The 72,089-nt window shown below is 45.8% G+C and overlaps 1 protein-coding gene across 1 annotated transcript; it reads left to right on the forward strand.

Annotated features, from left to right (window-relative positions):
* The first annotated feature begins 21,008 nt into the window (after nucleotides 1-21,008).
* LOC144680333 (4-galactosyl-N-acetylglucosaminide 3-alpha-L-fucosyltransferase 9-like) lies at nucleotides 21,009-22,088 on the forward strand. Its single transcript, XM_078541312.1, has one exon. The coding sequence runs from the start codon at nucleotides 21,009-21,011 to the stop codon at nucleotides 22,086-22,088; it is 1,080 nt and encodes a 359-aa protein (XP_078397438.1).
* Nucleotides 22,089-72,089: the final 50,001 nt, after the last annotated feature.

Genomic DNA, 72,089 nt, shown 5'->3' on the forward strand with positions numbered 1-72,089 from the left:
CTCTCTCTCTTGCTTACTGTTCATGAAGCTGCTGTCCCCAATGTCTCTCGCTCTCACTGTTTATGAACTTATGAGCTGTCCCTGCTCTCTTTCTCATTCACTCTCTCTCACACTCTCTCACATTTATGAAGCTCCTCTTCCAACCCTCACTCTCGTTCTTCCTTAATGAAGCTGCTGTCCCCGCTCTCTCTCTCTCTCACACTGTTTATGAAGCTGCTGACCCTGCTCTCTCTCTCTCTCTCTCTCACTGTTTATGAAGCTGCTGACCCTGCTCTCTCTCGCTCTCTCTCTTCATGAAGCTGCTTTCCCCTGTCTCTCTCTGTCTCTCTCTCTCTATTCAGCTGCTGTCCCTGCACTCTCTCTCTCTCTCTCTCTTCATGAAGCTGCTTTCCCCTGTCTCTCTCTCTCTTCATGAAGCTGCTTTCCCCTGTCTCTCTCTCTCTCTCTTTTTATGAAGCTGCTGTCCCCGCTCCCTCTCTCTCCCTGTTTATGAAACTGCTGCCCAAGCCCTCTCTCTCTCTCTTTCTCTCACTGGTTCTGAAGCACCTGTTCCCATCCTCACTCTCACTTCCTCTTAATGAAGCTACTGTCCCCGCACTCTCTCTCTCTCTCACTGTTCATGAAGCTACTGTCCTTGGTCTCTCTCTCTCCCTCTCTCTCTCCCTCTCTCTGTTTATGAAGCTGCTGCCCCTGCTTTTTCTCCCTCTCTCTCTGTCTCTCTCCCCCTCTCACTGTTTATGAAGCTGCTGTCCCCTCTCTTTTTATCTCTCTCTCTCTCTCTCACTGTTTATTAAGCTGCTGTCCCTGCTCTCTCTTCCACTCAATGTTGATGATGCTCCTGTCACCGTTCTCTCTCTCTCACTGTTTATGAAGCTATTATCCTCAGTTTCTCTCTCTCTCTTGCTGTTTATGAAGCTGTTGTCTCCGCTCTATCTCTCACTGTGTTATAAACTTGGTGCACTTTATTTACAGAGCTTTAGATGAAACTACATACTTGAACCAGGTCCACGACTAGACAGTTCTCCCCTAAGATTACCCCCGATTAGGGCAGATTCGGCAGTTCAATCACATGATCCCTAAAACCGTATGAAAGGTTTTACTTACAATCACTACACTCCTCCCCCTTTATTTTTTTTTACCTCTCTTACTTACAAGAATACCTTATCCTTAACATATACCAATATACACATTTCATTTGGTTATCGATTAAGGCCGGGATTTTCCGGCCCCATCGTAAGCGGGACCCAACGCGGGCACCCAAGCCAGAAGTCCATTGACTTGCGGCGGGACCGGACGATCCCGGTCATGGGTGGGTGCGGAAAATCCTGCCCTAATTCTCTGAGGTGGTTTTCCAATTCGGTTAGAGCGACGTTGCTCTACAATTTGAGATTCTTCCACTGGATCGACTTGATCAGGAACTGCAGCATCAGGGACATCCTTAGAGAATGACAGTTCACAATTGTTTACTTCAACAGAGTCATCAGGTATGTCTTTTCTATGTCAATCTGGCACCTCAAAGATTAAAAGTTTCAACCTCAATTTCAGGTGGAACAACTGGTTGTTGGAGTGTCTCTCTACTTCTTAGATGATCCACATGTTTTTGAACAATCTGGTTTCCCACTTCCACTTGGTATGACAAAGGGCCTGTTTCAGAGACAATTATAGCAGGAACCAAACCATTTCCGGAATTTTATATGAAAACTGTCTCTCCCACAGTAAATTTTCGAGCTTTGCTGTGAAAATCATGATTCATTTTCCGACTACACTGTTCTTCTCTACCTTCCCCTCTACGTTAGGGAACACCAGACTCAACCTTGTATGAAGGCAGTGTTACATAAGTAATTCAGATGGTGTTGAACCCATAGTTACATGAGGAGTCATCCAATAGTTGAGAAGAAATCGTGAAATTTGTGTTTCTAACATTCCATTTAACTCATTAATTTCTGGAATTCCGTACTAGTGAAAGAGGTACAGTTATCCAAAACAATGACTTCTGGTAGACCATGTGTGCTAGAACATTGCCGCAGCTTTTCAATAGTTGCACACGATGTAAGTGATCTAACTTCATGCACACCCATCCACTTAGAATGTGAATCGATGATCAATAAAAACATGTGGACTACATAGTCTATATGTAGTCTAAACCAGGGTCGGCCAGGCCACTCCCACAATTGCAGTGGATGGGTGGGCTCTCATTCGTCCACCTGCTATCACCCCACCGCTGCATCACGCTGGGCACCATGTTTAAAGTCCAGCTGCAAGCACACATCTCAGTGCTTCCAGCTCATCACTGCTGCGTGGAAGACATTGCCCTGAAACTAAACAAGACTGCAGCCCCCAAGTTCAGTGACACGTCTCTCAAGCGACTTTTGGATGCTGTGGAGGCCCACCTGGATGTCGTCTACCCATGCTCTGGGCGCAGGGCGGACTGCAAAAACACTAACCCAGCTTGGGCGGTGATGGCAGCGGTGGTCAGTGCCAACGCCCTGCAAAAGAAGACAGTGACCCAGAGCCACAAGAGGATGAATGGTCTCCTCCGTTCTGCCAGGGTAAGTCACTCATCTCATCAACCAACTCACACACTCACAAACCCATAACATCAACACAGGGCCCGCACTCACTGCCGGTTCAAGGGACATTACCATTCACTCTCTCACACTCACCATCATTGTCCTCTCCCATCCATGGGACCACTCAACACCCATACAGGCCAGGCAAACTTGTCACTGGCCAGTTCCCTAGGCATGCACAGTCTTCAGCAACACTTAGTTCTCGGTCATCTGCAGGAATGAAAGGAGGCATCTATAGACCCTGGGTGTCACTAGGCGCCAACCAGCGACGGCTGGCTCTGGCTCTTGGGTGGCATGTGCGGGAGCCCCAGCCGCCCCTTCTTCCTGAGGTTGCTGCTCCTGCCTCTGCACAGCCAGGAGCCTCAGTCAATCTCCCCTCCGTCTTCTTCATGCTCTCTATGCCATGAGGCATACAGCTAGTTTACCAGGCTCCTTGATCCTGATGTACTCCTCCTGCAGGATCAAAGACAGAGACACGCGGTTAGCATGGCTGTACTAAGAACCTGTCCTGGTTAAGTGTGAAAGCCCCTTAACACTTCCTGGTGAGTGCTGGCCTTCACTTAGATGGCCAGAGGTTAGTGCGCTGCATGACTGCCCTGTTTGCTTGAACCATGGGGGAGATTGGTTCAAACCGGGATGTTATCATTGCAAGGGGCTGTGAGCACCTCCAGCAGTGACTGCTACATGGCCAGCTTTAGCAAGGAGATTGTACAATGCGTGCAGTCCAACTGCTCTGCAGTCCACCAAAGTGCTCATGAATGTGCAACATGTGCCTGGGACGGGGTGGAGGTGGTGGTTGGAGGGGCAGAGGGAGTGGGTGTGGTGGGGGAGCTCTGCAGAACTTGGTGGTTTGATGCCTCTGCATTGCTTGTGTGGGCAGCTAAGCTAGGAGCCCAACCCCAATCATATCAATGTGGCTGCACCTGAACTGTCTCAGTTGCAGAGGAATGGTCACTTTATACAGGTTTCCCTAATGCACGGCCATTTCTCCCGCCCACCCTAAACCACCCCCCACCCAAAATGCTTGTGCGCTATATTCAATGGCAGGGCTGCCCTTGCACCCCCACATCCCCCTCGCCCCCACCGCCATCAGTCACCTCAGGCTGCACTTGAGCCCCCCCCCCACACCTTCACAAGCTGCCTCAATAGCAAGGCTGCATTGCCCCCTGCTCCCCCTCACCCTCTAAAGTCTTCTCTGAGGCAGGGTGGCACTTAACCCCGCCCCCCGGCGCGGCTGAAGCCTGCAAAGCAACCCTAGCAGGTTCTGCAGAACCTTGCTGTGCACCCACCTCCAGTTCACCCAAAGTGCTGGCCGCCAAGTGCACGTCACTTAAATGCTGTTGTGAAACACGTCAGCGTGCTTTCCCGCTGACATGGACGGATGATCCAGCGGGGGTTTAAGAACCTGGTGGGATGGCCTGATAATGATACGCTGATGTATTATAATGAGGTTCCTGATGACTGATGGCAGGAAATGTGGCCCGCCATCGGCTGTCTGAGCAGACAATTGCGACCTGCCTTCCCACCGCCATGAAACCGATCATGCCATATTGTCCACTTATGCCATCTATCAGGTCCGCTACCAGCGGGCACGGAAAATTCTGCCCCAAGTCTCTGAGGTGCTCTCTTGTATGGCTAGAGCGGTGTAGCTCTACCACATGGGTTCCTCAACAGGATTGACTGGATCTGGACTTGCAGTACGAGATGCATCATTAGAAAGTGGCAGTCCTGGGTTTGACAGCTCTACAGAGATATCGGACATGTCTATTCTAGGTCAACCTGTCACCGCAGGAATTGACGGTTCAACGTTAATCACAAGCGGAATAGCCAGTTGTTGGAATGTCCCTCTAACACAAATATGATCTATATGCTTACGAATGATTCTATCTTCCACTTGTACTTGGAAAAATAATAGACCAGTCTCTGAGATAATGGTTCCAGGAACCCAACAAGATCCATTTCTGAAATTTTGCATGAATACTGTGTCACCTACACTGAATGTGCAAGCTTTGCTGTGTATATCATGGTTCAATTTTTGATTACTCTAATTCTGCTCTACATTCCCCTCTAAATTTGGAAACACCATGCTTAACCGTGTACATAGGCAGCATTTCATCAATAATTTAGACAGTGTTGAACCCGTAGTCGAATGAGACATTGTACGATAACTGAGAACAAAGTGGGAAAATTGAGATTCTAGAGTAGCTTCTGATAACCTTTCATACCAGACTTGAAAGTTTCTACAGCTCTCATCTAAACCATTTGATGAGGGGTGGTAAGGGGCTGTTTAATATGCCTGATTCTATTCAGATTTATGAATTTCTGAAACTCTGCGCTGGTAAAGGCTATACCGTTATCATAAATGACGATTTCAGGTAGGCCACATATGCAAAAATAGGGATGCAGCTTCTTGATAGTTGCACTCGATGATGGCAATTTGACTTTGTATGCATCCATCCATTTAAAATGTGCATCTACAATCAACAAAAACATGGTACCTAAGAATGGTCCTACAAAATCGATTTGTGGACTAGCCCAGGGTCAACCAGGCCACTCCCACAGATGTGGGGGAATTAAACAGGCAACTTCTGTTGCTTCTGGCAATGGAGATAACACTTGACCATGCTTTCAATGTCATTGTCAATGCCTGGCCACCAGACATAGCTTCGCACAAGCATTTTCATCTTTGACATGCCTGGATGCACATTGTGAAGCTCTGTGAAGAGTGGTTCTCTACCTTGTGATGGGATAACAACTCTTGATCACCACAACAAAATTCCATCAACAGCTTAATTCTGTGTTTCTGGCATGGAATGGTCTCAAATCTTCAGCTACAGGCAAATTTAACCAGCCTTACAAAACAAAGTCTCTGACTTTCGAGAATCTCTGTTTGTCCAATTTCTAACTTTCTTCATACACACAGGCAAAGAATCCAAGACATTCAGTAATAGCGCAACCTTTTGTGGAACAGGAGCATGTATGATACCATTTGGTGTCCACATTTGCAATGCGTAAGACAGTACATAAAAGTATACTCATGTGCAGATAATCTCAGAGCCCAACACTGTATTCTTGCTGATGCTATTAGCGGAATGGCCTTATCCTCACTGAATAAACCCACTAATGGTTTATGGTTCGATACAATGGTGAAATGTCGTCCATGTAGGTACTGGTGAAATTACTTCACTCCGACTATCACTGATAAACCTTCCATTTCTAGCTGGGAATAGCCCTTCTCGGCTGCAGAGAGGACTCTTGAGACATAGCCAATGGGCCTTTCTGATCCATCTTCCATTCTATGTGGTAACACTTCTCCTACACCATAAGGAGAGGCATCACATGTTAATGCCAAATTTTTGAATGGGTCGTAGTGTATGAGTTTCTTTACTTTCACAAAGGCTTCTTCTTTGAATTGCAACGGTGATTCTTTTTTAACAACAAGTGTAATGGCAACAGCACAGTTGATAAGTGAGGCAGGAAGCAGCTATAATAGTTGATGATACCCAGGAAGGACTTGAGTTTTGTTACATTGGATGGTGAGGGTGCATCTTTTATTGCCCGAACTTCCTCTTCTACCGGGTGCAAACCCATGGAATCCACCCTGTGGCCCAGGTAAGTAGCTTCTGGCACTTGAAATGTGCATTTTTCCCTCCTTAACCATACGCTAGTGTTATGATGTGGTAGATGATGTGTGCCAGGCAAATAAAATTCACAAGGAAAACTTGGCCATGCTATCACAACAGTTTTGCAACTTGCATTTATTACGAGATGTGTGCACTGAATTCAGATGTAATGAGTCCACTAAGACCTTTATATATTTTGAAAATTAAATTAAAATATTTATTAACAAAATAAAAGGTTTCAAGCACATACATAAGACGACAATTACTTAATACTATAATAACTCCTAATTAACCTGACTCCCAGTTACACACCCCTTTTAAGGCAACAGGCCAAAATAGATTTTAGATTTAGAAAAACAGCAAGTTAACACTGTACTCGCTTGACAGTGGAATTCCAAATGGCTTTCTCCAACTTCAGTTACTGGATACAACAGATTTATGCACAAATGGCTGGAGGCTTCTTCAAGGCTGTTTCACACACTCCTGTTAGATCTTACATGACCCCCAGCATAGCCTTTCATTCTCCTTTATATATGTTTCTCTCTCTTTAATATGGAAATTCTATTGTTCCATATTTCTTTGGAACTGTACCTTTCCCATAATGTAAAAACGTTCATGTTTCCAATATCGTCAGTAACCTTTGGGAAAAATAAGCATACTCCTTAGCCTTGCTTATCTGGCTAGTTGTAAGCAGACTAACATCCCTATGAAATCCAAATAATCTCTTCACTATCTAAAATGCAAATTCCCTTCACACCTTAAATGCTAAGAAAGCATCCATGTTTATTCATTAGCAGTTCAAGTACATTTCTACACTTAGCTTCATTTGATAATTTCAAGCTTGCAGTCTACCTGACTCTAAGTGTAATTAAATCAACAGACATAACCATCTACACTCACACCCATAAACCTACTTCACAACAAACCAGAAAAGTATTATGAAAATGATTATACTTTCGTAACAGCCAGCTTCCATGAACTTTCTTAGCACTCCCTCCAGATTGACCAAGTGTTCGTTGCTGGTTGACCCTGTGATCAGAACTTCATCTAGGTATAGTGCTACTCGGGGAAGTCTTTGCAAAAAACTCTCCATTGTTCTCTGGAAGATTGCAAATGCAGACGCTACTTCAAAGATTGGGTGAGAGTACTGATAAAGACTCTTGTGTGTGTTAATAGTCACATATTCCCACGATCCAGTTTTAATTGTTGGTAGGCATGGCTCATATCCAATTTTGTATAAGACTTACCTCCAGCCAGCTTTGCATATAAATTACCTATCCTTGGAATGGGGTACTTGCCTAGCTGTTCTGCCTTATTTGCAGTCAATTTATAATACCCACAAATACATATGGTTTGGTCAGGCTTAACCGCTGGAACAATGGGTGCTGCCCATTCTGAGAATTGGACAGTTTTGATGATGCCCAGCTTTTCTAACCGACAGAGTTCTGCATCCACCTTCTCCTTCAACGCATAAGGCACAGGTCTGGCCTTCAAGAAACGTGGTGTCACCTGAGGATCCACATACATCTTGGCCTGCACGCTTTTTAACTTCCCTAATTCATCCTGAAATACCGTGTCGTATTTCATTAGCAGTTCAGGAACTCCTCCTGTTTCAGGTGAAATATCTCAGACCAGTCAAGCTTGATCTTCTGTAAACAGTCTTGGCCTAAAAGACTGGGTCCTTCTCCTTTCACTATGATCATAGGCACTGGGCTGTCTGTTGCCTGTAAGACACTGGTAATGTGGTGATGCCCTTTACCTGATTAGATTCTTGAGTGTATGTCTTTACTTTAGCAGTTATCCGCTCCAGGTTTATTGGCTGTCTACCTTCATTAAGGTAGTTGCAGGTGTGCTCCCCCAGCTCTGTAGTTGAGGCACCCGTATCCACCTCTATTATTAGTGGCTTCTCATTAACTTGGATCGTGTTGGTGATAAGTTTGGTTTTACAGCTGTTATGTTACACAGGGAATAAATGTCAATGTCGGCAGCTTCAGGTTCTGTTGTGTTCTTTAATTCTATCATGTTGGTTTGCTGCTTTACGGGCTGTTTTGACTTTGAACTGCATTGCCTTACTAAGTGACCTTTCTAATGGCAGTAATGGCATTCTGCCTCCTTGAATTTACAGGTGACCGGTCCTTGGTTACCTCCACATCTATAACAGCTTAATCTTGCAGTCGCTGCTGAAGTGTTTCTACTCGGCCTTTTCATATTTCTAACAGCAGACATTGCCTCTCACTTCGATGCTGTGGGTCTGGTTTTCGCACCACGCTCGGTGGTAGGTTCCCACTCCGCATGCAGTACGGTGCCATGTTGTATGTGTTACAAAGCCTGCGAGTCTCTCAAGCACATTCCATGATGAGGGAGATTTCTAGGGCACGCTTAAAGTCGATGTTGACCTCAACAAGTAAATGGCGCTGTATGTCATCATCTTGAACTCTACAAACTAATCGGTCCTGCAGCGGGTCATTTAATGTGTCCCCTAGTCGCAGTGTCCTGTTAACTGCTTGAGGTACGCTACATAGGTTGTGATGGACTTTCCTGGGGCCCTAACCCTGTTATTAAATTTAAAACGCTGCATTATTACGGGTGGCTTCGGCTAGAAGTGCATTTTCACAAGGTCCACCAATTCATAATAAGACTGACAATTGGGCACGCTCGGGGCTGTCGGGTTGCAAATGAGATTTCATGTCTTACTGCCACAGACACAACAGGATAGCTTTCTGCTTTTCCTCCGTAGAAATTTCATTTGCTACAAAGTAAAATCTGAGGCGCTCTACATACTGGCTCGAGTCTTCTACAGTCACGCCATAAGGATCGATTCTGTCAAAGAGTTGCAATGACTGTTGAGTAATCTTTTCTTTTTCTTAAGAGTCAATGTAGTCACGTTAACAAGGAGAGGGTGCAGCATCAGAGCTATTGTACCCCTATCACCACATGTAAATGACTCAACAGATTGGACAGGCTTCAACAAGAAACAGATGAACTCTATTACAGAGAGCTTTTCAGGTGCTACATGCTTGATCAGAACTCTTGTCAGGAAGCCCCACCTCCTAGATTTCCCTTAGGGCTCATTGCTTAGATCCTCACAGAACATCACATGATCCCAGATAGCTAGCAAGAGAGGCTATAACTAAGTTACTACACTCACTGTTCATGAAGCTGTTCTCTCCACTCTCTCGCTCTCTTAGTGTTTATGAAGCTGCTGTCCTTGCTCCCTCTCTCTCTCTCACTGTTTATGAAGCTGCTGTCCCAGCTCCCTCTCTCTCTCACTGTTTATGAAGCTGCTGTCCCAGCTCCCTCTCTCTCTCACTGTTTATGAAGCTGCTGTCCCCGCTCCCTCTCTGTCTCACTGTTTATGAAGCTGCTGTCCTTGCTCCCTCTCTCTCTCACTGTTTATGAAGCTGCTGTCCCCGCTCCCTCTCTCTCTCACAGTTTATGAAGCTGCTGTCCTTGCTCCCTCTCTCTCTCTCTGTTTATGAAGCTGCTGTCCCCGCTCCCTCTCTCTCTCTCTCTCACTGTTTATGAAGCTGCTGTCCCCGCTCTCTCTCTCTCACTATTTATGAAGCTGCTGTCCCTGCTCTCTCTCTCACTGTTTATGAAGCTGCTGTCCCCCTTCCCTCTCTCTCTCACTGTTTATGAAGCTGCTGTCACTGCTCTCTCTCTCACTGTTTATGAAGCTGCTGTCCCCGCTCTCTCTCTCTCTCTCTCTCTCACTGTTTATGAAGCTCCTCTCCCCATTCTCTTTCTATCTCACTGTTTATGAAGCTCCTCTCACCATTCTCTCTTGCTCACTGTTTATGAAGCTGCTCTCTGTTTTATGTCTTGGATAAATGAGTTGGTGGGCCAGCTGAACTCTAACTGCATGCTTTTCTATGTTCACATCAATTTCTGCTTGCAATCAATAACAGGGAGAGACTAATGTAGGAATAAACAATGATGGTTTATTGAGACATAGGGCAGAGCACCAGATCATTCATGCCCACTCAGAAACCTCCAGAACTAGACTTACAGACTGTCAATAATAGTTTCCCACACTGTACAGTGATTTGTCAGTGCTGTCACATGATCAGTACACTCACAATCACTTAAAGGGATAGGGTACCTCACTTTAACACATCCCTTGCCCTTTACTTAAAAGTACAGCTAACAAGCTTAAAACACAATAACTATTTACACAATAATATTTACAGGCTAAGTCGCTCAGGGGGCCTGCTTTGACAGGTTGAGCGTCGTAGCCCAGCAAACTTGACTGATGTTTTCGAGACTACTTTTTCGGGGGCAGTTGTCCACTGTGTTCCTCAGTGGATGACTTCACCATCTTCCGGGTGCCAACACATTCACTCCTGCTGTCCCTCCCCTCCAAGATGAAACAGATAAAGGGCAACAAGGACAAACTAATACAGTGATGAGCTACATGTGAGGAGGAAGAGGAAAAGGAAGAAAAAATCTTTTTGTTTTTCTTTCCAAGGACTGTCAATAATTTTTCTTTTTCTTCCTGCGTGTCCTTTTCTTGGTAGCAATGGCCCATCTTCTCTTTATTCTGTCTTTTTAATTTCGCTGTTGGCTGGACTAGACTCAGGCGCAAGCTGAACGTGAATGAGCTCAATAGTTGGGTTTTCCAACAGCTCTTCTGAGCCTTTTAGCTTTAAAGCTTCAGGGCTTTTATGCAGCTGCTGCTTCAGCTCTTCCAATTCTTTCCTATTCTCATTACTAATCTCCTGGAGATTTGCATGCCATTGCCCCTTCTCAGCTAATTTGTTCCTTAACTCAGCCAGAGACAGGTTTAACTCTTCCTTTTCTTCTTTATATCTTTTCAGGGGCACAAATTGGGAGCTGATTGAATTTTGTAGCATGAAAGTCCTTTAATAGGTTTTCCATTTCCTTTTGAAGGATGCTGACTTCAGCTTGAACTCTGTCCTAGTATGACACTTCTACGGGCTTCTTCCGTTGGATCTTTGCCTACTCATTTTTTCTTGCAGCAACACTTCTGGTTTCAAATTGGGAACTTGGCAGGCACTCAAGGTTTATCTCTCCCAGCCAGTTCCTTCCGAGGAGACTGGGTCCCCTGCCTGACATTACAAATAGGAATAATTTTGCAGATTGTTCCCCATACTGCAGCTTGACTTGACATGCCCTTTTGACATTTACTTCTTCACCCGTGTATGTCCTCAGCTTTGTGTTCAAAACTTCTAACTTCAAAGGGTGGGTTCCTTTACTCAGATATCTAAATGCATGCTCTCCAATGACGGACAACAGTGCTCCTGTGTCAAGTTCCACCTTAATGGGTTGCCCATTAACTGTAATGACTACTTGGATTGGCTCAGTTCTACCCACTTTGAGTTTATATAATGAATGGATGTCTAATTCTATTTGTTCTGACTCTTCCATGAGGCATATTTCATAATTTTTCCTTCTGCCTTTATCGTGTTGCTTAAGCCTTTCTCTGCAGTGCTGCCTTATGTGGCCATAGCAGTGGCAGAAAAAGCACTCGACTTGTTTAAGTTGTCGTTCGCTCACTGGAAGCCTGAATATATTTCTCCTATTCATTTTGTGGGTTTTCACTGCAGTACCGTTGTTTTTCAATGGTCTGGAGCTCGAGACCATTTCCCGCCTTTCCATGGAGACTTTTGCGCTTTTTCTTGCCGGATTGTCCCGCTTGACCTAATGGATGGTGCCATTTTGTGTATCTTTTATAACTTCGGAATTTCTAACAGGATTCTTCATTGCAGTAGCTAATTCTAATGCCGTATTGAAGTCTAGACTACATTCAATATACTGAGACCAGTCATCTGCAATAGGGTTGAATGGGCCGACATGCCCAAACTGCGGCATTGTGAACGACTGCATGGGGACAACACTTTCAATAGGCTTTCCAAGTAATGACAAATTTAGGTGTTTGGCTTACCATGGAGTCGCTCTGTCTCTTGGGCCTCTTATAATTTTCTGTCCTTAGCGATTTTTCATGTATTTTCCAGTTTAAACATATTGCCGCTTCAAAAGCAGTCATCTTTTAACTCTGTCTCTGCAGCTGTCAGCTTTGGTCTACTGGGTTTTGTGCTCTTTTTGAGTTTTGGCATGATCCCCGTGATTGTGATTCTGCAGGGTTTTTTTTAATTTTAAACTACAGAACTGCTTTCTGCTCCAATTGCAGTTTGTCGCCTATTTTAAAAGGTAAATACAGTTGCTCTTTCCAATGCTTTGCCACCCGTCTTGAAATTTATTTTCTTTTGTTCTATATCTTCATCCCCACTTTTATGCCTTGCGTAAATGAGTGCGTGGTCCAACCAAACTCGAACTGCATGCCTTCCTATGTTCTCATGAATTACTAGTTGCAATCAATAACAGGGAGAGACTGATGTAAGAATAAACAGTGATGGTTTATTGAGACATAGGGCAGAGCACCAGATCATACGTGGTCATTCAGAAACCTCCAGAACTAGACTTACAATCTAGTTGCCCATGGTATACAGTGCTTCGCCAGTGCTGTCATATGATCAGTACGCTCGCATTCTCTTAAAGGGACAGGGTACCTCAGTTTACCACACTCTCGCTGTTTATGAAGCTGCTGTCCCTACTTTCTCTCTCTCGCTCTCTCTCTCTCATTGCTTATGAAGCTGCTGTCCAGGCTCTATCTCTCTCTTTCCCTCTCACATACACACTGTTTATGAATCTACTGTCCCGGCTCTCTCTCCCTTTCACTGCTTATGAAGCGGCTGTCCCCACTCTCTCTCTCTCACTCACTGTTTATGAAGCTTCTGTCCCTGCTTCCTCTCTCGCCCACTGTTTATCTTTCTCACTCTTTCAGAAGCTGTTGTCCCCACTCTGTCTCTCTCTCTCTCTCACTGTTTCAGAAGCTGTTGTCTCTGCTCTCTCTCTCTCTCTCTCTCGCTGCTTATGAAGCTGCTGTCCTCACTCTCTGTCATGCTATTTATCAACCCGCTGACCCGCGCTCTCTCACGATGTTTATGAAGCCACCCTAGGTGCTATAAGGGTCATACCAAACAAATTAGATACTTTAGCTTTTTTTTTGTAGATATTCACTAACCAATTCGTGAAAGATAAGGATCTTCAGATTAGTAATTAATTTGTGAACACTTTCCACTGTAACCTTTGTACTCATATCTGTGCTGTCCATCTCCTGGCACCTGTATCTTCTCCCCTCTTACCTCCCGACCACTCAGCTAACCTTCCTAGCCCCCGTGCTTGACAGTGTTGCAAAGGTTCTCCTTGCTCAGTCGCAGTCCCATTCTCTTTCAAAATCAACATATCACCTCTCTTCATAAAGCTAATCCTTGATCCATCCATTCTCCCCTACTATTATCCCATCTACATCTTATCCAAAGTTCTCAAATTTGTCATCCTCTCTCAGCTATGTGCCTTTCATTCCTAAGCGCTATTTCAAGTCTTTCACTCTGATTTCTACTCCTGGTCATTTTAGAGCAAAAAGCAAACTTTTGCTCCTGAGTCGGGTACGCTGAATTGGTAAATTACTTGACTCCACAAACCCGACTCGGGAGAAAGTGCCCCGAATGGTCGGTATTTGTTCCAGGGGCCTGTGCTATCTGGAGTTGGGCCCGCTGCCCCGGGAAACAGTGCAGAGCCAGGCACAGGGGCTGCTGGATGCGAGATGGGCTGTTTAAAAGCCCCGCTTTGATGTTCTGGAACTTCATCAAGTTGTAATAAAAACAGCGCTCTAGCTCTCACCCTCACGGCCACAACACACTCGCCATGCCCCATCGATGCCAACTCATGCCACCTTATGGCCCCATCCACCCCCATGGATCCTCATATCCTCACTGCCAATCACTGCCCATGGCCCCTCATGCCTTCCATGCCAACTTAGTGCCAATTCATGCCAACTCATGACCCCGCACTCTTTCTCCTAGCCCTTTATAGCCCCTATGCCAACTTAGAGCCAACTCATGCCCACCCATGAACCCACACCCACCACCTTTTTCCCTTGCCCCCTCAATGTCCACTCAACCAGTATCTAACATGGGCAGTCCTCAGGAGCCGTATTAAGAGGAAATTAAATAAAGTGCAAAGTATTTATTACAAAATTCTCTATTTTCTAAAAAAACTCATTGATAAAAATGCATACAATATATCTAAACCCTTTCAAGTACTTAATCACTTATAAAAACAAGTATATCCTTCAAGTAGTTACTCTATTACAAAAACAAACAAACAATATTCATAGCCCCATGTCAAAGACAGTTATTCACCTTTATAACCACTTGGAGCTGTCAATCAAACTGTGACCTTACTGGCCCCCCCACTGTGATAATGGTAGGTTGCAGAAGCAGTCAAGCAGCAGTAATTCTATCATAATAACCCTAAGGTTTATGTCAATAAACAGCTAGTGGAATTGCAAGCACCTTTTATTTTCAAATGCAGGCTTTTTTTTTCAAAAATTTAAAGGGCAGGGAATTTAAATGACTTGACAGCTTGACCATTCCACAGATTTTATCTACTTTTTAAGCATATCCATAGGCTGGATTTAAAATCTCCCACCTGGAGCATTTTCAGTGGGGCAGCACGTAAAATATAATGGGTTGTCAGCCCACGACCTTCCCACTCCCCTCCAAGCTGCCCCATAATATGTTGTGTTGTCAGGCAATAAAATTTGCAGTCTGTCCACTATATTTAAATAAATAATTAAAGGTCAATTGAGCTCATTGCTAAGCCAATTGACTAGCATATTATGCAGTCCATGGCATAATATGGTTGGTGTGGGCAGACTGACAGGAATGGACAGTATGTTTTTTGAGGTCAGTTTGAAAAAGGGCAAGAAGGAAGGGTAGCATGTCATTCGAGGTGGGGTGTCCTGTGCCCATCAGGGGCACTCTTCCAAGATGTCACCAATCCCTTTGTTCTTCACTGCCTGCCCTACATAACCCCATCCCCCACACCCCTGCCCCCTTCCCTGGGCTCTTGGAACTCTCCCCACCCTAATATGGCATAACTTACCTGTCTCTGGCAGCCATCACTCTTCTTTTTGCTCCTCCTTGCAGTCCTAGTAGCACCCACTACTGAGCTCTGGCACTGACAGGACTGCTAGAGCTGTCAGCCAATCAGATTGGCCAGCAAAAATTGAGGGAAGGACTTCCTCCACTGAGGCATGGAAATACCACTTTCCCCTAGCTTAACCAGCAGCAGCATGTTATGGCTGCAGGGTAGGTTTCTTTCCAGTGCATTCACTCTCGGCCGTCTTTCCTTCTGGGGGTCGATGAATCTGCCTCCCTCCCGCTCTCCCAAGGTGTTACCTGACTTCTTCAAAGGTGTGCCTGATCTCTCCAAAGGACTCCAGCAAGTTTAGGCCTTTTCCTCAGATGTCTAAAGCCTGCGAGTTGTGCTTCAGAAACCTGGGTGACCAAAACTGCTTCTGAGTGAAAGCAGCCACACATTTGAATGTGTAGCTGCTTCCATAAACCGTGGAAGGTAAAAAATGTCCCACCGCCCCAGACCACAGTGAAAATGTCGGGTACTGTGTTTGCAGGCAGAATTGAGGCTCGGGCACTATTTTGGCTAAGACATGGAGCCCTTCCAACTCAGCAAAAATTCAGGCCTAAGTTTCGACTAAAAAAAGGGGAGAGTCTCAGTTTGGGGATAAAAGGCACATAATACCAGTGATGTGCCTGCCCAAGGTCAGAGCAGGATATGAACATCATGTAAATTACATTTCTGACCTATGGGTATCAAACAGGCGTTTGATTCAGTCCACAGGAAATTGGACTGTTCTTGCATAGGGCTGGTCAAAAGACATATCAAGTATTGCACTAAGTCCTGTTTGCCCATCATTCCTGTCTTTGCTGACCTTTAGTAGCTCCTTATTACCCATAGCATTGAATTTAAAATCCTCATCCACATTTTCGAATCCTGCATGGTATGGACTCACCCTGTCTCTACCACTTTCTCCACCTTCCATCCCCTTCCATATTCTTCAGATTCTGACTCTGCCCTTTTGTGCATCCCTATTTTCGCCTCAACCAAGAAAAGACCTTGCTGGTTTGCTACATAACAGGTGCCAAATAAATATAAATCTTTCCTGTCTACTTACATTCTTGAAGGTAAGAAAAGCATAAACTTTACAGAGGAGTCTTCAAATCACAGACTATATTAACTTGCTCTGTTGGCACAGAGATTTTATACTAGGGGCACAGATTCACATGTGGAAAGAGAGAACAATGTGGAGATCAGAATAACCTCGGGAGTGTTGGGTAAATTTACTCCACTGTGGCACCTTGAACTTGGAAGTATCACTTCTTCCCCTCTACTCATCTCTAAACAGATAACTGTTATTTGTCAAACTTCAAAGACTGCAACACAATAAAACAACATGCTCCTGTCAATGTACAAAATAAAATCAGCCAACCAGAAATCACCATTGGCTGGTGAGTGTGCTCTGTAAGGGATCCTTTGCCTGACATCAGTAGGGGATACAGCCAGTTGCTATCTGAAACATTGTTCCTCTGGCCTATGTACATAAAGCAATTTTTACAGTCAAAACTTTATCTGGAGGAAACATCTGATCTTGAATAATTTGGAACACATAAAGGACTAAAAGATGTTCATGTAGAAGGAAGATCCTACAGAGTCACTGATCTCCACAATCAAATTCTTTCATCTGCCTCTTAGACAAAGCTCCACCTTGGGAGCACAAATTTATTTTTAAAAATCTATTGCATTATATTAATGTACAAATCACAATAGAGTGAAGTATTTCAAACAATTTCCACTGAAAACTATGAAATTATTATAGAGATACTGTACTGCACTAAACTCAGGATAGCCAAGAAAAGATTCTAAAAACCAATTCTAAAGAGCAAAGGTTTCCAACCACATTGCATGGGAATGGAATCATACGTTGAAAATTGAGACACGGGGTGGGATTTTCCGGCCCCGCCCACTACCAGGATTGTCCAGCCCCATTGAAAGTTAATGGACTTTTGGGTGACCCTCCGAATCTCCCGCAGAGGGTTCCACCACGGCAGGGCTGAAAAATCCCAGCCATGGATAAGTTCTTTTATGTATGAAATGTTGTATGAAACAACCTGTACACAGTAGAAAATTGATAGAAGCGCTGGCTAGGTGACAAACAAACTTGGAACTTGATCATTTGCTCATTTAAGACATCTGAATATATCAGAATTTCACATCTATACTTTTGATGATACATCTATTAGTTATGTGCCAAATGTTAAACACCACTTCATAGCTCCTGATCCTAGTGCCATAGTGAAGGATTGAGCTTTTTTGGTGTATATGAAAATGTACTCAATATATCAGGTATAATACATCAGTACAAACTGTTTTGTAATATCCAACTTTGCTCTTGTGTAAAGAGCCATGTAAGCATTCAACTCCTGACATTTTTATATGAAAAGAAGGATTGTAATAAACAATTTTGCCTTCATACTAAAGTTTGTGCAATTCAGATTTAAAGTTGAGATGCATTCACCTGCTCTTACCAAATTAAACTAAACTATTTAATCCAGATATATATTCACTCATGTTATGACCAGGTAAGAAGGGTTGAACTGGCTACCCTCTATTCAACCTCCTCAGCTGGTCACAACAAAGGTGTAAGTTTCTTTTTCACAAGGATATTCCTTTCCCAAATCAGAATGTAGTTAACTATTTAAGCAGTGAGCAATAAGGAGCCAATAAAACAAGGTTTTCTTGAGTCAAAGGAAGAGCAAATTATTAACCATGAAACCCGAGAGAAAATATAACGCCAAGCGTTAGCCCTTATGCAGTCATTTGGGCCCAGACACACGGTTTTCAGAAATAGTACATTAGATAATAATTGAATTATAAATAATACTTCCTTAATAATAATTAAATTATAAATAATACGTTAGAACCCAATAAAAACATTTTTAAAAATTTGCGGTTAATCCTTTGCATATCATTTTGCTGTTCATGGAACTTTACTCTCCACAATGGTTGCATTTCTTCAAAAGTATTTAGTTGACTGTAAAACATTTTGAAACATCCTAAAGTCATGAACGATTAGAGTATTGCATCCAGTTCTGGTAACCACACTTTAGGATGGGTGTGAGGACCCTTGAGAGATAGATGGGATTTACCAGAATGGTTCCAGGGATGAAGGATTTTAGCTGCAAGATTATATCAAAGAAGTTGGGGTTGTTGTTGTCGGAGCAACTTAAATTAGAGGGAGATTTTATAGAAGATTATGACTGGTTTGGAAAAGGTAAATAAAGAAAAACCATTAGCTGATGGTACAAGGACTATGGGACACAGTTTTAAGGCTTTGAGCAAGAGATGCAGGGGGGGACGTGAGGAAGAATCTTTTACACAGCGAATGTTAATGACTTGGAAATTACTGCCTGCGAGGGTGGTGAAAGCAGAGACAATTAATGAATTCCGAAGGAACTTGGATAGACACTTGAAGGAAATAAACTTAAGAGGGCTGGGGGGATTGAGTTGGGAAATGGGACCAACTCAATTGCACTACAGAGAGTCAACACGGACTTGAAGGGCTGAATGCTGAACATCTCCTACTTAGTGGCAATGTCACCATAGATGGAATTGAATGCCGCCCCCCCACCCGATTAGTGACAGGGGGGTACCCTGCCACCTTCCTGCCTCTACCCCGATTAAGTCTAGGGAGGGCAGGTCCATGGACACCTCCCTCCCTACCACTAATTGAGTAATTGAGGCCCATAAGTGGGAAATTGATGCCTCATTGGCTGCCATGGGTATTCACCCAATGGCAGGGGTGGGGGTTTACTCTCCATGTGGACAGCCAGTAAAGCAAACCCCTTTGCATTTTCTCACAGGCTTCTGGGATGGGGATTGGGGGGGCGGCCTTTGGGGGCTTTTCACGTTGTCAGGCACTCAACGTCTGACCAAGGGACCCAGCATTGGGAAGTGGGGGAGGCCTGCTGACAGCCACCTTCCTGCCCTTTTTGCCAACCTCAGTCCCTCATGATTTCCTCCCAGCAACAATCCCCTCCCGCATCACCCACCTGGGGCCTGGATCCCTCGGCGATACTAGGCCTCGCGAGGGTGCATTACCAGCAGCAGCGACCACCTCCCCAACAGTGCTATCAAGCACCACTTGCTTAACAATAACCTGCTCACTGACGCTCAGTTTGGGTTCTGCCAGAGTCACTCAGCTTCTGACCTCATTACAGTCTTGGTTCAAACATGAACAAAAGAGCTGAACTCCTGAGGTGAGGTGAGAGTGACTGCCCTTGACATCAAGGCCTCATTTGACCAAGTGTGGCAAAAAGGAGTCCTAGCAAAACTAGAGTAAATGGGAATTAAGGATAAAACTCTCCGTTGGTTGCAGTCATACCTAGCACAAAGGAAAATGGTTGTGGTTTTTGGAGGCCAATCATTTCAGTTCCAAGACATCGCTGCAGGAGTTCCACAGCGTAGTGTCCTCAGCTCAACCATCTTCAGCTACTTCATCAATGACCTACCTTCCATCACAAGGTCAGAAGTGGGGTGTTCGCTGATGATTGAACAATGTCCAGCACCATTCGCGACTCCTCAGACACTGAAGCAGTCCATGCTCAAATGCAGCAAGACTTGGACAATATCCAGGCTTGGACTAACAAGTGGCAAGTAGCACTCGCACCACACAAGTGCCAGACAATGACCATCCCCAACGAGAGAGAATCCAACTATCGCCCCTTGACATTCAATGGCATTACATCACTGAATCCCCCACTATCAACATCCTGGGGGTTATCATTGACCAGAAGCTTAACTGGACTAGCCATATAAATACTGTGGCTACAAAAGCAGGTCTGAGCTTGGAATCCTGCAGCAATAAACTCACTTCCTGACTCCCCAAAGCCTGCCCACCATGTACAAGGCACAGGTCAGAAGTATAATCCACTTGCTTGGATGAGTGCAGATCCAACAACACTCAAGAAGCTTGACACCATCCAGGACAAAGCAGCCCGCTTGATTGGCTCCTCTTCCACAAACATTCACTCTCTCCTCCACCACCAACCAACAGTAGCAGCAGTGTGTACCATCTACAAGATGCACTGCAGAAACTACCCAAGGTTTCTTAGGCAGTACCTTCCAAACCCACAACCACTACCATCTAGAAGGACAAGGGCAGCAGATAGATGGGAACACCACCACCTCCAAGCCTCTCACCATCCTGACTTGGAACTATATCGCTATTCCTTCACTATCACTGGGTCAAAATCCTAGAACTCCGCCGCCGCCCCCCCCCCCCAACCCCCTAACAGCACTTTGGGTGCACCTACGCCACAGGAACTGCAGCAGTTCAAGAAGGAAGCTCACCACCACCTTTTCAAGGACAATTAGGGGTGGGCAATAAATGCTGGCCTAGCCTGTGATGCCCACATCCCGTGAATGAATTTTAAAAAATTTCTAAGAAAGCACAGCTGCTGGCTTCTGATTGGCTGGCAGTCTTGATCCAGCAAACCCCAGCACCTACATTAAGTTCTATCCTATGGATCTAGGAAAGGTGCAATATAAATTCAAGCCTCTCTTTCCTTTTGTTGTTTAGTATATTTTAATGTTAACAATATTATCATACTGTTTGTTGTCTGTATTTGATTATGGCCTCCCAGTATTTTCAGTGTTCCGTTTGATTGTGTTTTTCCTAAATTTAACTCTCATTTTAATGTTGCTCCTCATCCACTCTCTTTACCTTCTGTCATTTATTTCCAGTGTATATATTCCTCATTAGGGAAGCTGTGTTCAAATGTTCTGAATCTTGGTGCAGTTTAAGTGCAAGAGGAGCTATGTTCCCAGGATTCTAATATTCTTCAACGTTTTCTCTTTTACAGGAGACATTATGACTTCTGTATCTAATAAAGGGATTTGCCGCACTCTGTTAATTTCCATCATCAGTTTGGGTTGCTTTTTAGTTGCGTTGTTGCTGTATGTCAAACCATCTAACACCTGGATTTATGCTCCATTGGAATCTGCCACATCAGCACTCGGTGTGAAAAACCCCTTTGTGACAGGTGCTGAAGAGAATGAAACTATTGTGCTCATTTGGCTTTGGCCTTTCAGTCAGACATTTGAGCTCAATTCATGTGAATCTGAGTATAACATTCATAACTGTCGCTTGACTGCGGATAGGAACCTCTATAACAAATCCCATGCTGTCCTTTTCCATCACAGAGACATAAGTGGGGACATGTCCAATCTGCCCACACAGCCTCGGCCAACTTTTCAGAAATGGGTTTGGATGAATCTGGAGTCACCTACCCACTCTCCAAAAAAAACTGGACTTGACCAGCTCTTCAACCTGACCTTGACATATCGGCGGGATTCAGATATCGAAGTGCCTTATGGGTCTTTAGCAATGAACAAAGTTCCATTAGCTTTTGAATTGCCTAGTAAAAGCAGTCTGGTGTGTTGGGTTGTAAGCAACTGGAACACTAATCACGCAAGAGTGAAGTACTACAATGAACTCTACAAATATATTGAAATCAATACGTATGGTCAAGCCTTCGGGGAACACCTGAGTGATAAAAATTTGATTCCTACCATATCTAATTGTAAGTTCTACCTTTCCTTTGAGAATTCAATACATGACGATTACATAACTGAAAAGCTCTACAATCCTTTGCTTGCAGGCACCGTGCCTGTGGTCTTGGGGCCATCTAGAAACAACTATGAAAATTACATTCCGGCCGATTCTTTCATTCATGTGGATGATTTCCACTCAGCTAAAGAACTTGCAGATTACCTGCACAAACTGGATGTTAATATAAACTTGTACATGCACTACTTCAAATGGAGGAAATACTACACAGTAAGGATGGCTCATTTCTGGGATGAACATGCATGTAATGTATGTGAGAATATAAAACGACATCAAAAATATAGATCATGTTCCAGTTTGGAGAAATGGTTTTGGGATTGAACTCTAAAACATGTCTCTGGTAAATATCATGGATCATCAGCAATATCTATGGAATTCAATTGATTTCTTTCTCCAAAAGAAAATATTCATGCTTAATTAGTCTGTTTAACCAAAAAGAACTCTACAGCCTTACATCATTCCTGATTATGTGAAAATTCTTCATGCTTCTGAAACAGCAGCAGTGAAATTCTGAGCATCAAATTCTCATCTTAAATTGACTTGTGCTGGAAAGTGTAATTGCTTTCCAAGATAAACGATTTTATTTTAAAGAAATTTCACATTGTCTTTCCCTTGTCATTGTCACTTTAGAAAAATATTAGGAAAGATAATCTTTACTAGAACTTAAGGAGAAAGTATCCTGAAACAGATTGTATAGCCAATCTGATATTTTAACTGGAAAAGTATTATTCAACTTACATTATAGTTTAAAGAAAATAACTTTAAATGATTTTTAAGCACTGTAAATATCAATCTGCATTGAGTAGAGTAGCAATGATTTGTTTAGATTTTCTAATCTTGACCCCTGAGCTTGAACCTTGTTGTTGTGATGACTTTTTATACAAAGTTGATGAGCTTACTTGCTCTACAGTGGTTAACAGCAATGTTATTCTGTGATTTGACTGGTTGAAAGACTCAATCACCAGTTGAAAATGGACAAATGTTTTACCATTTATTGCAGGTACTGTGAATTCCTATCTGCTTAACTAATAACCAGCACAAATGCAATGGGCTCAAATTTAACACCCACCAGGGCCACGGAAGTGGTTAGAATGGAGCAGGAGACTTATAATTCCTTATCCATGCCAATTTGGCTGACTGTAGTTTTAAATTTCAGACTATTATCTTGAAATATGCAGACCAGACTCTGATGATATCATAGAGGCCTCACGCAAACTGCCATTTTAACCTGAGGCCTGAACAAAGCCCCAGTGGTGTCTTCCATACCTGTCAAAACCTGTCACGAACCACTGCCAGGGCCAGGAGAGGGCCAACAAAGCACATTTTTTCAAGATTTTCTAGTTTATCTGTGGGTCAAGAGGAGCAGGAATGCTCTTCTGGCCTCCATAAGGGACTCCTGGAGCAAATCTACTTTGGGCACCTTCCCTGCTCTCCTAATAAAGATTCCCTTCTGTTACAGACAGGGAGAGGTGGTGAGCTAGTCTTTCCCACTTTTAGTTACCTCTCGGGTGTGTGCAACAATATGTGTTTTAGACAGTGTGTTTTAGATCTTTTTGTTGTTGTAATTGTCAGTAATAAACACAAAGTAGGCTTTCCAGAAAATTTACATTAAAAAAAAGGATAATGTTTATTCAAAAAACGTAAGTGCAACGAAACACTCCCACATGCAGACAGACATATACACAAGTAAAAATGGATTGCAGAGATAAAGCATATATTTAGGTTATTGGCAAAAGAAAAAACAAGTAGTAAATCACCTGTCCAAATTTCATTCCTTTAAAATAAACAGCAAATGCAATGGGAATATCATATCCTCACAAGCATGACATGACTGTCACACTTCCAAGAACACTTATCTTGTGCTGGGACCATACCACAGGAACCTTAGCGATAGCCTCCTGACACCCAAATTCACTTGCCAGAGAGCAGTTACATAACATTTTGATTGGGAAACCAGCAAGAGACATGCTAATGAGATCCTGCCATTAAAATCATCCGAGACTGTCTGCTGCCACTCACAATTGATCTGCCGCTTGCATTGCCATATTCCTGCCAGATAATTAAAATTAAGCTCAATGGGCCCAACAGTCTCCTTCTATGCTGTATATTTCTATTGTTGTATGTTGATATCTCCACAATCAAGGCTTAAACTTTTCATCGCAGTTTTAAGCAACAGATCAGCTACTTTCTGCAACAGTTATTGATACCACCGATCTTAATTAATTAGTAGCCTACAATTTAATATTCCATTATTAAATACAGAATGCAAAGTCAGCCGTCGTTTTATAATACATAATATAATGTCTGGGTAGGTTATACGTTACTTACATTAATGTAAGATATAAAGCAACTTTTTAATGAAAACATATTATTGCCATATTCAAAACAACCCGTTATTTGTAATTGAAGATGACCTGAAACACATATTGTCATCCTGTATGGTTTCTGTATCCACCACTGTAGTCTCACCTTATGAAGCTCCAAAGGATCCATCCTAGACCCTCTCCTTCCCATCATGTACATATTGTCCCTTTGGAACAGAAAGAGAAGAGGTGTAGCAGAATTTTCACCCTAATATGGGAGCAAAAGGTCAGGTAGGCAAGTGCTTAATTTTGTGCCAGCGGCCGGCATGCCACTTTGCAGACACCATAACCCACCCCTAGGCCATTTCAGGGTCTCCCCTCCACAATGGTGATCCAGCAACTGCAACCATTTTTATTTAAAATTTTATTGAAGACCCTGAGAGGGTGCTTCAAGATGGAGGTACCCTCTCTCTCCTTTATCTGCATCAGCAGGCTGCAGCTCCTTCCATGTTCGAGGGCCTCCTATTGACCTTCTAGCTTTGAGACCCCACCTGCCTTACTTAATTGTACGGCGAGCATGCCCTCTTGCTACTAATTGATCAATCAAGGGAAGATCACTGCCGGATGACTGTTCCTGACATAGTTCGGGGTTGGGACTCCCATTTTGCCTGGACATTCAGGTCTTTACACAAATTGCAAAATACTTCCAATGGGGTCAGTTTCCATATCTATGCTAACATATACTCTACCTCTCAAACACCTCTTTCAACCCCTTCCCTACAACTGGGCAGTCAGACTGCTTTCCATCGCAAGCTCTGTATACTTATCATCACGCCATCTTCCTCCCTGTCCACATTATCAGGTGATCACGATCTCACCATCTTATTTAAACCAAGCTGAGCTTGTGACCTCATGTCTTCTCCATCACAATGACTGCCTTCTTCCACCTGCATTACATCACCTGCTTCCATTTTACCTTTGCCTTTCCAATGCTTTTCTCACTTCCACGCTTGCCTATTCTCATGGTTTCCAGATCGGCCTCGCATCCTCCATCCGCAATAAATTTCACCTCATGCAACGCTCTGCTGCTTGTATCCTATCCCATCACCCATCATCTCTAACCTGATTTATACTTGTTCCAGTAGCCCAACTCTTCAAAATAAAAATTCTTATCCTAGCATTTAAATCCCTACATGGTCTCACCCTTCCTACCTCTATAAACTTTGTGAGCGCTACATCTCTTTCCTCAACCCCTCTATTCATCTGATTCCTGTCGTGGACCCTATTCTCCATAATTTGGTCATGTCTTTAGCCACAAGAGCTCCAACTCCCTGGAATTCCTTCCCTAAACTCCTTCCCTCTAGCTCTGCACCTCTTTTTTTCTTTAAGACACTCCTTAAAACTGCCACTTCCACCATGGTTTTGGTCACTCCTCTTAGTATAACAGCCTGACTCAGCATCGTTTTTTATGTTTATGTGAAGAACCTTAAGCTCTTTTTTTCCCATTTCAGACACTATAAATGCAAGCTTTGTTTTTGTAAAACAAATGGCCCTATGACTTATCATTCCTCTTTAACAAAAATATGTCTTTATTCTATTTGTTTCGGCTGGAGATGCTGCCTGTTCAGCTGTTATTTACTGGCTTTGGCGTTAAATTGGGCTGCAAGGGCAGCAGTTGGACCTGTCATGAGAAATTCCCCCCTTCAAATGATTGTTTATGGATCACACAATGCCCTTGCACTTCAAACCCATAGCTCATTCCAAAATGGATTCATCCAATGTATTTTCTACAACTAGGCTAAGATTGGTATTAAATTGCATTGGAACTGCAGAACAAATAGGCTAATCGCACCTTAACTACTGTGTGAACCCTTTCTAAACAGAAAAACATTTTATTCTACAGCATTTTGCAAGGTGTCCTCTGTGCTTTACGTGGCATGATAGCTACAAGCATCAAATTGATGTAATCAGTGGATTAAATTCAATTTGTTTATCTTGCTTTTTTGCCACTTCCTGTCCACTTTTGTAATGTTCATGACTCACATGTTTGGTAGGATTTCTATTGCTCCGGGCGACCAGCAAAAGTTTTCATCTCAACAGTGTGTCATTTGTGTTGCCTGCTTTACCCATTTTTATACTGTTATTGGATAGATACATTTTTACATTTATGAAAATAGAAGTATTGGGCAGAATTTTGCCCTCGGATGGCGTGCAGGCCCCACCGGCTCAGCGGCGGGCGGACAGCCGACCCCCGCCACCGAAACGGGGCCCGCCACCATTTTGAGTGGGCGGACCAATTAAGGCCTGCCCAGCGGCCTGCTCGACATGAAGCGCTATGTGCTTCCTGTTCCGGTGGGTGGGGGGGGAGGGGGAATCCCCATCTGTGTGCTCTTTTGCGCATGCATGCGAAAGAGCGCACTGCTCCCTGAGGCAATGTCCTGTCTAAGGGAGATTTATGACAGGTAAGTAAAGTCTAAAAATAGATAAATATTGAAATTATTAACATGTCCCCCTCATGTGACAATGTCACACGAGATGGGACATGTTAATAATAAACACATAAAATTTATCAAATGTTTAAAAAACGGACATGAAACTTCAGCCCACCAGTGGTTGAAGTTTCATGAATAATCTGGAGTCCACTGGGGCTCCTGGCCTGCCCGCCAGCCTTAACGGGCAGGTCTTTAATTATCTTAATGAGCCTTTCAATGGCCTCAATTTGGTGGGCAGACAGCTGATTTCCCTGTTCGCCCGCCTTCCTAAAAATTTAAATGGCCCGGGATGACGTCGGGGGTTCCTCCCGACATCATCCCGCGTCACTTTCCCCACGGCGAGCAGGCCCTGCCCCCAAATCGCCGAGGGGAAAATCCTGGCCATTGAGTTTCTAAACAATCACACTTAAGTAATCAGCTACTCAAAATGAAATCTCTGTAATTTTCAAAAATGTGATAACTGCATAATGGAATTTATTCTCTTTAAATGATCTGGGGGAACAAAAGTTGCTCTTTCCATAAAAATGAGTAACATGAACAAATAATTTAAATTTTTGCAATACATAGGAAAAGATATAAATGTATGTATATTGGCTACAAAATAAAGTTTCAGCTACTATACAATTTGGTAACAAGATCACAGGTTGAATACATAAATTATACTCACTCCTCCACTGTTTTGTAGGTCCCAAACAACTTCTCGATGCTGTAAGTGGATTTTACAGTAATTTTACAGTAAAGGGAGTATTCTTTTTAGGGAATGACAAAATGCTATTTTGTTTTGTTTCTATATTTTTGTATTTCAGTTGTTTTTTTTTAGTTATGTCTGGCTTTTTTTTCTGTGTGTATTGTTGAAGACATTTGCTTTATGTTTACTAAACTGAAAGCTTAGTTTTTAAAAAAAGAATTTTCTTGAATGCTACACACAGTGGAATATCTACCCCATTGTCATATATTACAACTGCACCATACAAGGTATTGCATTATTGATATGGACTTAACCTTATAATGTGGCTTGTGAACAAGAAAGATGTCTGATTCTTGAAGCTGTCATGGCTTTGTGCTGCACTGTTGTGAAACTGGTGGTTTTTGGCTGCTTGAAACCTCTAGAAGCAAAAACCTTTAGATCTCTGCCCCTAATGTCCATATTTTCTCCATCCATCACAAATAGCTGAAATGTATTTCACTTATTATTATCATTATAATTTACAATCTGCAAATGAACATCAGATTTAAAATGTGCACTTTCTGAGATTACAATATTTATTAATGGAACAATCTCATTTTGCATTTGAAGTTTCCATTAATTTCAATTTAAAAACATAAATAACATAGAAAAATTGAAAGTTAGTGTTAAAAACATTGAGTCAGCCAACTTTGAGATAAGAGAAGATTGTAATGAAAAAGAGCTAATTACAATACACAAGTAATCATAGTATTTTAATGCTTCTTTTAAAAGTGTTTTCTAAGCTTCAGTAAGGAACTAGCATAAGGAGTGTATGGTGAAAACAAAAAATATTTTACTTCATTAAATACGTTACCTTGAGATGGAAATTGAATATATTTCTAATAATGAGGGTGCATTGTGCTTCATGTATTTTATTTCAACATTGTTGTTTGATTTAGTTTGCAACCAGATAATTCCCAACGTTTCACATTGTTGTGGCATTTACAATCTCCCAGTACCCATGTTTAATTATTGAAGACTCATTTATCTTGTGGATATTGCATCACTGTTTTGGACCAGTGTGGAAAAAATGTGCCGCCTTTTAAGTCTAATTTTGAAAATTAATGTGTTCAATCTTTATAGGAAAATTATGCTTTTTATAAGAGCTATGGGTGTAAATTCATTTTCACCAGCGTGGATCATATAGCCCTTTTTAGAAACTGCTCTGATTTCATTCTCCTGATTTCTAAAAAGAGTGATTGGCAACCTAGGCAGTGCAGACAAAAAACTACCCCATGTGACGATCAACTTCTCAATATTATTATATGTACAATCCCAGGATTGTACAAATTATGTACGTTATACAAAGCACTTTATCAACTCTAAAATTGTTTTCTTTTGCTACTGTGGATAACAGAAGCCAATTTCTCATTGCATCTTGTAGATCCAGGATGAGAATAGCAGGTTAAGGAAGAAGTCAAATTAAATTGGTTCTATGATTATTCACTTTTTTTCAATTATTTGTTCATGGGATGTGGGTGCCACTGGCCAGGCCAGCATTTATTACCCATCCCTAGTTTAGAGCATATTTAAACCACATTGGTCAGACCAGGCAAGGGCAGCAGGTTTCCTTCCCTAAAGGACATTAGTGAACCAGATGGGTTTTTACAACAATTGACAATGGTTTCATGGTCATCTTTTAATTCCAGATTTTTATTGAATTCAAATTCCACCATCTGCCATGGCAGGATTTGAATACCAGTCACTAGAGCATTAAACTGGGAATCTGGATATCCAGTCCAGCAACAAAAAAACTATGCCATTGCCTTGCCTTCTGTCAGATGCATGCAGATATTTTCAATTGTTCTTTTTTATTAAGTTTGCAACACTTGGTGTAAAATGACAGAAATAAAAGGTAAATCACTCATTTCATTGTTCAGCTGAGGAATGCTGCATGATTCCTTTGATAAGGACTATAACAAAACAAATGACCTATTTCAGCTTTTTTTTTGCAAATGTTAATGAAGCTATTTGTGAGAAGTAGGAATCTTCAGATTAGTAAATAATTTTTTAACATTTTCCACTGTACCCTTTGTGTGAAATTATGCCCTCTGGTCCTAAACTCTCCTACAATGGAAACAACCTCTCAGCATCTACCCTGTCAAGCCCCTAAGAATTTTATGTGCACCATATCTGTGCTGTCCATCTCCTGGCACTTGTATCCTCTCCCCGCTTACCTTCTGACAACTCAGCTAACTCTCCTAGCCCCCGTGCTTGTCAGTGTTGCAAAAGGTTCTCTTGCTCAATCACGATCCCATTCTCTTTAATAATCAGCATCCTCACCTCTCCTCATAAAACTTATCCTTGATCCATCTATTCTCTCCTGCTATTATCTCATCCACATCTTATCTAAGTTTCTCAATTTTGTTGTCCTCTTTCAACAATGTGCCTTTTGTCCCAAAACACTATTTCAATACTTTCACTCTGATTTCTGCCACTTTAGACTCAGAGCGGGATCATCCCAGGTATGCGGTAGCAGGTGGGGAAAATGACGTTTTACTGCCGGCCACAATGGCAGCTTCTCACGCCGTATCACCCCAAACTTGCTGCATTATTTATGCATTCGTGGGAAACATGCCGTTTCCATGGCAGGTGGGCTCTCATTCGCCTGCCACGCTATCACCTCGAGGCTTCATCATGCCGGGCACCGCATTTAAAGTGAACCACGCACACACCCCTCAGTGCTTCCAACCAGGACTGCTGCACAGAAGACAGGATAGCCCTGAAAGGCAAAAAGACTGCAGCCCCCCGGTTTAGTGACGTGTGCCTCGAGCCTCTTTCGGGTGCCGTGGAGGTTCACCGTGATGTCCTCCACCTCCGGTCCGGTCACAGGAGTAACGGCATCACTAATCCAGCATGGGATGCAGTGGCAGTAGTGGTCAGCATCAATGCCCTGCAAAAGAGGACAGCCACCCAGTGCCACTACAGGATGAATGGTCTCATCCGTTCCTCCAGGGTAACACACCCTTCTCATCACTCTCAACTCACACTCACAAACCCATCATACATCCACAGGGATCTCACACCTCAAGGGACAACACCACTAATTCTCACGCACACCCACGCATCTCCATCAGACTCATATCCTCTGGAGCTCGTATCCTTATCTGTCCATGGCTCCGCTCACCACACAAACATTCCACACAGTGCCATGTGTCCTACTCACACTCTCTCCATCTGTTTCCCATGCAGGTGGAGCCGCCTCACATCAACAGGAAGAGGTCCCAGGCTGGGGGTGGAGTGGCCCACATTAGGCCCCTCACTCACTTTGAGGAGCGTGCCATCATACTTACTATTGGGGACAGGGACTGTGGTGACGGTGAGGTCGGCAGCATGAGCCTCGTGTGGATCCTGCACCACATCATCCGTCTCTCAATGCAAATGTGAGTGCTCTCTCTCCTGCTTTTGACTCTGCTATCATACACTAATTATCTCTACTTTAGTTCACATAGAGCTCTGCCAAGCGACTGACACCCTCAGCCAGCCAGTGCCTCAGCTCCAACCATATCCTCACCTCCAGCCAAGAGGACACCTCCTCCATTGAAGAGCTGGAAATAAGCAACCTGGAAGACCCATCACAGTGCTTACCCACACCCTCCACCAGCGCTGAGACACACACACCTCGGTGAGACCAAGATCTAGAGCAGGCTCAGCTTCACAATCTGGTGGTCACCGCATGGACAAGTGTCCGTAGCAGGAGGAGGCAGGTTCAGCCAGCTCCCCGGCACTCGGAGGACTGCTGGGGAAGAAGCATCCGTGAGGTCCTAGTCAGGTGGCGAACATCTGGATTTGGCCTTACTAGAGAGTCAGCCGAAGGTGTGGGAACATCTTGCAGAGCTGCTGGAAACCCTCAACAGAGTGGTTCACGAGTCAGAGGAGTGCGTCCGTCTGCTCTTTGATGAAGTGCCCACACGTGCACATATGAAGGTCTCCATGGGGAGGATGGCCAACGTCATGGAGATCTTGGCCCGGCAGAACGCAGAGATGTGTGCAGATCTGCACTCCATTACAGGAGCCATGGGTGAGCTGCACGGACAACACGAGAGGGAAATGAGGCACCTCAACATCCCCTAAGGTGCTCCTTCCCCTCAAAGAGCCTGACCGGGGCACTCAAAGGCAGGAGGAGGGGCAGCTGGACACCCCTGGGTCATCCACTCAGTAATCTCAGAAGCTGTCCTCTCCATCCCAGTCCCCTTTGCCTGTGAGCCCCTCAAACTTGTGCTCTGTTACCACAGAGGGAGCAACTGGCCAGTGAGTTATTCGGGAGGGAGAAGTATGTGTGGGGCAGGGCCTTTCAGAGCCTCGTGCAAGCACTCTCCCACACACACGGATCCTTCCCATATCACACTCATCTCAATGTCCTGAGCATTTTCAATGCTGCCTGCTGCAGTTCACTGTCAGTTGTCCATCTGAGCTGACCTCCATCTTCGCCCACCCACTGATCACACCCCCATGCAGCACCTGATCTCGCCCACCATGTCTCTCATTTCACTTTTGATTTAGACAGCATGGTGGTGATTCTGTTTTTCATTTTCTCCCCCATCCTTTCCCCTCTTCCAGTCACCCATTTATTTTCCCCCATCACTGTTGACCCCTGATGGCATCACCTTCCACCTCTAGTCCATGACCTACCACCCACAACCCTTTTCCTTCTGGGATGTTGAGGTGAATGTGGTGAAAATCCCACCCCCAACCACATTAACCTCCCTGACCTGCTCCTTCCCACCTTCAGGGTCTGTGTCTACTTCCGAGTTCCCAACAACCCACCCTCACCATCCCTTTTACCGCTTGTCGAACCCTCCCCTCCCTGCACTCCTTCCTCCTCCTGGACTCCCTCCCCTCTCTTCACCCCTTGCTCCCCCTTGAATCCCTCCCCTCTCCCCAGTCCAGGCCCACCCCACCCGGGAGGTGTAATGGAAGGAGTTCCCTTCCTTTACACCTTCCACCCCCCCTTACGCTTCCCTCCTTAGTTGCTGTCTTCTCCCTGTTACCACCTCCTCCACCCATGCACTCCCTCCTCGTGACACCTTCGTTCCTCCCTCCAAACCTCACCCCCCCCGACACCTTCATTTCCCCTCTCCCAACCTCACTCCAACCTGATGCCTTAGTTCCCCCACCAACCTCACCCCACTCTGACACGTTTGTTTCCCCCCACCGTCAACCTCATCCCCGCCAACACCTCTTCCTCTCTCGGTCAATCCTAGACCTTCCTTCCCCACCCCCCTGTGGATCTTCCTCTACATCACCTCGACCATCATCCTTTGAAAGCAGACCCTCAACAGTGACTTTCCAACTTCCATGAGCTGCTTCACGGCAGAGCCATGTCCATGATATTCCACCCAGCATGTCATGGACATTCCTCCAGTGTGCTGTTGCTGTCGGGCTCCAGCATCTTCTGCTCCTCGGATGTCCGCGATGTCAGAGGCTAGGAATCTTGTGATAAGTAACTCACCTCCTGACTCTCCAATCCTTGTCCACCATCTACAAGGCACAAGTCAAGAGTGTGATGGAATATTCCCCATTTGCCTGGATGAGTGGGGCTCCCACAACACTCAACGAGCTTGACACTGTCAAGGACAAAGCAGCCCGTCCACATTTGATTAGCACCCCATCCACAAACATTCACTCCCTCCACCACTGACGCACAGTAGCCACAGTGTGTACCATCTACAAGATGCACTGCAGAATTCACCAAGGCTCCTTCGACAGCACCTTCCAAACCCGCGACCATTACCACCTAGAAGGACAAGGGCAGCAGATAGATGGGAACACCACCACCTGGAAGTTCCCCTCGAAGTCATTCACCATCCTGACTTGAAATATATCGCTGTTCCTTCACTGTCGCTGGGTCAAAATCCTGGACCTCCCTTCCTAACAGCAATGTGGGTGTACCTACACCACAGGGACTGCAGTGGTTCAAGAAGGCAGTTCACCACCACCTTCTCAAGAAATACTAGGGATGGGCAATAAATGCTGGCCCAGCCAGCGAAGCCCACATCCTGTGAATGATTTTTTAAAAATGTGAGCAAGGTCCTGATGGTAAGTCCTGACTTCTGCATGTCACACTTGTCAAGACGTGTTCTGCACCGGCATGTTTTCCCGCCAATGTGGGCTGACAGTCCAGCTGGGGGGGAGGATGTTTCCAGCGGGCTGGCCTTATAATGATATGCAAATGTAGTACAAGGAGGTTCCCGACGTCCGATGGTGGAAAACGCAGTCCGCCATTGATAGGCTGAGTGGATGATTGCAAACTGGTTTCATGACCTCATGAAAGAGATTTTTAGCCATCTTGCCATATTGTCTGCGCACACCGCTGAACACACTCGACGCTAGCAACCACGGACAACTCCACCCTGAGTCTCAAATGACAGTGGGTGGGGGATGGTGGGGGGGGGGGGTGAAGATTCTCAGATTTTGGCCCAAAATATGCATGATATCCAGGATTTGCCCATCCAAGACCAGAGCTGGGTACCGGCCTCATTTAAGCTATGTCAGTAGCCTGTGGGTATCAAATAGGCACTTGTTTCAGGCCTCAGAAAAGTTTCTACACAGGGCTGGTCAAGATGTAGCCTATGTTAAGTCTTTCACTAAGTCCTGCTCGCCCATCATTCCTGTCCTTGCTGCCCTATAATATGTCCTTAGTACTCACAACATTGAATTTAAAATTCTTATCCTCATTTTCAAATCCTGCATGGCATAGCCTCACCCTATCTCTGCTATCTCCTCCACCTTCCATAGCCTTCAATACTCTTCAGATTTTGATTCTGCCCTTCTGTGCATCCCTATTTTCCTCCCAGCCAAGAAAGCACATTGTTTGGTTTTCTACATAAATGGCGCTGAATAAATACACAGTTTTCCTATCTACTTTCTGTTAACTAGATCAAACATAAGAAAATTATAAACTTAACAGTGGAGTCTTCAAATGACAGATTTTATGAAATTGCTTTGTCGGCACAGAATTTTTTTGCTGGGGGAGCGCAATTTCAAAAAATCTGCACTTTGATGTAATGCTAGAATTGGGCAGGGGAAGAGTCTGATTTTAAACAACCCTGGACTGTGATCATTCAAAAATAAATTTGAAATAACATTTGTACCACTGAACGACACTTCCTCTTACTAAAAAAAATCTCTCAGTCTAGAATAAAACATTTGAAATTTCACCCAAATCTTTCAAACATTGTTAGAACTCTTATTTTGATTTTAGTTGCAAATCATTATGTTTTTAACTGGCCCATTTGTTTTAAAACTAGCTTGCTGAAGACCAGAGATCCAGGAAGGAAACAAATATTTTGGAATCATGTTGTAAATGGTTTATATATTTATTTACTTATTTATCGATAAATAACTTTTGCAGTGATTTATTCTGGTTACCTGATCGTCACAGAGCTCGTGAGTCCTCTAGTGTATCCTACAGCTACCACATTCATATATTACGTTAGCCCACTGGACCACTCCGACATTGCGTGAGATACGAAAATAAATGTGGATGCTGCAACAATGAAAAAAGGAATGTTCCTGAATGCATTCTCCAATTGAAATGTCTCTGTTTCATACGTGGTAGGAGAGAACATTGCGGAGATCAGAATAATCTGGGGATTGCTGGGTAAATTTACTCCACTGTGGCATCTTGAATTTGGAAGTATCAATTTTTCTCTCTACCCATCTCTAAAAAGATAGCTCTTGTTTGTCAAAATTCAAAGAGTGCAACAAAGGAAAACAATGTGCTGCTGATTACTGTACAAAAAAAAAATCAGTCAACCCAGGAATCACCATTGGCTGGTGATTGTGCTCTCTGAGCAACCCTTTGCATCAGTGGAGGACAGCCAGTTGATGTCTGATTGAAACATTGTTCCTCTGGCCAATGTACATAAAGCAATTTTTATAGTTAAAGCTTTATCTGGCAGAAGTGTAACACTTAAAGGACTAAAAGATTTTAATGTAGAAGGAAGATCCTGCAGGAGTCACTGATCTCTGCAGCCAAATTCTTGATATGTGTTCCTGACACAAAGCTTCTAATTGTCAGCGCAAATTCATTTAAAAATCCATCGTTGCATATTGTTGTACAAACCACAATAGAGGGAATCATTTCAAACAGTTTCCACTGAAAACTATGGGCAGAATTTTACTGCCCCGTTTCAGCGGGGACGGGGCCGTAAAATGCGGCAAGACATTCTAAACCTCATTGGCTTCGGCGGGAATCTAAAATCCTGCTGCCGTAAAATTTCACCCATATATTTTCTGCCGTGAAATTATTATAGAGATATTGCGTTAAATCCAGGACAGCCATGAAAAGAGTCTAAAAATCAACTCTAAAGAATTAAGGAACTCAGTCTGAGTAATACTACAATAGGTATGTGGGAGGTAAAGGAAGGTGATTACAAACTGGATAAACTGCCATTTTTGTAATCCAAACAGTTCCATAGGAAAGGTTTCCAACTAAATTGTATAGGATCGGAACCATATGTTTAAAATTGATAAGTCCTTTCATTCTAAAATGTTGTTTGTTACAACCCATAGAAAGCACAAATTGATAGAAGCACTGGCTAGGTAGGGAACAAACTCGGGATTTGATAATTCACTCATTTCGAGAATCTTAGAATATCAGAATTTCATATCCGTATATTTGACTGTATCTGTGTTAGTTATATGCCAAATATTAAACACCACTTCATAGCTCCTGATCTTAGTGTCATAATGAAGGATTGAGCTCTTTTGGTGTACATGAAAATATATTTAATGTAGTAAGCATAATATATTAGTATAAATTGTTTTTTAATATCCAGATTTGCTCTTGTGTAAACAGCCATGTAAGCATTCAGTTCCTGAACTTTTTATATGAAAACAAGGCTTGTAATAAACAATTTGTACCTTCACACTAAAGTTTGTGCAATTCAGATTAAAAGTTGAGATGCATTCACTTCCTCATACCAAACTGAATATATGTATTCACTCTTTCCACATTGGAACTGCCAAACTTCAATATATCTTAATTCAGAGTTCTTGCATTATAGCAGGGAGCTTTATTGTAATACTTATGTTCATTTGGTCCAAAATTTGTAACAAATTGAAAGCTGTAATTCTTCTGTGTCACTAGCAGCAAAGCCTTTGATTCAATCCTTACGGTTGGAATGTTTTCAGTTAATGCAATCCTGTTCTTAAAAAGTTAAATAGTCTAGCTGACTTATTCAAAGAGAAATAATAGATCTGCAGTTAAATGCAAAATAGATCAATGAGTACAGAAAACAGGAATAACAATTTTTGGAAGGAGTCATAAGTATGTTTCTATCTTATGCTTTCTTGACTGTAGGTTGTGGGTACCACTGTAGAAATGTTATCCAGCCTCACCTTTCTGCTAGTGCCAAAAAAAACCCAAAAAATAATTGTATAGATGTGTTTGTGTTGGTTGCTACTAGGACAAAATGTTTATTTCAAGCCCTGGAAAGAAATGGACTTTACTCCATTAGCACCAGCAAGGAACTAGAAACTGCTGAATTATGTGACTCTTTATAGTTCCTGTATTGTCATCAAGTTGTATTGTGATATCTATCTTTGAGATGTTGACTTGTCCTGAGACACTTTGTACATTGACGAGTTTGTTGGACATTCCATCATATTTTGTTAAGTGTGTTTTGCAGTGCAGTTATTTCAAGTAGGTAGATAAAAATATGAAAATTGTACCTAACTTTGTATATAATAGAGCAGTAATACTAAATAAACATTTGTTTCCCTGAGTTCTGTTTTCGTATTGTTCTTCCACAACTAAAGAAATATTACAAAATAAGGAGGTACATATGCTCAATCATGCAGAAATTGAAAAATGAAAAGGGCACTAACGCCTCTATATACTCCCGATCTCTGTAATCTCCCTCGGACACACAACCTCCCAGAAATACTAGAGAACCAAGAGGCTGGTGGGAATGTGGAACTGAAAGAAATTAGCATTAGTGAAAAAGTAATTCTGAAGGAATTAATGTAACTGAGGGCTGAATTTTCTGCTTGGCGGGGGGGCGGAACAGGAGCGGGCACGGGCACGGGCAGGCGTGGACCTGATCGCCGCCCGCGATCAGGTCCGCGCCGCCATTTTTCGCGAGCCGGGCAATTAAGGCCCACCTAGCGTAATGCGCGACTACCGAGGATAACGGGAGTGGGTGGGCGGCGGCGGGAGTACATTGTCCGGCGGGTCCAATGGCGACCCGGCGGCCTGTTTATCAGGAGCGCTGGCAGCCTTTGCAAGGCTGCTCACAATGTCAAGTGGAAGAGCTCACCAGAGGGATTCTGGTGAGCAGGCCAGTCCAGAGGGAAGGCCAGTGGAGCAGACAGGCTGGAGGGTAGGGCAGCAGGACAGACCAGGCCGGAGGGTAGGGTGGGGGGCCAGTGTTCCCCTCGTTTCTCGGATGACTGCCATGCTGCCCTCCTCGAGGAGGTGGAAGCACGGCAGGAGGCGTTGGTTCCCCAAGAAGGGAGGAGGAGGCTGCCTCACATGATGAAATATGCCTGGGTGGAGGTGGCGGAGGTGGTGAGCTCCCACGACATGGTGCGGCGCACCTGGATCCAGTGTCACAAGCGCTTCAATGACTTGTTGCGCTCAGGAAGGGTGAGGACAATGTTGGCATTGGTCATTTAACCCAGCAAGTCAGCTTACCCCCTTGCTCTCCCCCCCACTCTCCCCCCACAAAATCTGAGTGTAGTGACTGCATTGAATCATAGACAGCATGTGTCCTTTGCTGGGTGGGCCAGCAGATATTACCCATGCTGAGGTCAACCTGAGAGGGTGGTGAAGAGATGGGTTCTGCATGTGTTACACTGAGTCCCACATGACTGGTTCGGGGGCAACCTGGAGGAGCTGCACCTAGGCGCTGTGTTTAAACTCCAGGACATGTCCAAATCAAGGTGATGACATGCTGGGAGGGGAGCTTCAAGGTGGCGTGGCAATGAACCATCTGCTGTGCTCTGCGCTCCACATGCTTGCGCCTCCTTGCTATGGAAGGATATACTGTGTGGTGCCTAATGTGATGTAGGCAGCATGTGACCAAGAGGGGGGGGTGCAGGGTGGGGAACAGGCCTAGCATCTTTGTGTGAGTGCTCAGCAGCAACGGGGTGAGGAGGCTCTGGAGACCTGATGTGTCCCACTCTGGTTGGGGTGGGCCGTCTGTGAAGAGAGTCCATGTGCAATTTTCACTAATCAATGCTTGTCTCTCATTTTCAGTAGAAGAATGCACATAACGCAGCAAAGCGTGCGAGGACTGGTGGCGGCCAGGCGCAGATCGCCATTCTTAGCCGCTTCGAGCAGGTGGCCCTGGATCTTGAGGGGCGCCGTGCACCAAGGTCCACTGGTGTCGGTGAGGCTGGGGTGCCATGGCCAGGTATTTATGCCCAACAGTGAGGTCAGCATTGTTCTCCCAACAGCCATGGCAGTGCTGAATGTTAATTGATTTAATTTTGCAACATGTCCTGACCATTGGTTATGGAAGGATGATCCGGGGGACAGGCATACACTTTGACATTGTCTCCACGTTAACTGATCCACTGTCCTTGTTCTTATGATCAAAATTTCATGATTTTTCTTGACCTACCACTTCTTCTAGGTGCTGCCCTGACATCCACAACAGGGGTGGAGACAGCCTGTGGAGTTATTTCCCCTGTCGCTTTGATGACTTCAGTGGCCGTCTTCTGGAAAGCCGAGGCCTTGAGGGCTCTGTCTTCCTTTGGCTGTCCTCCTGTGGGCCAGCTGCTCCCTCTGCAGTGACAGAGGGCGAGGTTGAAGGTGTCACAGGCAAAGGAAATTCGAAGGGTGCAGACAACCTCTGAGGTTCCTGAGTGGATGACGCAGGGGTGTCCAGCTGTTGCTTCTCCTCCCTTTGGGTGCCTGAGGGACCCGGCCTGACTCCTTGAGGGAAGGAACGCCTGAAGGAGGTTGGTGTGCCCCATTCCCCTCTCGCGTTGCCTCTGCAGGAACTCACCTCTGGCTACCGCGATAGAGTGTAGGTCTGCGTGCATCTCCGGCAGAACATGGACCTGGGTCTCCATGGAGTCCGCCATCCTCCCCATGGAGACTACATGTGTGCTCATGTGGGCACCACTTCATCAAACAGCAGGCGGATGGACTCCTCCGACTCACGAGCCACTCCACTGACTGCTTCCAACACCTCTGTGTGGTGTTCCCCTGCCTTCTGCTGACTTTCCAGGATGAGCTGGATTGCTGATTCCAGAGGCTCATCATCCGACCCAGATCTTACGGATGCCTCTTCCCCAGCAGTCCTCCGAGAGCCAGGAAGCTCGGCTGAAGCTGCCTACTTCTGCTGCAGACGCGTGTCCATGCAGTGACCACCAGACTGTAAGCCCTTTGCTAAACTAGCACTAATACCCACCGAGGTGTATTTTCCTGAGCTGGCGGAGGGTGCAAGTCACCGTGTGATGCCACTCCAGGTGTGGCTCTCTCCTCTTCCACTCCCTCTTGGCTCATCTCTGATCTGGGGCTGGGGCTGAGGCCTGATAGGGAATCCTTCTGCTCCTCCTTGGGCCTCGGTCTCTTCCTGGAGGCACCTGTAAGTGAGAAGGAGAGTGCAAGTGACAGCATCAGCTGCCTCCAACATGGAGGCGCATTCAAACCTCAGGTTTGCATTGAATGGTTGGATATGAATGAGGTGGACACCCAAGTCGAGCTCCCCATTGCTAATGGCTTGGGCCCACTCCACTCCGGCGAGCTCAGATGCCATCTCCTTGAACTCTGTGAGAGACCTGAGATATGGTCTTCTCATGCTCTTCTGTTGACTCGGATCTTCTCCTGCTCAAAGAGAACAGCAAGTTTGAGTGGAGTTGCATGTTGCATGGATTGGAGCAATGGAAATTAGTTCATTTATCATACCTCTCCTCCTAACATAGCCCGCTTTTGTGGCACATCACCACTGGTGTGAATTGGGCAGAAGGGTTGTGGACCAGCTCCCTCCAGAGTGCTGAGGATTTCCACAAGCAAGGGGAAGGCTCAGATAGGCATGTGATTTGCGTAGGTTGCTGGTTTTCTCTGCACCTAAGCCGGTTCCCCTTCTTCCACCCACTTCCCCCCACCCCCTTCCATGCAGTGTTTCATGTCTGCTGAAGGACGAAGGTGGCAGTGGGCACTCCATTGCAGTGTGGATGCACTGAAGAGGGACTGTGAGGCAGGAAATACCATTGCCACTGGGCATTGGACCCTGACGTATTGGAGTATTTGTGGCTTATGCAACCACCTGATGAAACTTAACCAGTGGGAGCGAATAAAGTTGTTCATCCTCTTCCGGCGCTGTGTTGCCGACCTATTGCGTACCCCCTGGGCACTAACCTGTGCCCATACATTGTTGGATTCCCTGCTTGGCCTCCTCCTCCCATCGGGCGGGTACAGCACATTCCTGTGCACCTCGACATGGTCCAGGATGACGTGCAGGGAGGCGTCACTAAATTTCAGAGCTGGGCCGATGGATGACCTTGCCAACATCTCTGCTTTTGGCTTGACATTTTGGATGTCTGGGCGTCTTTTAAATATGGCGCCGGGATATGACAGCGGGGCGCATGCCATCAAGCCGCCCTGCCACAGAAGATGTCGCAAAATCCCCAGATGCATAATTAATTACGTCAGGGCCGGAAGATACCGCAGGATTTCCCTTCAGCTGCCGCAGCGGGAAACACTCCCTGTCCCCGCCCCCACCACAGGGCTTGGTCCCAGATGGGAGAATTCAGCCCAATGAATGCATTGGTGGACATCTTCCAAAATTCTATAGATTCTGGAATGGTTCCTACAGATTGGAAGGTTGCAATGCAACTAAACTATTTAGAGAAGGAGGTGAGAGAAAACAAGGATCTACAGGCTTGTTAGCCTGACATCAGTAGACGGGAAAATGTGAGGATGTGATAACTGAACACTTAGAAAATAATGGTAGGACTGGGCAGGGTCAATATGAAAGGGAAATCATGTTTGTCAACACCTGCTGGAGTTTTTTGAGGATATAACTAGCAGCATAGATGAGGGGGAATCAGTGAATATGGGGTGTTTGGATTTTCAGAAGGCTTTCGATAAGGTCCATACAAGAAGTTATTAAACAAAATTAGAGCGCATGGGATTGGGGGTAATATTCTGGCATGGATTGAGAATTGGTTAACAGACAGAAAAGAGAGAGTAGGAATAAACCGGTCATTCTCAGTTTAGCATAAGAACATAGGAACATAAGAAATAGGAGCAGGAGTGGGCCATTCAGCCCCTCAAGCCTGCCCCGCCATTCAATAAGATCATGGCTGATCTGCCCCAGGCCTTAATTCCTCTTTCATGCCAGCTACTCATAGCCCTTAACCCCGCCGAGTTTTCAAAAATCTATCTACCTCTGCTTTAAATGCTTTCAGTGATCTAGCCTTCACAACTCTGTGGGGTAGAGAATTCCAGACATTAACTACCCTCTGAGAGAAGAAATTCCTTTGCAAGTCAGCTTTAAGTGAGTGTCCCCTTATTCTGTAACTATGCCTCTGAGTTTGAGATTCCCCCACTAGTGGAAACATCTTCTCAACATCTACCCTGTCAAGCCCCCTCAGAATCTTGTACGTTTCAATAAGATCACCCCTCATTCTTCTAAACTCTAATGAATAAAGGCCTAACCTGTTTAGTCGTTCTTGATAAGCCAGCCCCTTCGTCCCAGGAATCAGCCGGGTGAATCTCTTTTGAATTGCCTCCAATGACAATATATCCCTTCTTAAACATGGAGACCAAAGCTGTACAGGTGCGGCCTCACCAACACCCTGCACAGTTGAAATAAGACTTCCCTATTTGGAAACGCCAACCCCCTAGCATTACAGGCCAAAATTCCATTTGCCTTCTTAATTACTTGCTGCACCTGCATGCTAACTTTTTGTGTTTCATGCACAAGAGCACGCAGATCCCTCTGTACTGAACTCCTATGGAGTCTCTCTTCATTTAAATAATAGTCTGCCTTATTATTCTTTCTACCAAAGTGCATGACCTCACACTTTCCTACATTAAACTCCACTTGCCAAGTTTTTGCCCACTCACTAAACCTATCTATATCCCCTTGCAGATTCCTTATGTCCTCATCACAACATGCCCTCCCACCAATTTTGTATTGTCAGCAAATTTGGATACATTGCACTCTGCCCCCTCCTCCAAGTCATTAATATAGATAGTAAATAATTGAGGCCCTGGGACTGATCCTTGTGGCTCTCCACTAGTTACATCTTTCCAATCTGATAAAGAACCATTAATCCCGACTCTCTGTCTTCTGTGTGTTAATCATCCTCAATCCATCCTAATACATTACTCCCAGTACTGTGAGCTCCTATCTTGTGCAATAACCTTTTATGTGGCACCTTAATGAATGCCTTCTGGAAATCCAAATACACTACATATACAGGTTCCCCTTTCAACTCTGCTTGTTATAACCTCAAAGAACTCTAGCAAATCTGTCAAGCATGATTTCCCTTTCACAAAACCATGTTGACTCTGTTTGATTGTGATAAGCTTTTCTAAATGTCCTGCTATTTCTTCCTTAATAATGGACTCTAGCATTTCCCCAACAACAGATGTTAGGGTGACTGGCCTATAGTTTCCTGCTTTTTGTCTCCCTCCCTTCTTGAACAGGGCATCACATTAGCGGTTTTCCAATCCGCTGGGACCATCCTGGAATCCACTGAGTTCTGGAATATTTCGACCAATGCCTCCACTATTTCTGCAGCCACTTCCTTTAAAACCCTTGGATGCAGGCCATCAGGCTTTAGTCCCATTAGTTTGTCAATACTTTGTCCCTCGTGATAGAGACTGTTACAAGATCTTTCCTCCCATTAGCTCCTTGCTTACCTGATATCATTGGGGTGTCTATAGTGCCCTTCACCATGAAGACAGATGCAAAATATTGATTTAAATTATCTGCCATTCCCCTGCTCCCCATTATCAATTCTCCAGCCACATCCTCCAAGGGTCTCACGCTCACTTTAGCTAGTCTCTCTAGAAGCTCTTGCTGTTTGTTTTTATATTTCTTGCCAATTTACTTTAATAATCAATTTTTTCCTTCTTTAGTAGCTTTTTAGTCATCCACTGCTGATTCCTAAAAAATTCCCAATCCTCTGGCCTACCACTAGTTTTTGCCACTTTGTATGCCTTAGTTTTAGATTGGATATTCTCCTTGACCACCTTTGTTAACCACGGGTGGTTCATCCTTCCCATTGAGTCCTTCTTTTTTACCAGGATAATTTTATGCTGAGCATAATGAAATATCTGCTTAAATGTCTGCCACTGCTCATGCACTGGGACTAATGGGGGACTGTAGGAATCAATGCTTGGGCCTGAGCTATTTGCAATCTGTATCAATGATTTGGATGTGGGGCCCAAAAGTAATATTTCCAAGTTTGCTGATGACACAAAACTAGGTGGGAATGTGAGTTGTGAGGATGCAGAGACTTCAAGGGGATTTAGACACATTAAATGAGTGGGCAAGAACATGGCAGATGGAATATAATGCAAAAAATGTGAAGTTATCCACTTTACTAGGAAAAACAGAAATGCAGAGTATTTTTTAAATGGTGAGAGACTGGGAAGTGCTGACGTCCAAAGGGACCTGGGTGCCCTTGTTCATAAGTCACTGAAAGCTAGCAAGCAGGTACAGCAAGTAATTAGGAAGACAAATGGTATGTTGGCCTTCATCGCAAGGTGATTTGAAGACAGGAATAAAGAAGTCTTGCTGCAATTGTATAGAGCCTTGGTGAGACAGCACCTGGAGTATTGTGCACAGCTTTGGTCTCCTTATCTAAGGAAGGATATACTTGCCAAAGAGGGAGTGCAACGTAGATTCACCAGACTAATCCCTGGGATGGTGGGATTGTCCTATGAGGGGAAATTGAGGAAACTGGGCTTGTGTTCTCTAGAGTTTCAAAAAATGAGAGTTAACATTGAAACTTACAAAATTCTTACAAGGCGTGACGGGGTAGATGTAGATAGGGTGTTTCCCCTGGCTGGTGAGTCTAGAACCAGAGGACACAGTCTCAGAATAAGTGGCAGGCCATTTAAGACTGAGATGAGGAGGAATTTCTTCACTCAGAGGGTGATGAATTTTTGAAATTCTCTAACCCAGAGGCCTGTGGAAGCTCAATCATTGAACATGTTCAAGACAGAAATTGATAGATTTATGGATACTAATGACATCAGGTGATATGAGGATAGTGGGGAAAAATGTCTTGGAGGTAGATGATCAGCCATGACCTGTTTGTATGGCAGAGCAGGCTCAATGGGCTGAATGGCCTACTCCTGTTCCTATGTTCCCAAAAAGTCTGGTATAGGAGCAAAAAGGTGCATGGCGTTTTTAAACTTTAATTTGGGGATTTGCCTTTTTATCTCCACAGGCCTTGGTTTTATTTTTAGTTCATGGGCTTTTTTTCTAAAGAAAACACAGGTAGAAACCATGGCTTTACAAACCATTTATTATAAATGCACAAGAAACACCCGTCTGCCCCTGAACCCACCTCAATTATATCAGTGGTGGGAGTGGCTCTGGATGGCTCACCTCCCATTTGGTCAATTGAGACCCTTAATGCAACTAATGCCCACTTAGGGGCCTCATTTCACAGCAGCAAGAGGCCTAGGCCCAGGGCCCATCCTGACAGAATTCCCTGCATGGGCTGCAGGTGAGCAGGGGCTGGGCAGCTGTGGTGGTCCCATCAGAGGGCTTCTATAAGGTGTTACCATCCCCCAAGGTTCCCCTCATCCCATGGCCTCTCAAACACCAGCCCCGCACCCCACCCCCTCGCCTGCCTCACCAGAGTCTGGCATCTGGTGAGACCCAAATCCAGATTCAGCACTGCTTGTCTCTGTCCCTCATGCTGGACAGAGACAGATTGGCCGGCAGCAGTCTGAGGCAGGACTTACTACTATCCTTGAGGGGTGGAAATACCACCTCCACCCTATTAATAGCCAATTAGCCATTAAATGGCTGCGGGCAGCTCATATTCCCCTTGGCGGGCTGCCTGCCCCGACTATTTATCCAGGGGTGAAAGTGGGGAATCTAGCACCTCGAAACATTCAGCCCGAAGAGGGGAATTTTAAACTCTCAAAAGCAAACCTAACCTGCCTTGAATCTGCTCACTTCAAATTTTAATGGAAAGAGGACTGTTGGCGGGCAATAGGGAGTTAGCTCATTTAAATATTCTAATGAGGCGGCATGTGACAGTTTTACCTCCATTTTCAATTTAATCCTGGCCAGTCAGATTCCCAATTCTGAGGAAACCAGGCTGCTAAAGGGAGGCAAAGTCTGCTGCCTGGAAGTGCCTTTCCAGCACTGCCTGTGGGCCAGAGGGAGCAAGAGAACTTAAGACAAGACCCGTAAGTCAACCTGCTTCCCTCCCTGGGATCACAACCCCGCTATGCATTTGGAGCACCTGACATATCACAGAACCCCCTCCAAGATTGCACCCCCTGAAATCAATGACTCCCGCCTACAATTAGACACCCCGCAATCATTGACCAGCCCCAGGATCAGATCCCTCCAGCCTCTCTGATCACCAAGCCCCCATTTCTGCCCTGATCTATCACTAAACAACCCACAATCAGCCTCGATTCTGTAAGGCACCCTTGCTGTCACATGCCCCCAACTCCAACCCCAACCCCCACCACTGCAACCTCAAAGCAGCACAACCTGCTCAGTGGCTGCGGCCTCTGCAGTCATGTTTCTGACCGGATAGGGAGCTACTTCCATCATGGTGAAAATAGCAGAACTGCCTGAAAATCCTAAGTCCCAACCCTGAACACGGCACTTGCAATTTTCATGGGGCGGGAATGGGGGCAGGACGTGTTTGGGGAGATGCATTTTACAGGGACAGCTGGCCATTTAAACCATCAGCTGCCTCCTGTCTAGTCGGATTCGGTAGCCTGAGAACTAAAGTGTGCAAACTAGACTAGGCAAGAATAGGTCTGATCTTGACGTATTTCTTTGGATAGCCAGGGGGACCCCTTTGGAGAGGTAAGGTACCACTGTTGAATTTGCTTAAAAATTTTATTCACAGCCCCAGAAGTTGCACAAAACAAATTCCAGCAGTCTTACCTTAACTCAAGGCAGGAGGAGGGTGGAACTCATGGTGTCACAGGGCACTCTTTTTCATTCTTTCACGGTATGCGGGTGTTGCTGGCTAGGCCAGCAATTTTATTGCCCATCCTTAACTGCCCTTGAAAAGGTGGTGGTGAGCTGCCTTCTGGAACCGCTGCAGTCCCCGTGGTGTAGGTACACCGACGGTGTTGTTAGGAAGCGTGTTCCAGGATTTTGACTTAGAGTCAGTGAAGGAACAGCTATATATTTCTAATTCAGGATGGTATGTGGCTTGGAAGTTGTAGATGGTGGCATTCCCATGAATCTACTGCCTTGACCTTCTAGATGGTAAAGGTCACAGCTTGGAAGGTGCAGTCTAAGGAGCCTTGTTGAGTTTCTGCAGTGCATCTTGTAGATAGTACACACTGCTGCCACTGTGCGTCAGTGGTGGAGGGAGTAAATGTTTGTGGATGGAGTGCCAGTCCAATGGGCTGCTTTGTCCTGGATGGTGTCATGTTTCTTGAGTGTTGTTGGAGCCGCGCTCATCCAGGCAAGTGGAGGATATTCCATCACACTCCTGACTTGTGGCTTGAAGATGGTGGACAGGCCTTGGGCAGTCAGGACGTGAGTTACTCACTGCAGAATACCTCTGACCTACTCTTGTAGCCACAGTATTTATATGTTTAGTCCAGTTCAGTTTCTGGTCAATGGTAACCCCCAGGATGTTGATAGTGGGGGATTCAGTGATGGTAATGTCATTGAATGTCAAGGGGCGATGATTAGAATCTCTCTTGTTGGAGAGAGATTTAAGAGAGAGAGAGTTCCTCAAAAAAAGGAATGAAACTTGCCTGGCCACCTGGCATCAACCTAAGCACCAGAAGCGACAACGGCAAACTCAGCCCTATCGACCCTGCAAAGTCCTCCTTACTAATATCTGGGAGCTGGTGCCTAAATTGGGAGAGCTGTCTCACACACTAGTCAAGCAACAGCCTGACATAGGCACCCTCATGGAATGATATCTTACAGATAATGTCCCAGACACCACCATCATCATCCCTGTGTATGTCCTGTCCAACCGACAGGACAGACCCAGCAGAGGTGGCGGCACAGTGGTATACAGTCAGGAGGCAGTTGCCCTGGGAGTCCTCAACATCGACCCCAGACCCCATGAAGTCTCATGGCATCAGGTCAAACATGGGCAAGGAAGCCTCCTGCTGATTACCACATAGCGCCCACCCTCAGCTGATGAATCAGTGCTCCTCCATGTTGAACACAGCTTGGAGGAAGTACTGAAGGTGGCAAGGGAGCAGAATGTACTCTGGGTGGGGGACTTCAATGTCCATCACCAAGAGTGGCTCGGTAGTACCACTACTGACCAAGCTGGTGGTCTGTTGCAGGTGGTGAGGGTACCAACAAGAGAGAAAAACATACTTGACTCCATCCTCACCAATCTGCCTGCTGCAGATACATCTGTCCATGACAGTATCAGTGGGAGTGACCACCACACAGTCGTTGTGGAGATGAAGTCCCGCATTCACATTGAAGATACTTCCACCGTGTTGTCTAGCACTACCATCGTGCTAAATGGGATAGATTTTGAACAGATCTAGCAACTCAAGACTTGGCATCCATGAGGCGCTGTGGGCCATCAGCAGAAGAATTGTACTCGAATACAATCTGTAACCTCATGGCCTGGCATATCCCCCACTCTAACATTACCATCAAACCAGGGGATCAACCCTGATTCAATGAAGAGTGCAGGAGGGCATGCCACGAGCAGAACCAGGCATACCTGAAAATGAGGTGTCAACCTGGTGAAGCTATAACACAGGACTACTTACGTGCCAAACAGCATAAGCAACAAGTGAGACAGAGCTAAGCGATCCAAAAACTAATGGATCAGATCTGAGCTCTGCAGACCTGCCACATCCAGTCTTGCATGGTGGTGGATGACTGAACAACTCACTGGAGGAGGAGAATCCTCAAATATCCCCATCCTCAATGATGGCAGAGCCCAGCACATCAGTGCAAAAGATAAGGCTGAAGCATTTGCTACAATGTTCAGCCAGAAGTGCTGAGTGGATGATCCATCTTGGCCTTCTCCAAAGGCCCCAGCATCATAGATGCCAGTCTTCAGCCAATTCGATTCACCCCACGTGATATCAAGAAACAGCTGAAGGTATGGACCCTGACAATATTCCGGCAATAGTACTGAAGACTTGCACTCCAGAACTTGTCGCGCCCCTAGCCAAGCCGTTCCAGTACAACTACAACACTGGCATCTGCCCGGCTATGTGGAAAATTGTCCAGGTATGTCCTGTACACAAAAAGCAGGACAAATCCAACCCAACCAGTTACTGCCCCATCAGTCTACTCTCAATCATCAGTAAAGTAATGGAAGGTGTCATCAACAGTGCTTTCAAGCAGCACTTGCTTACCAATAACCTGCTCACTGACACCCAGTTTAGGTTCCACCCAGGCCACTCAGCTCCTGGCCTCATTACAGCCTTGTGACAAACATGGACAAAAGAGCTGAACTCCCGAGGCGAGCTGAGAGTGACTGCCCTTGACATCAAGGCAACATTGGTCGAGTGTGGCATCAAGAAGCCCAAGCAAAACTTAAGTCAATGGGAATCAGGAGGAAAATTTTCCACTGGTTGGAGTCATACCTAGCATAAAGGAAGATGGTTGTGGTTGTTGGAGGTCAGCCATCTCAGCTCCAGGATATCACTGTAGGATAAAAACAAAAAGCTAAAAGCTACTGCGGATGCTGGAAATCCAAAACAAAAACAGAATTACCTGGAAAAACTCAGCAGGTCTGGCAGCATCGGTGGAGAAGAAATCAGTTAACGTTTCGAGCCTTCACGGCCCTTCGGCAGAACTGAAGCATAGTTAGGAGAGGGGTGAAATATAAGCTGGTTTAAGGTGGGGGGGGCGGGGGGGGGAGAGAGAAGTTGAGGGTGTGGTGGTTGTGGAGATAAGCAAGCAGTGATAGGAGCAGATAATCAAAAGATGTCACAGACAAAATGATCAAAGAGGTGTTGAAGGTGGTGATATTTGTCTAAGAAAAGTGCTAATTAAGAATGGAAGACGGGACACTCAAAGTACAGCTCTAGTGGGGGTGGGGAGGGAAGACTAACAAGGTTTTAGTTTTAGATTTAAAAATAATGGAAATAACAATTTCCAGTTCCCTGGCCCCAACCGCTTCCTCTTCACCATGGATGTCCAATCCCTCTACACCTCCATCCCCCACCAGGATGGTCTGAGGGCCCTTAGCTTCTTCCTTGAACAGAGGCCCCAACAATCCCCATCCACCACTACTCTCCTCCGTCTGGCTGAACTTGTTCTCACACTGAACAATTTCTCCTTTAACTCCTCTCACTTCCTCCAAATAAAAGGTGTGGCTATGGGTACCCGCATGGGCCCCAGCTATGCCTGTCTCTTTATGGGGTATGTGGAACATTCCTTGTTCCAGTCCTACTCCGGCCCCCTCCCACAACTTTTTCTCCGGTACATCGATGATTACTTCGGTGCTGCTTCATGCTCTCGTCGGGACCTGGAAAAATTTATTAATTTTGCTTCCAATCTCCACCCCTCCATCATTTTCACATGGTCCATCTCTGACACTTCTCTTCCCTTCCTTGACCTCTCTGTCTCAATTTCTGATGATAGACTGTCCACCAATATCCATTACAAGCCTACCAACTCCCACAGCTACCTCGACTACAGCTCCTCACACCCCGCTTCCTGTAAAGACTCCATCCCATTCTCTCAGTTCCTTCGCCTCCGTCGCATCTGTTCTGATGACGCTACCTTCAAAAACAGCTCCTCTGACATGTCCTCCTTCTTCCTTAACCGAGGTTTTCCATCCACGGTCGTTGACAGGGCCCTCAACCGTGTCCGGCCCATATCCCGCGCATCCTCCCTCACGCCTTCTCCTCCTTCCCAGAAACATGATAGGGTCCCCCTTGTCCTCACTTATCACCCCACCAGCCTCCGCATTCAAAGGATCATCCTCCGCCATTTCCGCCAACTCCAGCATGATGCCACCACCAAACACATCTTCCTTTCACCCCCCCTGACGGCATTCCGTAGGGATCATTCCCTCCGGGACACCCTGGTCCACTCCTCCATCACCCCCTACTCCTCAACCCCCACCTATGGCACCTCCCCATGCCCACGCAGAAGATGCAACACCTGCCCCTTCACTTCCTCTCTCCTCACCGTCCAAGGGCCCAAACACTCCTTTCAAATGAAGCAGCATTTCACTTGCATTTCCCCTAACTTAGTCTACTGCATTCGTTGCTCCCAATGCGGTCTCCTCTACATTGGAGAGACCAAACGCAAACTGGGCGACCGTTTTGCAGAACACCTGTCCGCAAGAAAGACCCAAACCTCCCTGTCGCTTGCCATTTTAACACTCCACCCTGTTCTCTTGCCCACATGTCTGTCCTTGGCTTGCTGCATTGTTCCAGTGAAGCCCAACGCAAACTGGAAGAACAGCACCTCATCTTCCGACTAGGCACTTTACAGCCTTCCGGGCTGAATATTGAATTCAACAACTTTAGATCTTAAACTCCCCCTCCCCCCATCCCCACCCCGTTTCTCCCCCCCCCGCTTTTTTTTCAATAATTTATATAGATTCTTCTTTCCCCACCTACTTCCATTATTTTTAAATCTAAAACTAAAACCTTGTTAGTCTTCCCACCCCACCCCCACTAGAGCTGTACTTTGAGTGTCCTGTCTTCCATTCTTAATTAGCACTTTTCTTAGACAAATATCACCACCTTCAACGCCTCTTTGATCCTTTTGTCTGTGACATCTTTTGATTATCTGCTCCTATCACTGCTTGCTTATCTCCACAGTCACCACACCCTCAACTTTTCTCTCCCCCCCCTCCCCCCCCCACCTTAAACCAGCTTGTATTGCACCCCTCTCCTAACTATGCTTCAGTTCTGCCGAAGGGCCGTGAAGGCTCGAAACGTTAACTGATTTCTTCTCCACCGATGCTGCCAGACCTGCTGAGTTTTTCCAGGTAATTCTGTTTTTGTTTTTATCACTGTAGGAGTTCCTCAGGGTAGTGTCCTCGACCCAAGCATCTTCAGCTGCTTCATCAATGACCTTCCTTCCATCATAAGGTCAGAAGTGGGGATGTTCGCTGATGATTGCACAATATTCAGCACCAGTTATGACTCCTCAGGTGCTGAAGCAGTCCATGTCCGAATGCAGCAAGACTTGGACAATATCCAGCCTTGGGCTGACAAGTGGCAAGTAACATTCACACCACACAAATGCCAGGCAATGATCATCTCCAACAAGAGAGAATCTAACCATCACCCCTTGATGCTCAATGGCATTACCATCACTGAATTCACCACTATCAACATCCTGGAGGTTACCATTGACCAGAAGCTAAACTGGATTAGCCATATAAATACTGTGGCTACAAGAGCAGGTCAGAGGCTAGGAATCGTGCGACGAGTCACTCACTTCCTGTCTCCCCAAAACCTGTCTACCATCTACAAGGCACAAGTCAGGAGTGCGATGGAATGCTCCCCACTTGCCTGGATGAGTGCAGCTTTAACAACAGTCAAGATGCTTGACACCATCCAGGACAAAGCAGCCCACTTGATTGACGCCACAAACAATCACTCCCTCCACCACTGGCGCACAATAGCAGCAGTGTGTACCATCTACTAGATGCATTGCAGGAACTCACCAAGGGTCATTGGACAGCACCCTCAATGTTGCTGGGTCAAAATCCTGGAACTCCCTCCCTAACAGCACCGTGGGTGTACCTACACCACATGGACTGCAGTGGTTCAAGAAGGCAGCTCATCAGCACCTTCTCATGGTCAACTAGGGATGGGCAACAAATGCTGGCCCAGCCAGCGAAGCCTACATCTCGTGACTGAATAAAATATTGATCATTGCCTGGCACTTGTGTGGTGCCAATGTTACTTGCCACTTATCAGCCCAAGCCTGAATATTGTCCAGGTCTTGTTGCATTTGGACATGGACTGCTTTAGCATCTGAGGAGTCATGCATGGTGCTGAACATTGTGCAATCATCTGCGAACATCCCCACTTCTAACCTTATGTTGGAAGGAAGGTTATTGTTGAAGCAGCCGAAGATGGTTGGGTATAGGACACTACCCTGAGGATCTCCTGCAGCAACATCCTGGGACTGAGATGATTAACCTCCAACAACCTCAGCCATCTTCCTTTGTGTTAGGTTTGACTCCAACCAGAGGAGAGTTTTCCTCACGATCCCCATTGACTCCTGTTTTGCGAGGGCTCCTTGATGCCACACTTGGTCAAATGCTGCCTTGATGTCAAGGGCAGTGACTCTCAACTCACCACCTGAGTTCCACTCTTTTGACAATGTTTGGACTAAGGCTACAATGAGGTTAGGAGCTGAGTAGCAATTTATTTCTTGACCCTACTGATGCATGTACCTGCATGCCAGGAAGAACTTTGTGCTGGAGAAGGGCGCATAGCACTTGGTGCAAAGGAACACAGAAGATGGGCATGGCACCCTCATACATAGAAGCCATAGAAGCTAGTCACAATAAGCATCTGAAGGCCAGAGGGGGGTCAGAAGGTCAGAAGGAAGAGTTTGCTGCCTGGGCACCAGGAAGGTGGAGGAGAGTCAGGATAACCAGGTACTACCCTGTGGGAAGCCTGTACAGGTCTAGGACATCCTACCTCAATACGATGGGGAAACAGCACCAAAGGCAACTGAGGCTAATCCGTGAGATGGTGACAGACATATGTCGCATGGTCCAGCAGCAACTCGAACCACAATCCATCAACCCCCAAGCTCTGCCAGTGGTTGTGAAAGTAATTGTCACTCTCAATTTCTATGCCTCAGGATCGTTCCAGGGCTTAATAGGAGATGTGTCTGGTATATCCCAGTCAGCAACACCCAGCTGCATTAAGATTGTAACAAGTGACCTCCTTGCTCATGTGGGGGATCACATTAATTTCACTATAGATTTTTGGCATCTCAGACGCAGAGAGTCGTGACCTTTGCCCAACTAGCAGGCTTCCCTCAGGTGCAGGGTGTTATTGATTGCACCCATCTTGCAATAAAGGCCCCAACTCAACATGCGAAGACCTTTGTCAACCTGAAGCCCCCCCACTGAATCAATGTCCAGGTGATTTTTGACCAGCACAAGGTCTTCCGTCTTCCTGTGGACATTTGGACATTTCCAAGACTCCCTGGCAACTACCATGACTCTTTCATACTAAGGAGTTCCTAAATCCCTCAGCAATTTCAACCACCAACTCAGATCCACGGTTGGCTTTTAGGCGACAAGGGGTATCCCTTAAGAATTTGGGTAATGATGGACCCCACAAACGGAGGCAGAGAGCAACTACAACAGCAGCCATGTCTTCACCAGGAGTATCATCGAGCAGGTAATTGGCATTTTAGAGATGTGCTCCAGGTGCCTCAATCGCTCAGGTGCAGCTCTGCAGTATGCCTCAGCAAAGGTGTCAAGAATATTAGTGGTATGCTGCATGCTAAACAACATTGTGCAGTGAAGGGGGATACAAATCAATGGCAACGAGGCCATGGAGAGAGCTCCAACCTCTAAGGAGGAGGAAGATGAGTAAGATGAGGAGGAGGATGAAGCCTCTGTCCATTCAGAAGGTTCCAAAATGGATGCGGAGGTCACCAATGAAAAAGCAGTTGGGAGGCTTGGCCATGTAGCCATGGCTGACATTGCAGGAGGGGATCATCACCAGGTTTGTCCTGCTTGAAAATAGATTCTCATAATGTCCTCCAATATCACAATTGCTATCATCAGTCCCTGGTGACATACTTCCATCTAAAAAACCTTGTACATTGACTCCACAATTAGTCCTGGACTGCCCATCCTCCACAAGGGAGAAAATAAACATCAATGAATTGGACTCAGTCATATTCCTATGGCTGAAACCCTCATCATCATAACCATGGACCTCATCAGATTGCAAACACACATGGCAATCTGTTTGTGGTGTCTGATCATTATCAAACGTGGATGGGCAATGAAAGTTACAAGGAGAATCTCAGTGCTTGAGCCTTTCAATGCTGGAATCTTATGTGATACAGCAGAAAAGGAAGAAGCCCTACACAGCATCACAAATCAGCTGACAACCTTGATCTTCTTGACGGCAGGTCGAGATGGGCCTCAGCATGCCGCCTCACTATTACTGGTAAGAACAATCTTCATAATGTTACCATTCTTTTTCAGCTGTCTAGTGCACAAATACACATTGGGCTGCACTTCCGTGGAGTGGCAATCACAGTTAGATTGACAATCCGTCCCAAGTTGTTTATCCTTAAATGCAGCCACACCTTTCTCGCCTGACCTTCCAGCTTGGGCCAGATGAGAAAAATGCAATGCGACAGGTTCCCAAGGGCAAGAGAGTCCGAAGTAAGGAAGATGCCCCCTTTTTTTACGGCACTCATTGCCGTAAGGCAGGTAGATTCAAAGGTCCAGACACTTAAGGCAGGGAGAAGGTAATATGTAAGTTAAGTGGGCAGGATTGGGGGGGTGGGGGGGGGGTGGGGGGGGGGGGGGTGGTAGCATGGGTGGGGGGTGCGGTGGTAGGGTGGGTCGGGTGGTTAGTGGGGTGGTGTGGTCAGATGGGGGTGGTCATCATGGCTGTCAGCACTCATACTCTGAGCACACTGATCCTGGCTACTGAAGGAGGCTTGCACCCTTTCCTGGCTGAGGTTCTGCTCTTGCATCCACTCCGAGTGCTGCTGCATGTATCTCTCAATGAGATTGGCCAATCGCTCATGGCCAGAGCTCATATGGTTGAGCCCCATATGACAATGTGGAGCTCATCACAATGATGGATTCCTTCATTTGCAGTCCTAGAGCTCCCAATGCCTCAGAAAACTCTGCCAGATGGCCACACATCTGCTGCTGATTATCTAAATGCTGTTCCCCAAAAGGTGACTCCAGGGGCTCCACATTCCTACTCATTGGAGCATCATCGTAATTTTCCTCTCTCCTCTGAGGGGGACTGTGCACTCTGACACCTTCTCCTGCACTCTGGGTATGGTGACTTTCATCCTGTGCCACTGACTCTACATGTGCACTACATGCCTCTAAAGTGCTTGTATCTGAGTTGGTGGAGTGTGGACTAGTCAGATGACTCCTGCTTGAACATCTCTTCCTCCTCTTGATGTCCGAGGGATCATCTGGCCCAGGAGGGTGAGGGAGCAGAGCTGGAACCTGTGTGAAACACAAAAGGAGTAATGTAGGTATTGCCCATCTCATTGTGAATGCACTCTCTGATGCACGCCATTACCTTTATCATTTCCTTGGCCCCCAGGAAGGTTTGTTCTTTGCTTGTAGTTTTTCCGAATCTTGTTATGTGGTTCTGTTTTAAAATTTTCTCCTTTTTACAGGTTGTCAGCATTTTTGAATGACGAACAGCTGAAATGGTCTATTTTTCCACATTTGTGGCACTCTGCCCCCACCCCGGACATACTTCTCACTTGTGTGTTTGTTTGTTCCCTCCACACCAAAGACGTTTCAAAATGGTGATTGACACCATTTTGGCAGGCTTAGGCGCGCTTTCTACTTTATTGCCTACAAATAGAATGGTCTCACTTATCTCCTCCGCGGGACCTCACTTTCCCCACAAACACCTGATTCTGAGTTCCGTTTGCCTCACACTCTGCACTGCTTTTACCAACGTTAAATCCTCTCTTGTCTGTAAGAAATCTGATACTGCTTCATCTAGGATCCCGACCATGATCCTGTCGTGAATCAGCTCATCCTTTAAGATTCCACTATCGCAGTTCCTTGCCTGCCTATGGAGATTGTTGAAGAATGAGTCCATACTTCCGCCTACCCTTTGCTTTCTTTTATTAAATTTAGCCTTATTATTAAATTCTAACAGATGCTGAAATAAGAGTTGAAAACTTGCAGAGCTTCTTCAAAAGAAGTTGAAGTCTCATCAACCCCCTGCCTTGCTATCACGTTGTCAGCGATAAATCCTACTGCTTAAAGTAGTGTACTGATCTGGTCAATTTGATATTTGCGTAATCGTGAAGCAGTTCTGTACCTCATGAACTTTTTTCTCCAGTCATTCCAGTTCTGGACTTCTTGCAAGGCTTCTGCACTCTGATATGGTTCTGGGAGAATGGATTCCATGCTGCTGCTAAGCCCAGGAATTGTTCCTGTTTTCTACTTCAGGCCTGAGCTGACTGCTGTCCGGTCTTTTCTGTGTCTCAGCTTGCATCAGTTATTTCCATGATGATCCGACATCTTAATTTTTGTTTCTTTTGTCCTTCCTTCAAAGATCTCTTTTTTTTGCCAGCGCTGTATCCTATGTTTAAGGTTTGCTGGTTCTTTTACTTGCTGCCACCAGGTTTTGTTGTGTGGCTTGTGGCCTAGGCAGGGGTTTTGGGGATTGTCTATTCTCTCAAATATGCTGCTTGAGTCTATAGTTTCTCAAAACTACTACTCTTTATTTAATCAAGTCTAATCAAGTTAAATATCTTCGCTGGGAACTTACAGAACTTCAGAATAAGGTGAATCGACTGCTGGATAGCTTGGAGCCACCCAGCAAACCAGGTCTTTCTGCTAACATCCCTGAAAATTATGCAGTTGATGGAAGAGATTGAAAGCCTTTGGCACCTGACTCCACAATTAAGCAGCCAGTTCCTGTTAGTGTGGCCAGCATGTCTGTTTTGATCCTTTAAAAAATCAATATGAAATCAACAAGAATGTAATGTTTACAAATATTTACACATTTGGATCTCTACACGAGGTTGGAGCTACTCCTCCTTCCAGATCTCTTTTACTTCTTCAGTCATGTGATCTAACCTCTTATTACATCAGCATCAACTATGCTCCTGATGTTAACCCTTTACTCTATACTCTTAACTGCGTCTGTGTGTCACAATGCGCATTCGCATATTCTGTGTGCACCTACATCAGCTGTGTACATATATAAACCTCAATGTTGAAGCAGAGGTATGTGCCACCTCTTGCACCTTAGCTTCAACGTGGCTGATATGACCCTTCCTTTAGATCTCTGTGTGAATGTACCAAGCTACTGACCTTGCCAGAACGCAGCAGGTCATTGGACATTTTCCTGCACTGAATCCATGAGGTTTGATTGTCTCCTGCTGCGCTGACCACAGCTGCTATTTGAACCCAAGCCTTCTTGGTTGCTTCAGGGACATTATGGCAGCCAGTAGGTTAGGGGACTGGTCTCCTCTTCTGGATCTCTTACACCAAAATGTGAATGTCCTGGTCAGAAAAGCATGGGGCAGCTGGACCCATCCCTTCTCCCGCGTCACCTCTGTGTGATATTCTATGAATAAAAATGTTAAGTGAAAAGGGTTGTGAGCCATTCAAATTACAATGCTCTCATTCACTTTTGTGTGCTTACATGCACTAACCATTTTCACCACATCATCAATGATTACAGGTAAGGTTTGGTGGAGAAAATGGCTCTGTGCAAATGCTTGGTGCCATGTATGTTGCAGCTGTGCCTCCAAGGTAGCATGTGTCCAGCAACCACTGACAGTCCTATTGGTTTACTCCCTCTTAGTCACATGGTTATGCCATGACAGTGTGCAGCTGTGAGGGACCTGGTCAAGGGCCAACAGTGTGGATGCGTCCTGATAAATGGATGGCAAGAGTTTAAATGGATGGGAGAATATGTATGGCACTCTTCATCATTCATCCATCCACCGTGTCTTGGCAGCTAACTGCTTGACTGCATAATATCTGTACGAGGTAACAGTGGCAAGACGACACCATCTCCATGGCTGTGTCTTGAGAATCCATTCCATGCTTTCAGTGCTTCAGTACAGAATACTTTGATTCGGCAGCAACAATGACAATTCTCCCATAGGGAAAGCCAATCATGAGTCATCTGTTCCAGGGTCAGCTAACAGGTGGACAACACTTACAGCTTTGATACTCACCTGTCAAGGCAATGGCATCTCCTCTGAGGAACAGATTCTTAACCGTTGATGACCTACCTCCCAAATGGGCCTTTCTGAAGACCCGCTTTTCATCTGTTCCTGAGTCGCCCAACATATGCTGAGCCCGCCTCCGACCCCTCCCTACATATGGGGTCACCCGTCTCTGTTTCTATTCTAGCCTGCCTCTCTCCAGACAGAAAATCAGAAGTTCGGGAGCTATTTCTAAAGGTTGGGTTTGCGGAGCCAGGAATTCTCCCACCTCTGCGCTCCTGACCTGGGAGCAAAAACCTGGGCCTCTGTTTCAAACAAAACAGGCACAGGCTGTACAGTCAAAACCCCTTCCCCGCTGAAAATCCCACCCCAGTAAACATTGTGCCCCAAATTCAACCTTATACTAAGACCATAACAAAAGTTATATCCTGATGGCTGGCTCAAGCTTGTCAGTAAGGCCCAGATCTTCACATGGATGGAAAGGGTCTCTGAGAAAATGACACCAGGCCTCAAATTCCGGAAGTCCCACCCAGAACCCAGTATTTTCGCTGGGGGGGCGGTGGGAGCAGAGTAGAGACATATTTTGCACATCTGTGTTTCACTGACGCAGCTGCACATGTAAGAATGCAGCTGCCTTCAGACAGATCCAACTTTCATTCATTGGATGTCAGCAATGTGGCTCGTGGGCTTTAGACATTTGAGTAAAGGGTCTAAAGCTGCTGGAATTATTTGGAGAGATAGGATACCCTTTTAGAGGTACCCCTTTAGGAGAAGTCAAGTATACCTTTGGAAGAGGTCAGGTACCCTTTAGAATTTTTACAAGTAGACATGAATGTGCATAAAAATTGACTCAGTGGAATGTCAAGTTGTCAAGGCATTTAAAACCCCACTTCTTTAAATTTTTGGAAAAAAAAATAATTGTGCAGTTGAAAAGAAATCAGTGCATGCAATTCCACTAGTTGTTTGTAGACATAAGCCTGAAGGTTGTCATTATTTTTATTTATTTATTTATTTATTCTTTCATGGGATGTGTGCCCCACTGGCTAGGCCAGCATCTGTTGCTCATCCCTAATTTCCCTTGAAGTGAATGAATGGCTTGTGAGGCCATCTCAGAGGGCAGTTAAGATTCAATCACATTGTTGTGGGTCTGGGGTCACATCAGTCAGTCAGGGTAAAAATGGAAGATTTTCTTCCCTAAAGAACATTAGTGAACCAGATAGGTTTTTACAACAATCGATGGCAGTTTCATGGTCACCATTACTGAGGCCAGCTTTCAATTCCAGATCTTTTAATTAAATTCAAATATCACCAGCTGCCGTGGTGGGATTACGAATTCATGAGCAGGAGCAGGGGGAGGCTAGAAGGCCCCTCAAGTGCTTTCCACCAATCAATGGGCCATAACTTCCGAACTCCACATCAATGTATCTGTGGGGTACCCTAAAGATGTGCTGGGAAACCCTACCGGAATGTTTGCAAGGCAATTTCCCGGGAAGTGTAAACTTCCGATGGGCAATTGCCCTGCACTCAGAACGATCTGAAAATGCAATTTAAATTGCAAACTTCAGATAATTTCAACTGTCTTACATTAATAGTTACCCAGAAAAAGTTAGAAGAATTAAAACCACTTCTAGCTTCTGGGCAACTACTATACAGACCCATACTGGCCCCATGGAGGACTCACTCACCCCCTGAACCCTGAGGACTCTCTTCCCCACACGGGACACACCAATCCCCCCCAACTACGGGACGCCTCCCACCCATCCCCCATGGGACTCCACGCTCCCCGAGACTGCCTGAAAACACCGAATATCCCCCAGGCCTGACCCTACCTGACCTCAACCACCCCACCGACTAGTTGACAGCCACGTCCCCTGACTTTCCAAACCCCCCCACATCCCGCCCTCCAACTGACCGACTGACTGACCACCCCATGGCTATTAGGCCCCTCCAAATGTCCGAACCCCCTCTCTGATGCCCCCTTCCTCCTACTGGCTCCCCCCACCTCAAGTGCCTGACCACCCCCAAATGGCAAACCACACCCCCGCCCCCCCCACCCCCCTACCCCCAACCCCCCTCAAATTCTAACCACTTAGCTGAAAAACCTACCTTCTCCCTGGCTAGAAAATGGCTGGACCTTTAAACCTACTTGATTTACAGCAGGGAATGCTGTAAAAAAGGGGCTGGGGCCTCCTAGCATCCACTCTGAAGCCCTTGAAAGAAGGCCCCGGGAGCTCGCTGCCTTGCACTGTTCTCGTCTGGACTGAGTCAGGAGGGTGGGCAAGAAAGGATTGAGAAGATATTCAGGTAAAAATGTAGGAACTGAGTGGCAATCTGACTCTGAATACCAAACTGTGGAAGTTCAGGCCCAATAAAATCATGGCTGATCTGATTGTGACCTCCAATCCACATTCCTCCTTCCCCCAATAACCTTTGACTAACTTGATAGCCAAGAATCTACCTACCTCTGCCTTAAACATATCCAATGACCTTGCCTTCACCACTCTTGGGGGAAGAGAGTTCCAAAGACTCATGACCCTCTGAGAGAAAAAAATTCTTCTCAACTCTGCCTTAAATGGGAGACCCCTTATTTTTAAACAGTGTTCTGTGGTTCTAGTCTCTCCCACAAGTGGAAATATCCTTTCAGCATCCACCCTATCAAGTCTTCTCATGATCTTATGTTTCAATAAAATTACCTCTCATTTTTCTCCAATGGATACAGGCCCAGCCTGTCCAATTTTTCATCATAAGATAATCCCCCTATCCTAGGTCTCAGTTGAGTGAATCTTCTCCAAACTGCTTCTAATGCATTCATATCCTTTCTTAAATAAGGAGACCAAAATTGTACACAATACTCAAGATGTGGTCTTACCAATGTCCAGTACAACTGTAGCAATTGAACCCATACCTCCGGAGCATTAGCCTGGGCTTCTGGATTACAGCTAGTCCAGTGACATTACCATTATGTCATCATCTCACTTTAGGATTATAGAGTTAGTGCTGCATGACTAATTCCACAGCTTATCATTATCACAGTGGACTCTTATAAATTCACAGTTTGATTGATAGTTTGATTGACAGTTCCAAGTCTTTGATGTAGGGCTATGAATATGAATGTATAGATAAAAGCAAAATAATGCAGATGCAGGGGATGAAGGAAAGAAGCAGGTGAAGCTGGAAAGAAGGCCAGCGATAAGCCCCCATCTATTGCTGGCCTTCTATCCAGCTTCACTTGCTCCACCCCCTCAAACAGTATAAATTTCATCACGTTTCTACTTCTCTTTGGGCAGAATTTTCTTGACGGCGTGCGGGAGCGGGCCCACTCGCCAACGCGTAAAATGACACACGGTGACATCGGGTGTGCGTCTCGACATCACGGCACGCCATCACGATATTTCGGTGGGCGGGCACGCGATGATCTCTGATGCGCGCCTGCCATTAATTAACAAGCCAGTTAAGGCCCTTGAGCCACAAATAGACGGCAATTTTTCGGGTCCCGTGTGATCTTCAGATCATCGCATGGGCGCAAGAGGCAGGCAGATAGGCCACATTTTTAAAAACCTCATGCACGGGCAGGATTAGAGGGATGAGTGAGGTCGCGAGTGGCCTTTTGTAGACATGTAATGTTTAAACTTACTCCTACTTGCCTGTGTGAACAGGACAACTTCAAATCTCTTCACAGCTGCTTGGACAGGAATAACAGGCTTCAGGTCAGGACTCTGGAGTAAACATCATTCTTGGGGCCTTGCTAGCTTCAGGAAGCCTTCCCTTAGCCTGGTAATAGTGATTGTGGTCTCCACTGGAGGCACCTCCTCTGAGGAGGAAGGGAGGGCCAGAAGGGGGAGGAAGCCAGGAGACCATATTCAGCCTCCAGGGAAGCTACCTGTGGGAGGAGAGGCGCAGGCACAAAGGGTGCAAGGCCAACAGGAAGTGCAAGGCAGAAGGGGCTGCAGGAGATGCCACTATCCTGCTGCCAGGGTATACAGACGGTGAAGCAGCTACCTCAATATATCTGAGGTGCAGTGTCGAAAGAGGCTCCTTCTCTCAAGGGAGACAGTGACCTCCATCTGTTAGATGGTAGGCCCTGAGATCTGTGCCAACTGTGTGGGTGGGTGCCCCATGCCAGTGGCGTTAAAGGTCACGGCTGCCCTCAACTTCTATGCCTCCGGCTCTTTCCAGGGGTTGGTGGGTGATCTTTGCAGTCTCCCAGTCAGCTGTCCACACTTGTGTCAAGCGGGTGACAGACGTTCTGTTCAGGCATGCATTGACTTTCATTCACTACCGCTGGGATGAGGCCAGCCAAGCCAATTGAGCCAGAGGCTTTGCAGCGATTGCTGTGTTCTCCGCTTCCAGGGTGTAATCAACTGCACACATGTGGCCAGCGGGTGAGCTGGGTGCCTTTGTCAACAGGAAGGGATTCCACTCCTTGAACGTGCAGGTAGTGTATGACCATAGGATGCAGATTCTGCAGGTCTGTGCAAGATACCCAAGCAGCTCCCATGTCGCTTACATCCTGAGACACTTCAGTGCTCCAGCCCGACTGGATGGATGGTTGCTGGGTGACAAGGGCTATCCCCTCAAAAGGTGGCTCATGACGCCTCTCCGCCATCCAAGAACAGAGGCTCAGCAGCGGTATAATAGGAGCCACACCTCCACAAGGGCTATGGTAGAGAGAACCATTGGTCTTCTGAAGATGCGCTTCCGATGCCTGGACTGCAGGATGCGCACTGCAATATACCCCAGATCGTGTGTCACTGATAGTAGTTGCATGGTGCGCTCTCCACAATCTGGTGCTGAAAAGGGGGGATGCAATGGAGGAAGAAGATGTAGACGCAGATGCTGCAGCTGCACACAATGAGTCTAGTAGTGAGTCTGAGGATGAGCACGCACATGAGAACACTAAGGGGATAGACGCTGACCCGGGCAACCTCCAGGGAGGCAGGGACACCCAGGAGGCTTCAATCCAATGAACCTTCAGCTAGCCCACCACAAATGGACCTCCAACACACGCCAGGGCTGCAGACTCCATACTTGATACCTCAGAGCAATATCTGCCTTGTTAGGAACATTAACTATGTGCCTTGTCAATTAAGCTCAATGACAAACAAGTCACCCATAACATCATGGGTTCCAGTACACCTGCGGAAGTAAGGAATTACCCTGAGCCACGTTCACAAATAAAGCATTTAATGAATGTTACAAATAAAACAGAAAAGAGACTTAATTCAAAGGTGTTGAGCTGCACACCAACTTATAATCAACTAATAGCGGGACAACATAAAACCAGTGAGAAGCCTGTGGTGTACCTAAGTTGCCTTAAGTTTACATTTTCGGGTGCTACATCTTGGTGCTCCCCCTCGCTGGTACTGGCATTTGAGACAGCCTCCTCACTGTGCTGTCCTGTTGGCTTCGATGACCTTGGCGGGCATCCTCTGGCCCGTGGAGCCTTTGATGACCCCGCCTGGGAGGGAGCATTCAGTTCCACAGCTGGCATCTCCCCAGTAGCCGCAGCCTCATCGGATCCCACGGTCACTGGCAGAGGGGCGGAGGACCTGCTACCCTCACCTGGAGCACCCTGAGAGGAGCCCGCAGAGACGACAGGCAGCTCCTGTGCCGACGTGAGGTCGCTTCGGACCTCCCTGCTCACCATTGATGGATGGGCACTGAGCTGGGATACTTGGTGTCCAATCCAACTCCCACACTGACACTGACCAGCTGAGGTCAATGCCGCTGTGAGGTATTGCTGGTCTGAGTGCATCCCCAGGAAGCCCTGATTGTTCTCCTGGAGGAGCCTCTCCACGAGAGTCGCCACTCTCTCCATGGAGGAAGCAACGTGCTTGGTCATGAGCGTCAATGTATTGCTTATGCTCCACATGGACTCCTCCAGAATGGAGACCATGCCACGCATAGCGTCATGTATTTTCACCAGATCCTTCCGCACACCCTGCTGGACTTCCAGCATCTGCTGCCTCTGGGATGACTCCAGAGGCCCATCATCAGCCACTGTCTGAGTATGTTCCTGGTCCCCTGCAGTCCTCCGACTGCCGGCGCCATGGCATACTCTGTCTCCACCTGCACCTCAAGCGAGTGTGAAGTGCCCTCACCGCCGTGCCCCGGGACGCTAGCCGATGATCTAATCTCAACCAAGGTGCTAGTATCTGCGCTGGTGCCTGCCTGGCAGAGATGGTATGACGCTGGTGCTTGTAATTCTTCTGGGCCCTCGGGTGTTTGTGGCGGCCCCTCTGCTTCCTCATCCCGGCCCTGCTCCGGTGATGCTCAAAGGAAGAACAAGGACATTTGATTAGTTCAAGTCGAGACAATATCAATGTGCGTGCATGACCCCAGGAGCAGTATGCACTCCTCCTTCCAGAATCAATGGGAAGCCCATGTTGGAAGCTTAAATCACTAAACAGTCAGCAGTGGAATGGTTGCAGGGACAGATATGGTGACCTCAGTGGACGGCATTCTTACCTCCCCCTGGCACCCCAGCCTCACTGCCACCGAGAGAAGCATTGATTAGTCCACCCTGTACCTGCATTGCCATTGCAGCCCTGCCACCCCCACCTGAGTGACACATTGCAGGGCTCATATGAATTGTGACCCTGGAGTAGCAATACACTCATGCCAAGCAGCCAGGGCTGACCCCCTTGTCCACATGCTGCCATCGGGTCCAATGGCGACCCGGCGCCCTGTTTAAAGAGTGCTCAGGTAGCCTTACAACCATGGACAGCAGAAGGGTTCCCCAGGGCGCCTCTGGTGAGCAGGCCAGGCAGGAGGGCAGGCCAGCGGGGCACTGTGCCCCACGCTTCTCGGATGAGTACCTTGCTGCCCTCCTCGAGGAGGTGGCTGCACAGTGTGAGATCCTCATTCCAAGGGACGGGAGGAGGCCCCCACACATGACCAAACATACCTAGGAGGCTGTGGCAGAGAATGTGAGTTCGCACAACATGATGCGATGCACCTGGGTTCAGTGCCGCAAGCGTTTCAATGTCCTCTCGCGCCCGGGAAGGGTGAGTACCATGTTGGCATGGGTCACTTAACACAGCAGTTAGGCTTTCCCACCCCCAACCCCGGCCCCACTGCCCCCATCTCTGAATGTAGTTGTAGTGTTGAATCATTCACGGCATGTTGCCTTTGCTGGGTGGGCCAGCATTTATTGCCCATACCTAGTTCATCCTGAGACCCTGCTGACCTGGGTCCTGCACCCGCTGTATGTGGTAGACTGACATCCATAGTACTATTTTGGGGGCTACCTCAAGGATCTGCACCTAGGCTGGAGTGCTGGAACTCCAAAACATGTCAAAGTCAGGCTGCTGACATGCTGGGAGGGGAACTTCCAGGTGGTGGGGCACCCATCCATCTGCTGCCTTTGGCGTTCCACATGCTCTTGCGTCCTTGCTTTGCAAGGTTATACTGTGCGGGTGGCAAATGTGATGGAGGAAGCATGTGGACAAGGGGGCAGCCCTGGCTGCTTGGTGTGAGTGTACGGCTGCTCCAGGGCCACGATTCATATGAGCCCTGCAATGTTTCACTCAGGTGGGGGTGGCAGGGCTGCAATGGCAACCCAGGTACATGGACTAATTAATGCTTCTCTCTCCTTTTCAGGAGAAGACCACACACAACACTGCAGAGCGGATGCGGACTGGCGGAGGACAGGCACAGTTGGCGATTATAACCAGATACGAGCAGGAGGCGATGGAGCTGGAGAGGCACCATGTGTCCAAGTCCACTGGTGGCAGTGAGGCTGGGATGCCAGGGAGAGGTAAGACCGGCCCGCCCGACGGGGACAAAATTCTCCACTTTACCTCTGTAGAAGTGTCATACAGGCTCTAAATGTTAACTCTGTTTCTCTCTCCTCAGATGCTATCAGACCTGCTGAGTTTTTCCAGCATTTTCTGTTTCTAATGCAAATGTCTGTTTACATAAGGGATTACCTACTTGAATCAAATGTTTGTTTTCATAAGGGATTAAGTATTTGAAAGAATTTAAATGTATTGAATGACTTTTTATCAACATGAGCATTTTTTTCTCCAATAGACACTTAGAACTTTATTTCATCTCATCTCAGAATGGCTCCTGAGGTCTGTCTATGGTGGATCCAGGGTGAGTTGGCATGGAGGGTGTAAGGGCAAAGATTGGTGAAAGGGAGCATGGGCTGGCATGAGTTGGCATAGGGGTTATAAATGGCCATTGGGAAGAGTGGGGCATGGATTGGCATGAGGCGGCACTAAATTGGCATAGGTTTATAAAGGGCAATGGGAAGTGGGTGGACAGACATAAGTTGGTATGGAGAATATGAGAGGGCATGAGGTGGCATGAGTTGGAATGGATGGGGCATGGGGAGTGTACTGGGGTGGGATTGTGAGGGATGAGGGCTGTTTTTGATTTTATTGAGTTTTCTACATCTGGGATGAAGTTCCAAAGCATCAGGTCCGGCCTTTTAACCAGCCCGCCTCAACACCCGGCAGCCCTTGCGGCTGCTTCCAAACTCTTTCTTGGGGCGGCGAGTTCGACTCCTGTTAACACTCGTTCCCCTGGAACGAAGATCTGAACATTCAGGGCGCTTTTTCTTGAGTCGGGTTTGCTGAGTCAGGAATTCTCCCAACTCTGCACTCCCAACTTGGGAGTGAAAATTCTGCCCCAAGATTCCAAGTGTATTGATGGATATCGTTGTGGTTAAGCATGGCTTTCCCTTGTAGCAAGATCATCTCCTTCTCAGGCAATCTATAAAGTTGTATAGGCATGAAGTTGCGAAGTAGCGTAGCAGTCATGAAGCGTAGAATTTTCCCCGTGGGCTTCAGAACCTAAACATTGGGGTCAAATGGAGGTTAGAAGCTCACAATGTATGGGAAATGTCACCCAGGTGTTCTGTTCTTCAAATTTTCCAATTCGTTGCCAGAAGGCGGGCTCACAGTCCAATTAAGGAAGTCGGGCAGGCTCTCAAAGCTGGAGGGCCAATAGGATGCCCTCTGGCACAGAAGCAGCAACTGCTTTTTCAGGTAAGCAAGAGAGAGGGCACCTCCAAGTCGAGGCACCCTCTTTCCAACTTTCAAAACTTTAAAATAAAAAAATGCCCTTAGCAGCCAGGCCACCATTGTAGGGGAGGGGCATCCCTCCCCAGGGTGGCCAGCAGCTACAGCTGAGAGGCAGGCAAGGAAGGCCTCAAAGCCTGTCAGGTGCACTGTCAGGCCTCCAGGGGCCTTTAGAACAGCTGGGAAATTCCAGTCAGCCTCTGGTAATAAGCCTCAATTGGTTTTTAAAGTGCCTTCATACAGCACCAGTCGCTTGTGGGTAGTAGCACTGTCACCCCCATTCCTCCAGGAAAATGTCCCAGGGACGGGATGTGTTAACTGGCCAGCAGCATAGGGTTACACTTCCCCCCCCACTCCACATCGGGGCCTAAAAATTCACCCCAAAGATACCAGGTGAGATGGAGCTGCTAGGGAGTGAAAAGCAATGTTGGAGCAGTTAAGGTGGAACTGTGTCTCTTTTTACTCTGAATGCTGCCTGGCTTTAAAGGAGCTTTTTCTCACCTGGAGCCACATCTTTGCGGTGATGGTTAATCAACAATGGACTCTAATAAATACAGCCCACATTTAATACACACTTCACTGTTTTTTTTTGTCAGTGTCCAGGTTTGCAGGTGTTTAAAATGGCCTCCACCCGGCCTGGACATGTTCTTGTTGCTATGGTGATCCATCCTCCGCTGTGTGATCTTTTACAATGTATCCTTTTTAAAGGTCCTTTTCTTTCAAGTTAGTATCGGGCTTTCATTTCTCTGACGCATTTTCACTACATATCTCCCCTTGTGATGCAAAAGTAAACAAGTCTATCTCTGCGTTTTAAAGTTAACAAATTACACTAGTATGTTATACAACTGTGAAGGGAAAGTTACAATCGACATACCCTGTATTCCACCAACGTCCAAAATTATACAAAAATCATGACACAGGCGACGGTTGACTCCTTCTCTAATACAGTAGCTGGGGGGTTTTTTTTGAGGACGATAGGGTTCATATGCAGGATTTGAGTTGTTGTCCAGATCTGGTTATTTTTTTTTTCTGAAGCTGCATTTTATTCATTAATCCACTGGCAAAGATTTGTCTCCCAAGTGGCAACGTTTTTCCAAAGAGCTGCGCCAGCTGATGGTAGTACAACAAATGACAATTGACTTTTTAATTACAGTTTTCAATAAATCAGTTTTAAAACAAAAAAGACCACAATCATTTTGCTCGAGTCTTCTAACAAGCTACATAAAAAAGTTGTTGTGCAGGTGGATCCCTCATTACTTTCCAGTGGCAAGGAAAATGGCTCACACCACTTGAACACACATTGCTGGCAAGTCAGAAGGTTCCCCCCCCCCCCCCCCCCCAAAATAACGGTCTTTACAGGGCACTTGTCCAAGTGAAGATGTTTAAATTCATTCAAAGCCACCGAGCATAATATTCGATTGTTTAAACAATGTTCAACCCTCAATGAGTTGATTGAGTCAACAAGTGGATACAACGAAAATCAGTCGATTAAAAGAAAAATAACTCGAGTGATCGTATTCTCGGAGACCAGTCAGTCATCTTAAGAATGGCAGTCCGGGTTCCCAAAGGTAAGATGGTGCCGAAGGACGGGCCAGACAGTTGGGAGTGAAGTGCTTTTCCGCGCTCTTTCATTCTTTGCACCGCATGGAATTGTGGAAAAAATCTCACCAGAAAGCAAAACGATTTTGACAAATTCTAAAAGGAGCTGACGAAAGGAAACTCAGTGGCGATTTAAGTCGGTACATAAAGATTCCCGACAGTCTTTGCAACCACATCTTTCATCAGTTTCTGAAGAACTGTGGTCAGTTCTACAAAACCAAAGTACTTGTGGATGCTGGAGATCTGAAATGACAGAAGGTGCTGGCAATATTCAGCAGGTCGGTTCTTTTTTGCATCTTTGGCACACACACACACACACAAAAAAGGTCCTTACGCTCCTGAAACAATGTCGGCAATTGTTTAACACAAAAACAGAATTACCTGGAAAAACTCAGCAGGTCTGGCAGCATCGGTGGAGAAGAAATCAGTTAACGTTTCGTGTCTTCATGACCCTTCGGCAGAACGGCAATTGTTTCTTTGGGGAATCTTAGTTTAAAGCACTAGCAATTTTAATTTGCCAGAAGTTCACAACCATAAGAATCTGTGTCCCTCATTTCAAATTTGGTTTCTTCAGTTTCTTTTGAAATACCTTGTAACTGGAGTTCACGGTTTTAAGAGCCGAGGTCTGCCCTCCGGCTCTGCTCCCTGTAACTAGTTTTAATATTTCTATTTTCATTGTCCTTTTTGTTAGAATAATAGATTTTTTTCGGGAAATGCTATAGGGCCTCTTAAGCTTGACATAGTTTAAAGGTCTGAGCATGTCGAATCCGGTCCTTTAGAAGGAGGGAGGGAGGGAGGGGGAGAGGAGGGGAGGGAGGAGGCAAGTGAGATGTTGAGGGTGGAGAGTCTGAGATCCTTTTCGTGGATCCGTCCGGCTCAGGTGGGTTTATGACCCTGGGGTGGCTCAGTGTTTTTTTTTCTGAGATATTAGTGGAAAGTGCAGCCAGACACCAACCGTGTGGAGACCAGAAACTATCACTCAAATTCAGTGAATCAATGAAAGACGAAAGTGAAAGTTTCCCAGGACCGAGCTGTTAAGAACGTGCTTGCTTTTTACAAAAAGCCTGTTGGGCAAAGGCGGGAAATCTTCGATCAGATTGTGTGGGAAGGTAAGAGGTGAATCCCAAATATTCTTCAATTTCAGGGAATGGGGTGAAGGACCCATTCCCAGTGAGATTGAATGGGTTTTGTTTTAAATTCATGCTGAATCAGGTGCTTTTGAAGAGTGTGATCCTGCTTCACATTCCGTAACTGCCCCCTCATTGGAACGCTGTGATAAAAATGCATTTTTAAATCTGAATTCAGTTTTTAATTTGGATTTTATTATTGTTCCAATCAACAGGCAACGGCTTAAAATTCCATAAAGTATGCAGCATACTTTCCAACAGAAAAATGCTTAGCTCAAAGAGCAGACAGGCTGGCTGAGAGTCGCTCATAAAAGTTCAATGGTTGTCTTTCTGGAAGGTTCTTTGCTGCTCCCTGCCTTTAAGATTAACTTGTATAACACCAAACACAAGCTGTAGCTATTTGTATAAACTGGCTCTCTGTACAGGCAGTGTGGGTTGGATGTTTGGTATTTACAGGGATGGACATGAGGACCCTTATCTATAACCAGATAACCTGCATGTTGTATGTTTGGTGTCAAACTACATTTTTTCTTCCACTGAAGCCATAATATCTGCTCTGCTTTTTCTCATTTCCCTTTCTACCTATCCTCTTAGATATTCACACACTCTCATAAATATATTTCATAAACTCACTATCTCATAAATATCTTTGTCTTTGATTTCTCTTGCGCCTCATTTATCACCTGCAACTATCACTTCTGCCATTTAATCATCTTTTATCCTCCACTGTTGGACCCTGGTCACTAGCTTGTTTGAACTTATGGATCCGGGTTGCACACTTGTTTCGGGATGGCCGAGTTGGTACAGTAGACAGAGTAGATCAGCAGACAGTTCTTAGGTAGAACACATTCTGTATATTTACAAAGGAACTCAGCAGTTAGAGGTTTTTTTTGAAAAATATACTTTATTCATAAAGTATCTGGAAGAACATTACAAAACATTTCAAAATCGCCATCACAAAAAGTACAATCAGATTCAACTTTTACACATAGATCACGAGGTGCTTCAACACAATCAATGAATATTACAATCATTTCAATATGGTCATTACAGACAATCAGACAATGATATTGGAGTTATCAACATACATCATGTTGCACTCAGGTGCTTCAATATAATTATAATACAATTAGTATTCAATGCATGCATTCATTTTGAGCTGTACAGCCCGAGAGGCTCTAAACAGTTCCTAGCCCCTCGGTGCACTATGGCAGAAAGGTCTTAGACAGCGACCTTTCCCCATTGCGCCTTTGCGGCGGCTGCCCCAAGCTTTAGTGCGTCCCTCAGCACGTAGTCCTGGACCTTGGAATGTGCCAGTCTGCAACACTCGTTCGGGGACAACTCTTTTCCCTGGAAGACCAACAAGTTTCGGGCAGACCAAAGACCGAGTTGATGATCCTCCAGCTGCAGTTGATGTCTGTCTCGGTGTACGTCCCTGGGAACAGCCTGTAGAGCACAGAATCCTGTGTCGCAGAACTGCTTGGGATGAACCTCGACAGAAACCACTGCATCTCTCTCCAGACCTTCTTTGCAAAGGCACAATCCACAAGGAGATGAACAACGGTCTCGTCCCCACCACAGCCACGAGGGCAACGTGCAAAGTGGGGTGAGACTCCTGGCGTGTTGGAAGGATCTGACGGGGAGGCCCTTTCTCACCACCAGCCAAGCTACATCTTGGTGCTTGTTGGAAAGTTCTGGTGATGAGGCATTCTGCCAAATGACTTTGACAGTCTGCTTGGGGAACCATCCCACAGAATCCACCCTCTCCTTTTCCCGCAGGACCTCTAAGACGTTACGTGCCGACCACTGCCTGATGGACTTGTGGTCAAAGGTGTATCTCTGCATAAATTTTTCCACGAGGGACAGGTGGTACGGCACGGCCCAACTACTTGGAGCATTCCGCGGCAGCGTGGCCAGACCCATCCTTCGCAACACCTGTTGTGTGCTTCCAACACAAACCCTGTCTCTACATTACAGGCTCTAACTAAAGACTACTGACTATTAGTAGACTGCGCCAATCTACTATTGGATACTAAGATCATGTGATCTTTCATTGTAA

The sequence above is a fragment of the Cetorhinus maximus genome, chromosome 5 (assembly GCF_964194155.1).
Source record: "Cetorhinus maximus chromosome 5, sCetMax3.hap1.1, whole genome shotgun sequence".
In the NCBI taxonomy this organism is placed as follows: Eukaryota; Metazoa; Chordata; class Chondrichthyes; order Lamniformes; family Cetorhinidae; genus Cetorhinus; species Cetorhinus maximus.

Bases quoted from the DNA above. Each gene is read 5' to 3' on its own strand.
- LOC144680333 (XM_078541312.1), top strand. From the start codon at position 21,009: ATGACTTCTGTATCTAATAAAGGGATTTGCCGCACTCTGTTAATTTCC.